Here is a 60,948-nt window from a genome sequence, read left to right on the forward strand (position 1 = left end):
CTGCTCCAGAGATTCCTCTAGGAATTCCCCTAGAGATTCCTCCAGGAATTCCCTAAGAGATTCCTCCAGGAATTCCTCCAGAGATTCCCCCAGCAATTCCTTCCGAGGTTCCTCCAGAAATTCCTCCAGAGATTGCTCCAGAGATTCCTCCAAGAATTATTCCAGGGATTCCTCTTGGGATTCCTCCAGGGATTTCTCCAGGAGTTCCTCCACGGCTTCCTGGAGCAATCCTGACTCCAGGCCATTCTCCGAGAATTCCTCCAGGAATTTCTCCGGGGATTTCTCCAGGGATTCCCCCAGGAATTCCTCCAGGGAATCCTCCAGGAATTCCCCCTAGAATTTCTCCTGGGATTCCTCGAGGAATTCCTTCAGGGGTTTCTCCAGGAACTTCTCCGGGAATTTTTCCAGGAACTTCTCCGAGAATTTCTTCGGGAATTTCTCCATGAATTTTTCCAGGAATTTCTCCTGGGACACCTCCAGGAATTCCTGGAGAAATTCCTGAAGGAATCCCCGGAGGATTCCTTGAGTTCACCTATGACATGAACACTTTTATTATGTTCTGCTTGGTTTTTCCCGCTCGGCTGAACGAACAAGAATGGTCTTCCAAAACATCAAGCAGTTTTGCACATCACCCATCGTTGAATCTATCATTTTCAATAAGCTTCCCGAGAAAGCCGTGCTCATCCATTTCCCATAGACAACTTATAAAGTTTCGGTATGACAATGAAAAATATACGTGATGAATTCCCAGGATTCCAACTTCTAGTTCAACTGGCAAGACAACGTCCACCGTTATCAACTCTTGAACTGATTCGCGTGCAGTGACCGTATTAACATCCAATTACTTGCTCGCCATAGTTGTTCGTCTAGAAATTCGCGTGCTCCAATTGAATCATCCATCGGAGACGGGTTGGCTGACTGGCTGGCTGGCTGGCTGCCCGGGCGAAAGAATGAAACATCATCATCAATTTTCCCGCTGTCTCCAAACAATCTCCAATCAACAACGATGCTGCTGAAGTGAATGTCGAAAATTTCCAACAAGCTCCCGGCGGATAATGATACGATGACGGCATAAATCTCAATATTCTTTCCCGGTAGGAATAGATAGACGACGACGATGATGATGCGATGGTGGCGATAGCGACGGAACATGCTATTATGCTATGCACTTTGTCGCATGCATGCTGCAATCCATCGAAGCTGGTTCGATGGAAAACTCCGCGCTGTTCGTTGAAGACTTTTTTGGTGGAGTTCTTGAGAAAATTGTTGTCGGGGTGACATAAGTTGGTTTTACGAATACTTTATCAGAATAATGACATATCGCTAACATTGAAACTAATAAGTTTCGTGAGATAGCTCCAACTCATGCTGGTGAAATTTGAAATCGATAAGTTGATGATAATGAGATGCAAGAAAAGCTATTCGTACAAGAGTACTGTATACTCAATGTGTAATGCCCAGATCGCGACTAGAATTTTTATCGCTTGATTTTATTCCACAACTCACTGTAGCAGAGCCTGGTAGCGTCTCACAATAAACATTGAACCTTACGACCCTCTTTTCTTGCGATAAAAAGGGCTTTTATAGCTTCAGACATTGTAATTGTAAGTGCTAGTGCTTCTTCTGGCATCTAATCTGCTGGACATTTCCACCGATTGGGACACATTGTAATAGGATAGAAGCTTAACCGTAGAATTTCACCTTTTTTGCTCCACTCCACGTAGCTTAGGATAGAAACGAAATCTCTAAAAGCTTTTTTCCCTACTACATACGTATAATTATCAACAGCACAATGCAGTATCATTATCGTTAGGAAGTAAGAGCTAGAGAGAGAGAACACTGCAGTTATCATTTTCCATTCCGGGCTGCATACATGGCATTGCACTCAGGACATGTTATTATCGCGGTTAAATAGCCGGACTGGTGACACACGCTTCGTACTATCCTGTTGCCGAAAAAAGTTGTACTTCTGAAAAAAAAAGTTGTGCCCTTCGGTAAATGAGAGAAAAGCGAGGACAGAACTTTGACCTGAAATATATTCTTTGTCTCCCTCTAGATATACCCCAGACAACCAGGAGTCGCTTAAGAATGCATGCTGTACATCGTATAAAGTACTACACGGTGTGTTGTGTAGAACAACTTTATAATAAAAAAATAAGTAAGTCTGAAATTTTGCCTAATGATACTTTGGGCCATTCCCTTCAATTTGCTGGGTCGGTGGAAAACATCCATCGGGGGGTCTAGAACAAAATTTTTTTTGAGGATTTTTCATGCAAAAACTGTTAAAAGCGAATATTGTAAATTATTGCATCTCCTACAAATAGTCACAACTTTTTTGTCTTTGAAGATAAAACCATTAAATTTTCAGGCGTTTCGAAGTAGTAGGCGTAGATGACTGTGTGAAAATTCCATTGAAATATGTTGAATGGTTTTCAAATAATAGCAAAACTATCAAACGCATTCTAAAATACTAAGCTTAGTCCAACAAAATATCTTTATTTTTTATATATTATTACATAAAACTATTTAATTCTAAGCACCTTGAGTCATTATGATGGCGGTACTGTGAAAACTTGTTTTTCAAATGATGAACAGAGACGTAGTCATATACATGAAAGGAAAACACACACACTGCCATTATATAGCTTTTCACTAAAGTATGAATTATTTATTCCAAGAACGTGGTTTTGCGTATACAAGTTCATTTTTTCCATTTTTTTCAATGATTAAGGTCTTGTCTAAGTATCAAATTGCAAGCGAAAGGCTTTAGGGGAGCGTGGCGCAATAATTTGGATAACAAAAAAAACTGTTTGTTATTTTTTCGAAAGATAAAGTTTTATGTTGCAAATATTCTACTATTAAACAACGCCCTAACAATGATCAATCACTCTTCCTCATGCTTGAAGGTTTCTAATTACGCAGAATCTATTTTTTGAGACATCATATGCAAACGGATAAGACTATTTAAATCATTGTTATCAAATTGTTTTTCCTAGGCTTTATGCTGAACAGCCTAATTTCCATGCTTAATGTAAAAACTTTTTCAATAAGTACTCCGTTCTTTCATCTATTCATTCAGTAGTTATTATCAGTTATTTTTTAATAAATGGTGGCATAAGCAATAAGCATCATATTGCTTAAATTCAAAGACAAACTTAAGATTAGGTCCAATATCTATGTCAAATATCGTGGAATAATCCGGAAACTTTGTATAGTACCGTAAAGTTGCCTTTGATCGAATATTGCCCAGCTGAATTCTGTTTTGAATTCAGTTCTCGTTATTGTGTCCTTCAAGATAGTGGTTTAATGTAGACTCATACCCACAACTTCAATGTTATTATGAGGTCTTTAACAGAGTTAACTTGTTTTTATTATTTGACCAAGGTGAAATACTATTCAATTTTGAGCTTGTAAACATTAATTCCAAAATAATTTAGTTCCTGTACTTTTTCCTCGAAAAAGAGATGTTTCCCAATCCTCGAGATCTTTTCTTGGCTTACCAAATAACATTCAAATATTTGTTTTTAGGCAAGGCCGACATGCTCAGCAATCATTATAATTGTGTTTATTATAGGATTCGTAATAGAGACATACTTGAACTTGTGAACATGTTTACACAAAACCACGTTCTTGGAATAAATAATTAATACTTTAGTGAAAAGCTATATAATGGCAGTGTGTGTGTTTTCGTTTTATGTATTTGACTATGTATCTGTTCATCATTTGAAAAACAAGTTTTCACAGTACCGCCATCATAATGACTTAAGGTGCTTAGAATTTAATATTTTTCATGTATTATTATTTAAAAAAATATAGATATTTTGTTGGAGTTTTGCTAGTATTAGCTTAGTATTTTGGAATGCATTTGATAGTTTTGTTATTATTTGAAAAACATTTAACATATTTCAATGGAATTTTCACACAGTCATCTACGCCTACACTCAGCGAAATAAACTAGCGAAATTCATCGGAATACCTTATGAAAATTTGCTATAATTAATTCTTATGGATGCCATAGGAATACTTTATGAAAATTGATCGTGCTTGCTATGACAAATCTCATAACATAGACTTATGAAAAAAACAAAAAAATCTTAAAACGATGCAGTCTGGATTCGATCCATGAACGTCGGGATCACCGAGCCCGTGTTTATCCACACGGCTACTGATGCTTGAGAATATCATGTTGCTTAACATGAATAAAAGCCAAGCTGTGAGACGATTTTATGTCATAGAGTGACCTTTGATATTCATCCGAATCATTATGAATTATTTAAAGGCTGTTTCATAAGTTGGGCCTTATGGAAATCTTAAGGTTATTTGGCTGAGTGTACTACTTCGAAACGCCTGAAAATTTTATGGTTCTATATTTAAAGACAAAAAAGTTGTGATTTTTTGTAGGAGATGCAATAATTTGCAATATGCGCTTTTAGCAGTTTTTGCACGAAAAACCTTCAAAAAAAATTTGTGTTCTAGACCCCCCGATGGATGTTTCCCACCGACCCAGCAAATTGAAGGGAATGGCCCAAAGTATCATTGGGCAAAATTTCAGACTTACTTATTTTTTTGTTTTAAAGTTGTTCTATAAACACACCGTGACTATTTTAAGTCAGTATCGCATATACACTACCCGCCATAAATATGGAATCGCATCTTCTAGTATTGCAACACCCCAATTGAATATTGCAGTACCCCAAAAAGTTTGGCATCACCTGAAAACCTTATGATTTACTAAGGGCCGATTTCTTCACCTCGGCTTAACCGGTAAGCCAGGCTTACCCATACAGTTAAACCTGGCTTAACACTTAAGCCAGGGTGAAGAAATCGCCCCTAAACTATATATCAAAAACCGTATCCTCTGCAAAGTTTAGACCTTCGGCAAAGTTGTTCAGCAGGTTTATGACCTTCAAATGGTGAAATGTTTGGTACGTAATTCCGCCACTATGTGGCGCTAGTGTACATTTACAATGAAGTAATTTGACATGGTTTATCTCATGATTCTGACCACCTAGAATGTTCGTGTCTTCAGCAATGTTGATCAGAAGGGTTATGGCTATCAAATGGTGGTATTTTTAGTGCGTAATTCCTCCGCAATGTGGCGTTAGTGTGCATTTACAATGAAGTACTTTAACATGGTTTATTTCAAGATTCTGACCACCTAGAATGTTCGTGTCTTCAGCAATGTTGATCAGAAGGTCTGTGGCTATCAAATAGTAGTAAGTTAAGTGCGTAATTCCGCCGCTATGTGTCGCCAGTGTGCATTTAAAATGAAATACTTTCACATGGTTTATCTCATGATTCTGACCACCTAGAAAGTTCGTGTCTTCAGCCAAGTTTGTCAGGCAGTCTATGGCTATCAAATGGTGATAAGTTTAGTGCGTAATGCCGCCACTATGTGGCGCCAGTGTGCATTTACAACAAAGTACTTCGAAATGGTTTATCTCATGATTCTGACCACCTAGACCTACCTGTGCGCCGACTGTATTTTGCTCGGCGGCTGCGTAATGGCCATTTATGGCCGGCGGCGGCGGTGTCACGCCGGTGGCAGCTTTCGGCGGCGTGAATCGGCGTGACCAAAATTTGACCATAATGTTACTTGAAAAAGCAAACAAGTTATCATTACGCTCTAAAATGTGTAGTCTGAGCAATTTCATGACCCATAAACTATTGATTGAATGAATACCTTTTGTAAGTCCTGTTCAGGCGTCGCTGCGACCAGTGATAAGACCTATTGTGACAATACCCGCATCCTTAGTGTAGTTCATGTTGCAATACTGCATTGAAAGGCAATACAATAGAGATTTTTCTACAATTTTTGTTTCATTTATTAGAGGGAAGGAATCTCGTTTCTTCAGGGAGAATCTCAGAAGGAATGCCAGGAGGAACCTTGAAAGAAACTGGAAAAATCCATGAAGAAAAACCTGGGCTTATCTCTTCAGGAACCGCTGTCTGAAATCCTGAAGGAACTACTGCAGAACTCACTGGTGGTTCAAGAGTCTGTCTTAGAGAGATCCCTGCTGAAACTTCTAAAGGAATCCATGATTAAAATTTTCGAGGAATTTCAGAAGGAAATCTAGGAGGATTCCATAAATGAATTCAAGAAGAAATCCTAAGGGATTTACAGCAGGAATCCTCGAAGGAATTCCAGCGGGAATTTCTAAGGGATTTTTTTTTGTTTAGAGAGACTTTACCTCTGGGGCATTCGTCTCTGACACATTCTAAGGGAATTCGAGAAGGAATCCTTTAAGCAAGGATTTCTAGGAGGAATCAACGAAAAATATCCAGGAGAAATTCCGAAAGATTTTCCAGCAGGAAACCTCAAAAGCATGCAAGTGGGAGTTTAGAAGAAAATTGGAAAAAGAGTCCCCAAAGGAATTCTAAGAGGAATCAACGAAAATGACCTTAGAGGTATTTCTGGAGGAATTCCACAAGAAATCCCTGAGAGAATTCTAGGAGGAATCCCCGAAGGAATTCTAAGAGAAATCCCCGCAGGAATTCCAGAAACAATCTTCGAAGGAATCTCCCAAGAAATCACAGGAGAAATTTATGCAGAAATCCCAGGAGGAGCCACCGAAAGAACTACGGAATGAATCTTCGAAGGAATTTCGAGCGGAATCCTCAAAGGTTTTTTAAGAGGAAACCCCTAAGAGGAATTTCCATAGGAAGTCAAGGAATTCAAGGAGGAATTCCATGGAGAATTTAAGGAATTCCAGGAGGAATTTCCGAAAAAAAAGAGGAATCACCACAGGAATTTCAAGAGGAAACTTCAAAGTTATTCCAAGAGGAGTTCCCGTGTTAATTTTAGGAGGAATCCCCGAGGGAATATCAGGAGGAATACCCAAAGAAATATCAGGAGGAAACTTTGAAGGAAGTCCAGCAATAATCCACGAAGGAATTCCAAGACAAATCCCCGGAGGAACTCTAAGAGGATACCCCGAAGGAATTCCCGGTGGAATCCACGACGGAATATCAAGAGGAATCCCCGAAAGAATTTCAGGAGGAGTCAATGAAGGAAGTCCAGGAGGAATCCCCAAAGAAATTCCAGAAAGAATTTGTCAAAGTAATTCGTGAAGGAATCCTCAAAAGACTTCTAGGAGGAACCATAAAAAAAATTAGAGGAATTCTCGAAGAAATTTCATGAGGAACCCGTGGATAAAATTGAAAAGGAATCTTCGAAGGAATTTTAGGGGGAATCCCCAAAGGCATTTCAGGAGGAATCCCTTCATTAATTTCAAGAGCAAATACCAAAAATAATCGTGCGTGAATCCAAAAGGAATTCCAGCAATTATCCACAAAAAAATCCAGCAGGACTCCAGTGGGAACTTCCAAGGGAATTCGGGGAATCTCCAAAGGATTTCAATAACGGATCAACGACAAATATCCTCTGAAAGAGTTCCAGGAGAAATTCGTGAGAGAATTCTAAGAGGAATCACCAAAGGAATTCCAAGAGGAATCCCCGAATGAATTTCAGAAGAAATTCCCCAAGGAATTCCAGTAGGAAACCCCGAAGGAATTCTAGGTGGAATCCCCGGAGGAATTCAATGAGAAATTTCTGGAGCAATCTCCGAAGAAACTCGAAGAGGAATCACAACAGAAATTCCATGAGGTAACTCCAAAGGAAATCCAGGAAGAACCTCCGAAGTAATTGCTGCAGGAGTTCCCGTAGAAATTCCAGGGGGAATCCCCGACGGAATGTCATTAGGAATCCCCGAAGAAATTTCAAGAGGAATCCTTGAAGGAAGTTTAGCAGGAATTTCCGAAAGAACTCGAGGATCAATCCCCGAAATAATTCCAGGCGAAATCCCCAAAAGAACTCTAGGAAGAGAGCCCGAAGGAATTCCAAAAGAAATCTCCGAAAGAATTCAAGGAGAAATCTCCGAAGGAATCCCTGAAGAAAGTCCAGAATGAATACTTCGACGGAATTCCAGGAGGATATCCTGAAGAAATTTCAAGAGAAATCTCCGAAGAAATTACAGGAGGACTCCTGGAGGAATTCTATGAGGAATTCCTGGAGGAAATCAAGGAGGAATCTCCGTAGGAATTCTAAAAGAAATCATCGAAGAAATTCCAGGAGGAAACCCCGAAGGGATTTTAAGAGAAATCCACGACAGCGTATCAGGAGAAATCCCAGAAAGAATTTCAAGAGGAATCCTTGAAGGAATGCAACATTAATTTTGTTTGTGCACTGATCACCGGCGCGAAAAATAAAAACCGGCGGCGTGACAAACTGCGGCGTATGGCCTAGGTGATCAGAATCATGAGATAAACCATGTCAAAGTACTTCGTTTTAAATGCACACTGGCGCCACATAGCGACGGAATTGCGCATTAACTTTACTACCATTTGATAGCCATAAACCGTCTGATCAACATTGCCGAAGACAAGAACATTCCAGGTGGTCAGAATCATGAGATAAACCTTGTCAAAGTACTTCGTTGTAAATGCACACTTGCGCCTCATAGCGGCGGGATTACGCACTAAACTTACTACCATTTGATAGCTATAGACCGGCTGATCAACTTTGCTGAAGGCAAGAATTTTCTAGGTGGTCAAAATCATGAGATAAATCATGCCAAAGTACTTCGTTTTAAATGTACACTGGTGCCACCTAGCGGCGGAATTACGAACTAAACTTACCACCATTTAGGGTAAACAGGTATAATATGCCCCCCCTAAGCAGAAATGGCAATATATCTAAAATTGGCGCCTTATTCCATCTATTGTCGACTGCAAATCGTTGTTTCTAAAGTCAGTGAAGTGTTGCATGTGAACTTTACCTCTGGACGGGCGGATATGGAAACTTTGAAACGTTTTCCGAAAACGTTCCAAAATTTACCTCATCAAAACAAACGGGGCAATACGCCCCATCGAAAGAAAAACGTCCAGCCCCGTGATGAAACTGTGCCAGAGGATAATTCTACCATATGCTTATCCTAGGAGGGCCTTTTAACAAGTTAAACACTGCATAAAAGTTGCAAAATGACATAAGCGATCAGAACTAGCTTCGTTTACAATGAAGCCAGCTTGCAAGAGGTAAAATATTACGCCAAAAGCCTCGATTTCAGACTTTTTGATATTTTTATTGCTTTTCTATACCAATCAACTAACAGATTAGCTTGAAAGCAATTAATCATCAATATTTAAGATTTCCAATCGATCTCGCATGCAAAAAGCGCTTGAATCGCTAGAAAACGAAGGGGGGCGTTTTGCCCCGGTGAGGCGTATTATACCCTTTTACCCTAATAGCCATAGACCGTCTGATCAACTTTGCCGAAGACACGAACATTCTAGGTGGTCAGAATCATGAGATAAACCATGTCAAAGTACTTCGTTTTAAATGCACACTAGCGCCACATAGCGGCGGAATTACGCACTAAATTTACCACCATTTGATAACCATAGGTCTTCTGATCAACTTTGCTGAAGGTCTAAACTATGCAGGGGATACGGTTTTTGAGATACAGTTCAGATAGTGATGAAGTCTTCAGGTGATGCCAAACTTTCTGGGGGTGCTGCAATATTCAACTGGGGTGTTGCAATACTAGGCGATGCGATTCCATATTTATGGCGGGTAGTGTATGTACAGCGGATGGACAATATTCATCGCATATGATGCATATTTTTTGAACTTATTACGACGTATCAGGTAAAGTCATATAAGAATACAAATCAACTTTTTTTTTGTATGAGCACATCGTAGTAGATGACTTTAATTATTCGCAAAAGCGTGCGAGTAAACCCGCAAAGCGTCAAATGATTTCGCATAATTGCGTACTGCGATGATTGAACTATTTCGCTTGGTACTTTTCTTATTGCTTCTGTTTAACTCGCATTGGTGTTTGAATTAAATCGCATGAAAGTACAAATAAACTCGTTAAAGTGTGCATACAAACTCGCATAAGCTAGAAGTGTTTATGTTGACATAATGCGATTTTATATGTGATAACAATGAAAGAGTTGCAGTTGGATTGTGGATGCAGTGCCAAAATGCTACAAGAAGGTGAACAGCCGTAATTGTGGTTACAAAGCTATCATTATTTGTTTTGTTGGCTTGATAATCAACAATGGGTGGTGCTTGCCAGAGAGGTGTAGTGAAAATTGTGCGGGAAATGGTGCCTCGTCGTTTTTAACTCCAGATAGTCTGCCAAACACGCACAGCGCAGGTGAACCAAGTGCATTCCAACAAACACTAAGGTGAGTTAGAATATTATGATAATTAATCAGCTTATTTCATAAGTAGCGTTTGGTGTTAAGTGTGAAGTGTGACTCAACAATCCAAAGGTCATTAGTTCAATATCGAGCTGACAAGAATTGTTTTTTTTTTCGAATATTATTAAGTCGCATAAGATGCTGAATTACGTCGCAATAGTGCTCATGGTGCATCGCATAAGATATCGCTTCAAGTCGTATAGCGTTGTTATTGTTCCGTCAATGTACGTATAGCGCTTCCACTTTTGTACGCATAATGCACTTTTACTGCATCTTATGCGATGTAACTTTAACGCATGAAAGTAAGTATAACATGAAGATAAACTTCATTATACGTATAAATTGGTTGTCTGGGATCGTACCAACTGGGAGAGATGTTGTTCGTCAATATATGCGGACGGTGAACTGTTACCATTAAAAGTAATTATTTTAGTCTTATTCTTTTGAGTTCTTTTTTTTAGTTTTCAAAACATTTCCCATTCAAAATCAACATGCAATTCTGCCCTTCATTAACAGTTTGGAACTTTTAGTAAAACCTTCTCACTTGAATCACTAGTTAAAATTCAAAAAACACTTCAGTATTTTTTCACTTTTGCAAAAGTGAAGTAACAGTGAAGCGTTTTTTTTAAATATTAACTAGTGATTCAAATGCAATTCGGGTATTTTTAACGTATCCAGTGTTGAATGCCAAGTTATGTAGATGCAATATGTTATTATAATGTGTTTGATAACATTTATTTGAGTGTAGAATTAGCTATAAGTTAAAATACACATTAATAAAAACAAAAAAAAAAACATTTATTTGGGTTTAGTATTACTTCAGCCTTGACTTCAGCTAATCATTCGATTCTTTGAAAATGTCAAAACGAAAATATTTAGCATAAAATCAACAAAGGCAAACAGAACTGAACGGTTGATTATCAGGATCTAAAAACGGAACAGCTACCGAAGGAGTAGAAAGAAGGAGTAATCTGCTCCAACAAGAAAGGCGACCATCAGGAATGTGAGGACTTCAAAGCTATCACTATCTTAGATGCCTCCTACAATGTGCTACCTCAGATCATCTTCCATCATCTGTCATCTAAATGGATAACGAATGACTTCGTAGGACGTTATCAAGTCGGCTTCATCGACGGTCGGTCGACAATGGTACAGATCTTCACCATACGGAAAATTCTCCAGAAATGCCGTGCATATCAGGTCTCAACGCATCACCTGTTCATCGACTTCAAGGCAGCATACGACAGTATCAGCTACACATGGACAAAAACGACTTTCCTGGGCAGCTGACTAGATTGATTAAACTATACAGTTCATTCAGATATCTCGCTGGGGACTACGACAAGGTGACGGACTCCCATGCCTGCTTTTCAACATCGCCTTTTTTTTCTAAATCATAGGAGAATAATCTGTTCAACAGACATCCGAACAGAAAGGTTAGGGTAGGTTGGGGCTAAGTCCGTCTTCTACAACAAAAGTAAAAGCCAGTAGGCGAATTCCGGCGCACATTTTCTTCGAAGAGAAGAAAATTTTCTTGCTGGTGAGCAGTGGAAGAAAATTTCTTCTCTGTGCGCCGGAATTCATCCACAGGACTACTCTCTCCTCGACCCACTAAACAACATTCATATGGTCATCAAACCCTTCGCACCGATAGGCATACGGTGCGTGCTCGCAACCCTCAAGCACATCAGCCTGTAAGTACTCTCCAACTTACCACAGTTTCGGTACTGGTATCAGGTATCAGAAGTCCGGCTCCAGAGGCACGTTATCCTTCATTTGGGACATTTGTGCCATCGCCAAAATAATAGCCTATTTCATCATCTACCTGAAGGAAAAGGAAGGAAATAAGGATAGGGATGGGGATAAGGACAGGTAGGGAAATAGGAAAAGTACCCTGGAAGAGGATACTAACGCATAAGCGTACCACAACGGGTTCAAACAGCAGCCTGAAAAGGGCACTGTAATAACGCATAAAGCGAAAGAGAGCCTATAGCTCTTTACCACAGCGGGTTAAGAACAACAGAATATCCTGAATATTCAGGTCTCTGAAGTCAGTTTCGCTTAATAAGTGTTTACCGAATACTCGGAAACGCAGTTGCGCAAAAACTGGACAGTTACATATCAAATGATATGAAGTTGCTTAATTGGATTCACGGCTATCACATGCAAATGAATCAGCTTGCTGAATATTTGCCATGTGACAGCTGAGTCGGCAGTGGCCAGTCAAAGCTTTGACCAGAATGCTGCAATTCTGCTCAGTACAATACAATTTGGTTTGACGACATGACTCGAAACTATTCCAGTATTGTCTGTGGTGAATAGCAGCCCAGGTGTGAATCTGAAGCTTCACACAACACTTCGATATCGGAATAGCTGGCTCAGGGCTAATGAAGTCATGTGATGCTCCAGTGCGAGCTAACTCATCAGCCAATTCATTTCCAGCGATGGAAGAATGGCCAGTTACCCATACAAGGTGAACAGCGTTTGCTGAATTCAGCTCCTCGATTTGAATTCGACAAGCGATAACTATCGTCGACCTGGAGTTGGCCGAAGCAAGTGCTTTAATAGCAGCCTGGCTATCTGAATAGAAGTATATTACCTTGCCCATTACGTGCTGCTGAAGTGCTGATTGCACTCCGCATATAAAATCAAAGATTTCGGCCTGAAAAACGGTGCAGTGTCTACCAAGTGAATAAGACTGATTCAGCCTTAGCTCACGAAAATAAACGCCAGCACCTGCTCGGCCTTCGAGAAGGGAGCCATCAGTGTAACATACGATGCCGTCTGAAATTCATCTTTCCAGATATCCAGATGTCCACTCTTCCCGGGAAGGGAATTTCGTGGAAAATGTCCTACATGGAAAATTACAAGCAATTGTAAGATCACTTGGAGCAAGGAAAATTTTGTCCCAATTCACCAAAAGTGGAAACAACGAGGTGTGTGTTGATGTGCGGTTCACAGGAGTTTCCTCTAGTAGACCGAGTACCCGTAGACGGTAAGTGCAAGAAAGTGCTTCTTATTGTTTGAGATGAATGTGTAGTGGAGCAACGTCAAAGAGAACTTCGAGCGCTGCCGTAGGAGTTGAAGAGAACGCTCCAGACATCGCCATTAAGCACATCCTTTGGAGATGACCTAATTTTGATTGGACCGTTCTCACTTCGCCCTTTTGCCACCACACAAGACATCCATAAGCCAATATTGGCCGAACAACAGTTGTGTAGATCCATTTGATATACTTGGGTTTTAGACCACAAGTTGTATCAAAGGTTCGCCGGCATTGCCCGAAGGCCATACATACAAGTTTTCTTGATTCTGAACTCAATATGAGGTGTCCAGGAAAGCTTGGAATCAAGAATGACTCCAACGTACTCTACCTGTTCAGTCACATCGATTTCAGAATCAAAGAGACGCGAAGGTCGAACGCCATTACGGTTTCGCCTTTCCGTAAAAAGAACAATACAGTAACAAATTTTGAAAACGACGTATAATCAATGGTGTAGCATTGATTATACGTCGTTCTCAAAATTTGTTACTGAATAGATGTTTTACTCGGATTAACCGAAAGGCCATATTGGCGACACCAACCCTCAACTACCTGAAGGGCGCTTTGCATCAGGTCGAAAAGGGTGGTGATACACATACCAACTAACAATGCTAGGTAGTCGTCGGAAAACCATAAGTAGGAAAACCGCTATTATTGAGTTGCCTCAATAGCGTATCTGCTACGAGATTCCACAAAAGCGGTGACAAGACTCCCCCTTGGGGGCATCCACAAACACTCAATTTCCTAATCCCTGCTAGACGCAATGTCGAGAAGAGATATCGGATTCGAGCATTTGATGAATCCAATTGGAAATCATTGGAGATATATCATGACTCCGTGCGGCTTCCAATATGGCATCGAAAGGCACATTGTCATAGGCTCCCTCGATATCTAAGAAAACACCCAAACAAGATTGCTTCTGAGCGAATGCTTTCTCGATATCGTAAACAACTTTGTGTAAAAGGGTCACAGTGGACTTACCAGATTGGTAGGCAAGCTGGTTCACATGAAGAGGCACGTTGGCCGGATGAACATCAGTGCTCTCCAACTTACCACGGTTTCGGTACTGAGCGTAGTGCCCTACACCGGGCCGCCATACCTTAGTATGGACTAAGCGACACTAGCCAGATGCTTGCGCTTACTGGCGTACACCGCAGAGCGTTATGTCGTCAGCAAAGCCGACAATCTCTTCTCCCACCGGGAACTCTAACCTGAACACCTCGTCGTACATGACATTCCATAACACCGGACGCAGGATGGAACCGTGCGGGACTCCTGAGGTTATGTGAAAGCAATGCCGACCCACCTCTGTGTCATAAACCAGTTCTCGATTTCAGAAGTAACTTCCGAGAATCTTGTACAGGTACCCCCAGACGCAAGAGCTCTTCGGCAATAGCTGGTCAACTGGCGCTATTGAATGCATTACTGGCATCCAGAGTCACTACTGCACAGTAACGAATCCCCCTTCTCTTACGCTCGAGTGCTTTCTCGGTGGTTTTTGTAACTGACAGGATAGCGTCTATGGTCGACCTCCTCCTCCGGAATACTGGTTATTCGAGAAACCATTTACACCCTCAGTGTACCTCAACATTCTATTGAGGATGATGTTTTCGAGCACCTTCCCCGCCGTGTCGATCAAGCTTATTGGTCTATATGCCGACGGGTCTCCGGGTGGTTTCCCCGCCTATGGCAATAGAGCCAGGCTCTGCCTCATCCATACTTCTGGGAAAACTCCATCATCCAGGCAATTCTGCTTAGCAGATCTGAACATCTCGGAAGCTTCTGTAATAGCTACTTTCAAGGCCAGGTTCGGCACTCCATCTGGACCTGGGGCCTTACCTACGCTAAGGGACTTTGCTATCCTCGCAAGTTCCACATCGGTGACCCTATCCGCATCGTCAGTCCCAGTCCCCGCATGTCCTACGAAAAGAGATCATCGCTCTGGAAGGTGTAGTACAGCAAGCCGTGCTCAACTGTCGGGGTACGTTTATCACAAAATCCTGTCAATTTGTATTCTTTGTGGACGACATGGACATTACCAGAAACGCGAAGCAGCAAAGATCGGACAGGTGGAATGCGTCAAAGACAAAAGCAGAACCAAACACGACTGGATCCGTCTAGAGAGTAGTGTTACAATAAACGGGGATAACTTCAAGGTGTTGGAAGAATTCTTCAGCCTCGGATACTTACTGACGCTTGACAACAATGTGAAACGTGGAATTTGGAAGTTGTGTCTACAACACGTTGCAGAAAAAGCTTGCTTGAGAAGGAACTGCTAAAACCCGGAGTTTTCAAGCGACCGCGACGCGTGTCAAGGACGACCTTCGACGGTGTGCAGGAGAACGGTGTGTGGCGGAGAAGGGTTAACTTCGAGCTCGCTGTACTCTACGGTGAACCCGGCATCCAGAAGGTAGCCAATGCCAGAAAGATACGATGGACAGGACTTGTTAAAAAAATTCCAGATAGCAACCCTGTAGAGATAGCATTTGCAAGAAATCGGGATGGTATAAAACGGCATTTAGTACAGTCAGGTCTTTTTTTACGCGGTTTTCATTTATGCGGCCGCGTAAATGAAAACTCCATATAAAAAAAAATTTCATCGTCTTATTTTTGCATGATTCGTCGAGAAATGGTGAGTCTTTTTTTTTGCAATTTCTCATCGTAATAGGCTATTTTACCTCACGCAAATCTGACAGGAAAAGGCCTACTTTCCCACACCAAATTAACAGTGCTGTAATGGTTCATTACAGCACTGATTTCCGTTGCGTAATGAACCATTACAGCACTTTTTTCAGTTTTGATCAACTTCTTGATGCTTTCTGGACGCAGGTTTGAAAAATTGTGACAACTGCACAGTATAACCTGCTATGTATGATCAGACTTTCTTAAACATGGCTATGAACATCAGTGTGCAGTTTGATGTAAAAGTTTTGTTAAAAACTACCCTCAAGTGGTAATTTATGAAATTGCAAAAAACGTTGTACGCATCTCGGTGCAGAACTCGATTTTTACAGCACTCGTCGTACTTATCCAACTCGGCAAGCCTCGTTGGATAAGTGTACAACTCGTGCTGTAAAAATCTTCATTCTGCACCTTGTTGCGTAAACTACTATTACGCGGTTTTTCGAATTTTGAACTGAGTTTTTTTTTACGCGGTACGTATCCCCCGCGTAAAAAAAAAACCTGACTGTATAAGCACAGATATGAAATAAATAGTGCAAACCTGTTTTTCCTAACATCAGAGCAACTTGGATTCAAGGTAAGTTTCAAACCGAAACATTGTGTATTATATACCAGGATATCCCCGAACCATTTTTCACGGCGTTGTGGTACCTTCATTTAAAATTCAATTAGCTTACACGGTGTATCTAAATAAACACCGCTGGGCATCTGTTGCCATCTAATTAAAACGCCAGCCAGCCATCCGGCCGTCAGCTATAATTGATATCTACAACCTGCCTGTCAGGACTCAGGGCAGGAGCATACGCAACGCACGCACCGAACATCCTGAACGAACCAAATCCCAACGTGACCCGACATGGAACATGGTGGTGGCCGCGTCGTCGGTCATACCGGGACATGCACACACCCACGGGAGGACATTCGTTGTTAGTTAACTACGTACTCGGTGCTCCGACTCAGCAGCAACTAAACCTATTATGATCACGTAAATTAGATAATAAATTATGGGACTCACTTTACAATGAATTAATGACACGTTCCCCGTGTGGGGTTTGGTGCTGGGTGGTTTGGAGTAGGCGAAATGGTTTTTGCGGCTGTTGAAGGAATATTATATGTTCCTCAATTTTATGTGAAATTTTGATAAAATTCATATGATACTATGATACATGTTAAACAGGTGAATTTAGAAATAATTTCTACACCAACATATGAAAAAGGCGGAGCAACATTTGCAAGCTGACGCCTATCACGGCTCTTTCGTGCAACGGAAAAGCTTAGAAAATGCTGCTACGCTTTTCTCATATGTAGATTTAGATTTTAGGAAAATTATCATGAAAAGTGTATAATCATTTATTGTGTAAGATCTGTTTGCGTTTGTTACTTAAACTAATTAAAATCTATCGTATTAAAACTAGGCTTAAGGCGAAAATACAAATGTTGAATGCTTCAATTGGTATAATTCCAACTTGAGGTATTGCTTCGATTGCTGTATAAGCCATATAATGATTATCAAAACTTACAAACATCCACATCTTAGCAACAAAAAAATATCGTTCCGTACCTTTAAAAATAATGTTATTTGAAATTGCCACATTGGAACCATTTTTAATGATCATAGGTTGAATAATATTGTCATAGTACACTGAACGGCGGCTTGCGGTGAAAATTACTATTCTGAGGATCAATTCAAATACACAACGCCACTAAATTTGTGCAGACTGAGTTTCGTTTTAATTCAACAGAATTATGTTTCCGATTTTACCATGGACTCGATTTTCAATTAAAACAAATTTCTGTTGGTAACCGGATACGAACCAAGAACCTTGACATGCGACTCGGCTATCGAACCGGTGGATGTGTGAAGAAACAAAACGCACACAAGAAATTGCAGAGAAGCCTTTACACATAAAGTATAACAAAAATATTTTTCCGTGACGTTATGACATTCACATACTGTTTGAAATTCTTATGCATTGCTTCGTTTCTGAAACACATCAAAGTTTCTATAGGTCCATATGTTCTTACCAAATTAGGGTGTTGCACAACGAAATGATGCTTCGGCTTCAAGTCTTGTTTGAACAGTCGTTTATATAGTTCATGACGCATTGAAATAGTTTCTTTGAGCTTGTCTATTTCGACTTCCGTTAACGATCTCTTAAAACACATATCAACAAGCATAATTAAGGTTCTACAATACTCCCAAACTTGATCGTGTCTTGGAACTAGGGAGCCTACAATTGAAGAGAAATAATGGATCAATGACCGCATTTCGCTGGATGTAACCTTAAATGTTACAGATTTTGTTTTATCTTTGCTAATATACGAACTGGAAATATCAGGCTTTCTTTGTAACTCATCATCGTAGCAATGCTTACTGAATGTTCTCCTTAGATCACTGAATTGCTGAATACTGAAGTATTGTTTATTGTAAATGCAATAGTTCATCACTTCTACTATTCCGTACTTGCAGATACCGCCGCTGGAAAGGTCATGCATTGCATCAACGCTTTTATTTTCTGTTACGTGGAAAGACGGCAACTCTTTTAAAACTGATTTTCCTGGAATACCTGTTTCGCTTTGTTTATTTATTTCAATATCCTCATCGTAATTATGTTTTCTACGCATACAGTCGGCATGTTCATTAACGTCCTTTTGAAGTAGTGCTTTCGGCCGGCGGCAAAAGCGACAGTCGAACGTTGCGTTGAAACCACTAGCAAATTGTAACATTGTGTGCAAACCCAAATTATCACCCTGCAGGGCCCTGTAGCAACCTCAGAACTATTCTTACGTTGACTAATTTCCATTTGATATTCAGTTCGATACCGTTTTCTTCCATAGCCTTGAAATTTTCTATCATCACAGTCAATAACCGGTTGATTCCATGTTTTATGTCTACTTTGTTTACCATTGCAGCTACGAAAATATGAGAAAGCTTTGTCCTAAACTGATCGGATACAGTTGAAAAGTTGTAATAAATACCGAACACGGAGTGTCTGTTAGAATGAGAGCTTTGCACGTCGTTAATTTCTAATTCATCGGAATACAGCCAAAGCGGAATGACTACATCCCTGCATACTTTTGACAAATTTGTTTCCACTTAGATCCATTGACGAAACTCGTTTGACTTTTGTAGGTTGGCAGTGTTATCCATGATTTTTTCTAACGTATTGCGAATCCTTTCTGAAATCCGCATACTGGCCAACAACTTGCGCGCCGACAGCCCATGCGCCGGGTTGTGCGCCATACAAAATCTAAATAAACAAGTGTCAAAATAGTTCGTGCCAAGTGCTCTATCCCTGTTAGGGTTCGGATCCATTTTTTGTCTAAGGCATTGAACTTACTTATGTCTGGAAATAATGTACAACATAGATGTAATTGACGGTAACAACGCTTTTACTTCATTAAATCACTGATTAAATCACTGATTGGCTTGTGAAAAACTTGGCGTATGGGCAATCGGCGCGCAAATTGTGCGCTGGTGTGTGGATTTGAGTTAATGGTCGCAAAGTGCCCAACACACATTATACCCTGGCGCGCAACCTAGAGGTCGAAGAGAAACTTGTCGAAATGCTAAAAATTTTCGAGAAGCTCAATATTATTTCATTCCAGGAAAGTTTTTATTTGAAATTCGATGGGCATCATTATCATATAACCCAAGTAACAATCAGCATGCCTTGAAGGTTTATTCATGTTTTATCCTGGTTTTATACGAGCATGTGAAAAAGCTAGTTGTTCTATATTAGTTTTATGTGGTAGTTTTTTACTTTGCACCTTTGGCATTGGCATCCATACTTTGCACCTTTGGCATTCCATAAAACTATCATATAACTTCTGCTATAAACATCTTCAGTTAAAGACTAGCAAGTAGTCATTGTTTTTTTTTTATCACTTATTATATACCATTTCAATAAAACTTTCGTTTGCGGTTGTTGTCGGAGAGATTTATTTTGTAAACAAATACACAAAACTGTGAGGCAATGCATAAAACCAACAAAAGATTTCGTTGCCGTAACATAGACCGAAAAATGCTGTGATAAAACCGCCAGTTCTGTCATGAGCTCAGATATGACCACCTCAGGAGGGTTAGTCCTATTGGAGGAATCATCAGGAACACAGAGTTTTATCAGAAAAATATGTCGCCAAGTCGAGATAATTTATGTAAATACAGAAAAACCATTACTAAATATTATGGTTTTACGTACAGCTTGAGATTACATAATGTCTTTGAAACTCCGCTATGTTGCAAGACCCTTTTAACCCTTATGTGGCCGGCAGGGTACCCGGGTATTGCTCCATAGAAAAAAAAAATTGCACCATAAAAAAATGAAATTGCACCATAGAAAATAGATGAATCCACCATAAGCATTATCAAACTGCACCATAAAAAATATAAATTGCTCCATGAAAAATTGAAAATCCTCCATAGATAGCACATTCTCATAGTTTAATTCGGCAGGGCTGAATTGCTTTATATTGCACTGCTTTAGTGGTGCAAATGTTTAAAGTTTTAAACAAGAATTTTCAATTTTTTATGGAGCAAATTGTATTTTATGTGGTGCAGTTTGATAATACTTATGGAGCATTTGTCTTTTTTCTATGATGGCAGGGTACCCGGGTACCCAGCACCCATTTAAAATACACGATGTAGAAAAAAGCAAAAAGTATGCCGGCCACATAACGGTTAAGCACCTAATTCCATCGAGTAAATTAAATGCATTTAACTTCCAGTTAATGCACAGTTTGTGAGGCGCACATATTGTTTGTCATTATCACAGTCACATTCACCACAAATTTCCCGTGGCATATCTCCTAACACGTATTAAATAGGAAAACAAATCTGAATTCCAGATCGACATCTTCCCAATTGATCTCTGTATAAAAAAAAACCAAGCATAATTTATTCTGAAGATCGAGCATTAGTGAGAAATAAACAAAACAAATGTTTGACAAGTCAGAAGATGGTTTTATTTAGAAGGTTGTATCGGGGATACGATAAAACTATGATACAACCCGAAATCCTAAGCCGGTTTCCTTACGAAAGTCCTATAGATCGTAATCAGACTGGGCCAACTAGCCAGAATGTGAGCTTATGGAGGCATATTAGAACTCGAGATGATTTTGAAGTCGGCATCAATGGTTTTATGTTTAGATTTTTTGAATCGCTAAAAAACTTCGATAAAATTAAAATTGTTACTTGGGAACTTTCGTTACACTCAAGTTCTCTATTTTCTTCAATGCAAATTTCCCTGCACGTAAGGTCTTCGTTGTTATTTATACTAATAATAGACGGTAAGGGGCCGTTCATAAACCACGTAGACTTTTTGGGGGGGAGAGGGGGATCTGGCCAAAGTCTACGCTCCATACAAATTTTAAAATTTTTGTATGGATAAAAGTCTACGAGGGGGAGGGCGGTCTGAGATGGCCAAATTTTGGTATACGTGGTTTATGAACAGCCCCTAATTGCATTCCTTCTCTTTTCTTCAAATAATTCAAAAGTTTATAGTCGGAACTGACGGATTTAACCCATATCCGCCCAGCGTCCTATTTATAGGACAGATGCCCCGAACGCCCAGCGTCCTATAAATAGGACAGTCATTTTAATGTGAATATCTCCAGAACTACGCAAAATTTTAGAATGCTTTCTTCAGAGAAGATGTTCTCCACACCCATACCTTGCTTATAGTGGGCAATATAGTTTGTGACTGGTTCACTAGGTGGCGTAAACGATGCTGCAAAGATTACATATTGTCACGATCTTTGAGCTTCATTTCCAATGCGAAAAAAAATATTTCCCTGGAATCTTGACAATGGTTAATAATTTATAGTTCATTTCTTCGGCAGAGTTGTTAATCAATACCTACAAAAGTCGATGTATATATGATTGTATGTTTATATGCTTGTGTGTGTATATGTTTGTATGTTTGTATGTTTATATGTATGTATGTACTTATGTATATATGGATGCCGGAACATAGGCATAACTCTGGAATGCGTCAAGAAATTTCAATCAAATTTGGCATACACATTCCTTAAGATGTGGAGGTGGTAGTAGGAGTATTGGAATTCAAGATGGCGGCTCAGGTTCCAAGATGGCGGTCAAAACTCCAGAATATATGCTTTTTAACGGCAATGCTGCTTCGGATACTATGCAATATTGGTATATATCGATCGGGCTTCATAAGTACATCTCAAAAACGAATATCCGACGCCATTTTAAAATCCAAAATGGCGGACCATATCCAAGATGGCGGCCATGGAATGGTAGTTTGATCTATAACACCATGCAATATGGGTATCTATCGATCGGGCTTGATGAGTAGAAGTCAAAAATCGATATTTCGACAATAATTTTTCATAAGGGCCTAACTGACTTGATCGATTTCTCTTCGTCGACTCTCTCTTTCGCTAATAACTTGATCAAAACAAACAAAATCATTAATTCTTTTTGTTTCTATAGCAACATGAAGTCGTCTTCTTCGCATTTCAACCAAAAAATTTTCGGAAAATTCAATACACATTCTGTGATAACACAAAGAGAGGATCCATGAAGAGAACTCAAAAATGACAGTTAGGCCCAAATGAAAAATCAGTGTCGATTTGACACCATTATGTAATCCAAGATGGCGGGCCATATCCAAGATAGTGGCCATGGAATGGTAGTTTGAGCTATGATACCATACAATATGAGTATCTGTCGATCGGGCTTCATGAGTAGAACTCAAAAATGAATATCCGACGCCACTTTGAAATCCAAGATGGCGGATCATATTCAAGATGGCGGCCACGGAATCGTAGTTTGAGCTATGATACCATGCAATATGGGTATCTATCGATCGGGCTTGATGTGTAGAAGTCAAAAATCGATATTTGACGCCATTTTGAAATCCAAGATGGCGGACCATATCCAAGATTGCGGTCTTAGCTATGTTCAAGCTATGAGACCATGCAATATGGGTATCTACCGACCGGGCTTTATGAGAAAAAGGGTAGAGGGTCATGGTAGATGGTAGGGTAAACGGTGGAGCAGACGGTCGGGTAGAGGGCTTGGGTGAAGAATAGAGTAGAGGGAGTGGAGCAGAAGGTTATGGTAGAGGATAGGGTAGACGGCAGGGAAGAGGGTAGGATAGAGAGTAGGGTTGAGGGTAGGAAAAAAGTTAGGGTAGAGAGTAGGGTAGACGGTACGATTACGTACCGTAGGGTACGGCAGTGGTTATGGTAGAGGATAGGGTAGAGGGTAGGGCAGATGGTAGGGTTGAAGGTTATGATAGAGCGTAGGATAGAGGGTTGGAATAGAGGGCAAAGAAGACAGTAAGGTAGAGGCTAGAGAGTAGAGTGAAGAATTGAGAAGAGATTAGATGAGCTGAAGTTTTATCGAGATACCTACAGGAATTCTTTCCTGGATTTCTTCAGGCATTCCTTTCGAGAATCTTTCCAGGTTTATTCCCGGGATTCTTTCAGGTATTGCTTCCGAGATTGCTGTACGGATTGGTCCGGAGTTCTCTTCAGGGATTTTTGCAGGGGTTGCTTCGGAAAATCCTGAAAGGATTCTTTTAGTTATTCTTTTCTGCATTCATTCAGGGATTTGTGCTGGAATTCCTTCAAAGATTCTTTTCAGGATTCCTGCTGGGATTCCTCCCAAAAAATATGAAAAAATATAGATTTCTTCCGCATTTTTTAGGCTATTCTAGATCATAGAGACATCTTCTATGGTTCTTGCAGGAATACCTGCTCAGCTTCTAGCCGGCATTCCTGTCGTGATCTCTCTAAGGATTCCATCAGGTTTCTTTACAAGAATTCCTTCAGGAATAACTTCAGGGATTTGTGGCAGAATTGCTTAAGAAAATCCTGAAAGGATTCTTTCAGAAATTTTAACCACCATTCTTTTATGGATTTCTGATGGAATTACTTAACAAATTGATTTTAGTGTACTTTCAAAGTGATCTGTTGAAACATGTTCAGAGAACCATAATGGAATTCATTCTACGAGCCGGAATCCTCGCTCGGGATTTATACAGCAATTTCTCCCGGGATTTCTTCTGTGATTATTTCAGGGATTCCTACCAAGCTTTCAGCAGTGATTCCCTCAGAATTCTACCAGATTTGCCTCTCTGAATTTCTTCAGTAAATTCTCCCGGGATTCCATCAGGGATCTCTACCTGGAATGTCCCCCCCCCCTCTCCCCAATCGTTATGTTTTTCAGACTTTTGTAATTGGATGTGTTAATCACCGTTAACTGATATTTAACTGTTTTAATAATGTTTCTCGGTGAGCCAATGAAAACTACTGATTTAACGTTGTGACGTTTCGGTTTACTGTTTCTCTTCAGCCATCCTCAGATAATTTCAATCACCGCAGCAACTTTCATCTCCTTTACTGCTGGCGATCACGTACCTTCGAGAAGGCGGTACTAGACACTAAAGACGACCTTATAGATGATATAAAAATACGTCAAAGGAGACAAATTAAAAGAAACAGTACTAAACACGATTCTGAAAAGTTTACGTATGGTGAGTACGTAAAGAGAGTTTGTGGTGTACTGAAGGAAAAACTCATTTACTTTTTTAGAAATCATAATCTGTGTTAAATATAACTTCTACAGTATTTTAACGTTTGGTTATGCTACACATAGGAGTACTCTTTATTTGATTTGTTTAAAAAAATAAATTTGAGAAATGTTGAACACTGCAGTCGAAACTACAAGGAACCATGCATTGCATACTTTTAGGCGTTTATCGGGTTATATTTCTGCCCAAATTTAAAAGTCCTTTTTCTATTCTTTTTGAGTGCTTATCATCTCTCTCTCTCTTGTTTAGATCTGTATTGTTTCTATACGGATCAGAATATAACGATAGTGTAGAAGTTGTGCTGAAATAGAACTCGAGAAAATTATCAGATATTGAGGACCTATAATGAAGATTTTGTTTTGGAGCTACACCATAGACTTCTATTTTTTTCGTCAAATCATGCTTATTTTATTGGAACTTGGCCTTTAATAACAAATTTATTTAAAGATTTAAATTGTGAGACACCTTGGGCGTTAACGGGTTAAACAGGTTTTTCATTCAAATCTTTATTATGAAATGTAACTTTCATAATAAAAATTTGCTTCTGCATTAGGTGCTAACAGTTGGACATCTTGCAACTGGGTAGCAATCTCTTTGAACATAAATTCTATTCCTCTTTGTATATCGTTTACATCTTTACTGCTAACATTCGTTTTAACATGTAAACTAAGGGTAAACACTGTAGCTGATTTGCCAATTAGGTTTAATTGTTCGGAGAATCTTTCAAGATCACTGTTTGTTTTTTGTCGTTTTATTTGACGTTCCGTAGTGTCGACCTCGCTGTCATTATCACATCGGATGACCTCGCCTTTCAGACGATCCAAAACTTGGAAATTACATTCCGCGCTATTGGATGTATCAGCATTCTGAGCGTCAGTGTGTCCAATAATGTGATTCTTGAACGGATAAAGTTTAGAAAAAAAAAACTTGATTGCATACTGGTGTGGTCGATACGGTGTACGTATAGCGGTAGATTACTGGAACCCTATTGTGGGAATTTAGCTGATGGTTCTCGATGAGAATCGCCCAGCACAGCGACCCGATACACTGCACGTCCGACATGGTCGAACGCTGACCAAAGAAAGAGGAAGAGTCGTGGCCTGCTGTGATGTCGTCAGCAGCTGCCACTCGATAGCGTGGGCGTTACCCTGGGTGGGGAATATGCGTGCGTTATTAGTTGTCTGTTGGGGGATTAGACTCTAAACACACTGAGAGATGCTTACTATCAGACATACACCACACACCTATGATGATTTTTTAGATGATCCAGATATACGACAGCGTGTTCGAAGGTAGTATTGCAGTGGTCAAACATGCAGTTAATCATGGTTCACTGTTGTAGTACTTTCGGTTAGACGCAGGAAACTTCGTAAGCGATTTACGCTTGCGTACGACTCGCGTTGCTGGATTCCGTAGATAGAAGAGCTGATGAAATGCCAAACAAGTCTGGATATCTTCGAGTAGCGCAAACCAAAAAGGTGTGTTACTTTGATCAGCACGTCGGCTGCCCGTGCAAATGACGAAAACTCAAAGCAGAAGTCCAGGTAGTACACGTAAAACGGTCCGATTAAGTCTCCGACACCTGCTCCTACGGCTACTAGTTTGGGAGTAATAGGCAGCTTCTTGTCAACGTACGTCGAGAAAACCGATTGAACTTTCTGAGCGACTTCATCACCGGATTTCACAAATATAACCGTGTCCTCTTGAGCCACACAAATGGTAGGCTTGAACTTTGAGCTGGCATCGTTTGGTGGAAGCACAGTGTTCAACCCTAGCAACAATGCACACAGTTTGGTATCTAGAAACAGTAAAAAAATGCCATGATTAAAAATGTGTTACTTATAGGGGAATTCGTGTATTTCGGCAGATTTGTTCTCTTCGTCATGTGTTTTTTTTTTTTTTTTTTTGAGGGCTGTTAAACTCAGAGTTTTCCCAACCAAGCTAAATTATATGACCAATTTTCAGGAATATTCATGACGAATAGAAAAAACCTGGCGATAAAACCCAACGTCACCCTATTCAATTTTTAGTTCAATGCATATGTACTTTGGTTGACTGAACTGCTAGTTAGGTATTTCAACAGTTTCACCATTGGCGTAGCTAGGGGGGGTTTCAGGGGTGCCTGACACCCCCTAGAACAAATTTGGCACCCCCTAGAATTTTTCCTTGATAGTTACCTAGAATTTAAAACTTCACACAATAATTCCAATATTTATTAATGGCACATTCGAATAAAATATAAGCACATCCGTAATTACTTATATACCTGTTGCGCGTTTTGGCGTTTTGAATATCAGTAAGAACAATCAACAGACTTCTGCATGGATTCCTCCAGAAATACCTCTATCTAATCATACAGTGATTTCTCTAGGCTTCGTTTATGGATTCTTCCCGATAATTCTTCAATAAACTTCCCTTAGGATTTTCCAGGCAGTTCATCCTGATGGGGTTGTACATACTAGAAATTTCTGCAAGGATTGATCCAGCAATTTCTCCTCGGATTTCTTTGGAAATTCTTACTATGATACTTCTCGGAATTATTCTAGGAATTCCTCTAAAACTTTCTCTTGGGATTCCTTGAAAAAATCCTAGTGGGATTATTCTAGACAATTTTTCTGGGATTCTTTCAGAAGTTCCTCAGGCGATTCCTTTAATTTTATTCAGATTTAATTAGGAAATTCTTCCAGAAATTTCTCATGAAATTTCTCCAGCTTTTATTGGCCTTCTTCCGGGAATTCTGGCTAGGATTCCTCAAGCAACTCCTGCTGCGAATCTCTTAAAACTATCACTGTGGTAACATCAGGAATTTTACTAGTTAAGATCTTCCGACAAATCTTGCGGAAAATTTACCTGGAATTTTTATAAAAATCCCTTCGGTGATTATTCCAGAGATTTATTTAAGGATTTAACCAGGACTTCCTCCAAGGCACTTTCAGAAATGCCACAGGGGATTTCTCCAAGAACTTCTATTGGCCTTCCTTCATGAATTCCAGCTGGAAATCTTCAAACAATTCCCATTAGGACTCCTTCAGAATTATATTCAAAATAATTAGGACTCCTGGCAACACATTCGGGATATCTTACTGAGATTCCTCTAGAAATTCCCCCTGCGATTCCATCAGGGATTCCTCCAGTATACTTCTACCGATTCTTTGAAGAAGTACTGTATTCCTCTAGGCATATATTAGAGGAACTTCTTTAAGGATACCCCAGGCATTCCCGATTCTAGGGTTCCTCCAGAAATTACTTCTATGAAACCTACCGCTGGGATTCCTCAAGCAATTCCTGCGGTTCATCCAGCTATTTTTCCTCCAGAAATTCTTACTGTGGTACTTCAGAAATTATGCTAGGGTTTCTTTTAGAGCTTACTCCTGTCTATTTGCAGGGATCTTTCCAGGCAATCTACCTGGGATTCTTTCAGAAATCTCTTTTGTTGTTCTACCAGGGATTTCTCCAAGGACTCATCCAGGAATTCCTCCAGAGTTTTTGTCCAAAGATTCATCCAGGAATTCCTCATGGAATTCCTGGGGAAAATCCATTTGGCCCTCCACCAAGAATACCTCAAACAACTCCTCCTGCGATTCGTCCAGCAATTCCTTCAGAAATCCTTACTATGATACGTCTAGAAATTCTTCTACACGAATTTATCCCAGCATTATGGCTGCAATTTTTCCGGGAAATCGTCCTGGGATTTCTTCAGAAAATCCTCCTGTGATTCCTTCAAGGCCTTCCCCATAGATTCTTCCAGAATACCTGTACCGGTCCTTGCAGGGACTTCTCTAGGTATTCCATGAATTTTTCCTTTGGATTTCCCCAGGCATTTCTGATGGGGTTCCCCTATAAATTCTTGTATAGTTTCCTCCAGCAAATCCTCCTAAGATTCCTACAATGATACACCGCAGAATCCTTCTAAGAATACCTCCTGAGATTTTTCCTATGATTTCTTCAGAAGCTCTCCGATGATTGGAATTTTTACCCGATATAGTTTATCCAAGGACTCTCTCATAAATTTCTCATGGGATTCCTCGAGGAACTCTTCTTGGCCTTCCTCCAGAAATTTCAGCAACATAGGCGCCAACTTAGGAGGAACAAGCATGGTTTTGCCCCCCAATATTTGACAATTTTTCGATTTTCCCATATAAAAATCAGAAAAACCAGGCTTTGCCCCTCCAATAATTTGACCAAGTTGGCGCGTCTTTTCAGCACGATTTCTCAAGCTATATATCCTGCTGTGGTTCTTCCAGCAATTCCTCCTCGCACTCCTCCAGAAATTCTTACTGTTATACCTCCCGAAATTCTTCTAGGGATTCCTCTAAGAATTTCTCCAGGGATTCTTCAAAAAAACTTGCTAGGATTATTCCAGGCAATCTTTCTAGGAGCCTTGCAGAAGTACCTTCAATGTTTTCTCCTGGAAATACTAAAAACAATTCCTGGGATTTCTCCAAATACTTTTTATTGGATTTTTCCAAGGATCCCGCTTGACTTTCATCCAGGAACTCCTCTTGGGATTACATAAGCGATTCTTGCTGCTTCTAATGTTTCAGGAATGCTTCTTAGGTCTCCTCCAGAAATTCTTACTGTGATACCTTAAGGAATCTCTCTAGGGATTTCTGCTGGTATTCTTGCTAGGATTTTTCTAGGCAGTTTTCCTAGGATACTTCCAGAAATGCCTTTGATTCTTCCAGGCATTTTTTCAAAGACTCATCCAGGAATACCTCTAGAGTTTTTTTCATGGATTACTCTAGATATCCTGGAATTCCTCTTGGCCTTCCTCAAGGAATTTCAGCTGAAGTAATTCTGATACAAATCTCTAGTTGAAATTCCCAGAGAAATATTAGAAGGTATTACTAAGGAAATCTCTAGTGAAATCCTATAGGATTGTACGAAAAAAAAAACTTGTAATTAATTACAAGGCACAGAATCTTGCTGATTGACAAATTGAGACAAATTTGAAAAAAAAAACAAGTTCTGGTGGGATATGAACCCACGACTCCGTATTCGCTAGACCGTAGTGTGGCCAATTCTTTGAGGATTGCTTCGCCATAGTTGTTTTTTTAGTTTCTAAGATAGTTTCAATGGAATTTAATCAGCAAATTCTTTGGATATTTTCTGATAATTGCAATGGCTTTTCCTCTGAAATTATTTCAGCAATTTCTTTTTCAGTTATTTTGCAAATTTCTCAGGCATTTTTCCATGATTATTTTCGTAATTCTTTATGATTAAATTGTATTTATATTTATTGCTTCCGAGAATTGCTGAATTGGAAATTCACAGATTCTCAACTGGGCTTGCTCAAAGAAAACCCTATGAAACTCACGAAAAACTTCCTGACAAATTCCCAAAGAAATTGTCGGAAAAAACATCACAATTACCTTAAAACTATCGAAGTATTTGTTAAAAGAATTCATATAAGAATTACCAGAGGAATTCCCGAAGAAAATATTAAGCCTTTTTAAAGCACTTGACCAAATCCAGTCTCAAAATAAATTACCGAGATATATTCTACAAAAATTTCCAAAAACATTCACAAAAAAAAATTTCGAAGAAATTCTCAAAGAATTTTCCGAAGACATCGAAGGATTTCTGAAGAAAATTTAGAAAGAACTCCAAAAGTAATTTTCGTAGAATCACCGTGACAGAATAAAAAAAACAGTTTTTTTTTTTCAAATAAATTCTCCAAGGAAATTCTAATAAATTTCCCAAATCAATTTCCAAAGGAATTTCCGAAGAAGTTCCCAAAGTAATAATCGAAGCTTCCAAAATTTCCAAAGGAATTGCTGATGAAATTCCCAAATAAATTTTCATTCCAAGTAATATCGAAATTGCCGAAGGTATTCCGAAACCATTTACTGTAGGAATTCCTTACATAATTACTGAAGAAATTTAGAAGAAATTGTATGAAGAATTTTTAATAAATTTATAGAAGCGATTTATGGAAAAATTTCCGATGAATCGGCTGAAGAATACAGAATAGCATAGATAAAGAAAGTCTAAAAAAACGACGAAAATCCCAAAAAATAGTTGAATGACTTGCCGAAGAATTTCCAGAAAAATTGTGAGGATGTTCCCAAAGTCATTGTCGAATGGATCACCAAAGGCTTCACTAAAAGAATTCTCAAAGGAATTGCCTGAAAAGTAATTTAGAGGATTTTAAAAAGCAAATATCAATAGAATTGTTGACATTAACAAAACAATGACTGAAAGACTACTAAAAAATTGGCGAAGGAACTCCCGAGAGAACATTTCAAAGGATTTGCCAATAAAATAAAAAGCCAAATAAACTCCCAATGGAATTGCCGATGAAATTTTCAAAAGATGCGTGAAAGGTATTTAGTATCCAATTCCCAACATACTACCAAATAAATTCTTTAAGAAAGATCAAAGATATTACTAAAGAAATTTGTCAAATCTAAAGGAATTACTGGGAGATTAAAAAAAAAGTATTAATTAAAATAAATTGCAAATAATTCCCAAATAAATTACCGGGAATATTCCCTGAGGAATTACCGATAGAATGTTTTGCCGAAAACATAAATTTCTTGTATTATACGTACAAACCAGACTCGATTATCCAAAATTTAATTTCCCTGTAAAAGTATTCTCATGTACACGTGGTAGTGTTCAACTAACAAAACAAAAACACTGGCGCCATTAATGGTGTGGTCAAACCAAAAATTCAAATATGTATCCTGATTTTTGAATTTTAAGTATTTATAACTTTTGCAATTGTTCTTGAAAACTATTTTTATAAGGGTTGTTATCATGTAATAAAACAAAGAGGATGTCATGATGAATACAAGTTACACGCAAATTTGTGTATATTTTATAGTTTCCGAGATTTACACTTCTAATAATTGGGCTTGAAAATATATTGTGTTTAATCCACACAACAAAGGGGTTGTCGCGATGATTGATAAGTTCAAAGTGAAAATACAAATTCCGTATTATACGCAATCAATTTATCAAGTTTTCATACCTCCATGGCAAGTAAAGTGATAAATCAGTACAACGGATCGAATTTTCCAAAAAAGCTATTCTCTAAAATATAGTGCGTTTGAATTTGTAGGCTCATTTTTCCCGCGACTGAGAAATTGAGGGTGGATCGGTATTTCCTTTAACAAAAAAACACAACCTGGAAGCCACTGAAACTGGCTTCCCCTAGGCACCCCCTAGGAAAAAATCCTAGATACGCCAATGAGTCTTGCGCTTAGTGTCATACAGGCGTCTCTGCAATGACCGATTTCTTTTCATAAATTTTCTCTTTGCTCAATAACTGCCGGTGAATCATTTCCAGCTATTTTCGTTTTTCTACCCCTTGTCGTCGAAACAAACCAAGAGATCATTCTAGCAGAACATATTGCATTATTGTAAAAGATTAAAACTGATGACATTTTTTATGTTAATGGACTTAAATATATCCACCAAATTCTCACAATCCCATCTTTAGTTTCAACTAATCCTTAGAAAATAGAGAAAATTTCTATTTACCCGAAAATACCATTCGCGAGAATGTACCAATCCCCAGAATTTAATATTTAATATTTAATCTGGGGATATTCAATATTAAATTCTGGGGACTGGTACTTCCTGGCTATTGGAACTTTCGGGCAAAAAGTATTCTGACAAATGGTTTTCTGGCGAATGGTTTTGTGGCAAATATCGCACAATCAATCACAAGGAAGCACGGCACTAGACAACGGACTAGTATGCAACGCCCAGTGGCACAGCCGAAAACATTTCCTGACAGCTGCGGCGGGAATCGAACCCATGCTCCTCAGCACGTTGCGACTAAATACTAGGTGACACTAGCAGCACGGCCACGAAGCCACACAATGGTAGGTAGAGTAAGGTGGGGCAAAAGTTCGACCCTAGTTGAAAATTCATTTATTTTTTATTTTTTCAAAAAACCAAAGCAGGTATAAAAAATGAATACCGTCTGGCTATTCTACCATCCATGAGCTGAAACTTTGCTGAACAAAGTTACACCAAATATCTTTTCAATTTTAAGTTACACGACTTTTTGTATGTGTGTGTCTTATTCGAGCTCTTGCCCCACCACTGGGGCAAAAGTTCGAATCTAGTGTTTGTAGATTTTCGCTAACCATTGCACACTATTTTGACACTTTGGTAATAGGAATAACTGAAACCAATTAATATTTATTTATTTATTTATTTATTTATTTATTACATATAACAGTAGCGTAAGGACAATCCTTATAAATTACTACATTAGTAAAGATTAAGTAACTTATGAGTTGGAGGTTCGGTAGTTAGTTTTTAAAAAACAAGACACTTGTTCACTCGACTGCGCCTAAAACTGAAGTGCGCGTTTATTCAAATTAAAATTACTTCAAACCTATCATCAAAGCCCTAACTGCTGACCTAGCTCCTTACCAGGAATTCTGCCAACATGCCATGGGTGCTATCGTCGTCGTCGTCGTCGTCATCATCGTCGTTGCTGCATGCGCGGGACAGTATCTAAGTGCAACGTGTTGTGCGGTGTCGGATTATGCTAGGGAAGCAGATGGATTGGACTGGTGGCGACTAATTGAATCCAACGTGACGGCTACTTGTTGTTGTTGTTGTTGGACTTGGCTTAAGCGATGTGCCAAGTCCCTTGATGATGCATCCGGCCTCGAGGAGTGGTCTTTAACTACTCCCCCCTTTGAAAAAGAATCGTCCCGATTCGTTTCGTTTCTGAAATTGGAACGTTTTTGGTGATTCGTCGTATCGACGTCCTTTCTCTTGTGCAAAACATTCCTAAAGATGGCTCGAAACTTGGGAATTGTTTTCCATCCTAGGATAACAATCAGGATAATAACAATCAGGAAACTTAAGGTGGAAATAGTCATCGATGAGTACGTTCCGATTCTATGACTCTTAACGAAATCCTCCAGAAATTTACGATTAGCGATGTGAATCTCTTCGAGCCGCCGTGTCGGTTCGAAGTGACTTAACGATATTGAGAGCCCATCTAATGGCAATACCACGAGCAGTTGTGGAACTCTAAAAGGTATGATCCGGTTAAGTTCCTCTTTGTAATACCGCAAGATGAATCGATTTGCAGGTTCCTTACGGATTTCAGTACTAGAAAATTTTCCATAATAAGTTTCATTTCGGTCGGATTGATGCAGTTCGTGAAAGAACAATTAGCTGATAGTCCTTGCAATAGTTCTGGAATGCAACCGTCATTGGTGATGTTTATCAAATTGCCTGGGTCGCACAACCTCCGCTTTTGGATACGTTTGCACTCTCTGGTGACAATAAATGTTGAATCGTTGCCCCGCATGGCATGGGTTGGTGGCATTTTTAGAATCTTGTTCCCTACTGGCATGGGTTCCAGAAAAAAGTTTTCGTAAACTAAATTTTCTAATAACGGGACAGATATCGCGAAAATGATTTTGGAGTGGTTATGAAATGCCGAAAGTTCTAAGAAATCGTATGTTTCTTCCAATGTATCAAGGACTACCCCCTTTTCTTCTAATTTTGTTGTAGCAAAACCTAATTCTTGAGAGGACAGAATATTTTTTGACAGAATCTGAATCTTTGCGAGTCTAATGGCTTCAAAAATGTCCTCAAGGTGGGATTTTAAAAAATCTAGATTAAAATGGATTTTGAAAATTTCTTTAAATATTATGAAATCCTTTCGGGCTGAACAATTTCTTGCTAAGATGAGATTTTTGCTGATTTGAGCCTGTTGGCTTTCCAAATGGTTTATGACTCTATTTAATCTGTTTTGAAATTGCTGGTTTATCAATCTTTGCTCGTTGTTTTCATTAATCAAAATTTTAGAATTTAGATTCAGGTCTTCTAAATTTTTGGAAATTTCTATGAGGTCATTATTGTCTAAATTGCCTGTAATGGTTTTGATTCCTGTTCCAATAAAATTGAACAACCCTCTCCTGGGCCTAATTTTGGGTTTAAGTTCGAAGAAAAGTTGCTGAGTATTGCTCAATTTTGTGGAAAGTAAATCTGTCATTTCTGAATAGTTGCCAAAGGAGTTTATGCCAATTATATTGATTTTCAGCCTTCTAAAGATAGGCTCGTATTTGTCTAAATCAATAATATGAAAAAGCTTGTGCTCACCTAGCTTCCGAAAGCTATAACCTTCCTGTAGGGCTAGTATTCCGGGATTTGAGGCCAAATTGGTTAATCGGATGGATTGTGTAGTACTCGGTCCGATTGAAGTAAGTAGTAAGATGATGGTGAAGAAAATGTTGGTATCCATGTCCTTAGTGTGTACTCTAAAAAAAAACTTGATTTAATATTTGTTTGCAAGTTTAGATGATCTTTATTTTGAAAGTTTCGTAACGCAAGGAGTCCTTTTACTTTCAGTGGTTTTCTGACCTAAAAAATAAAAAGAATATTAGTATCGTCGATGTTTGGTTAAGAAATAAGATGGCCCGTCATCTTGGGTACCTAGAAGTTATCGGTTAAACAGATAAAAAGTTAATTAATTATATTTCCTTTTTTAATTGTGTTTGAGATTCCATTCGAATAAGTCGCGGATCTCCTCCACGAGATCAACCAATGGTTTGGTTATCTCCCTCCTCATTGATTGATTGACAGCTGCTCCTGCCGCCAATTCAAAGAGACGTTCCACGATTGCCATTTGTGCGTGAGCCTCTTCTCGAGTTGGCTCTAAAGGTCGCCGGCTTCTTATCCGGTTCCTTATTTCTACCAGCTGGATATGAACCAGCGAGACGAGTATTCTTTCGCTTGCAGCGGTATTCATGGTCGAATCTGTAAAAGGAGATAATGTCCCATCACTTCCTGAGCCTTCGAAGTTTGGCTTTATGAAGTTTTCTGTTATTGGTATCAATGTATGTTTGGGTTCGATCAGTTGCAACTTCAGTTAGTTGGAACTGATCTTTCGTCTTTGATTTTACGCCTTGCGTCCTTTGGAGGACGCTCGTACCCGGCACTAAAGTTGGAGGTTCCTCTCTTAGTGCATTGTGGTAGCTAAGTTGTGCTTTCTGAGTCTTTATCAACTCTAACACAGTTTCATCATAGATTTTGTCGCGATATTCTATGATGGCCTCCATGTCTAGAGGTCTTTCTGAACCGTCCTTTATTCCATAAAACACTTCGCGAGGCTTAAGTTTTGTGGATGAATGAATACTGTTATTATACAGTGTACAAGCTATGAAAAACTTTTCTTTATTGGATAGGTCTTCAAACTTGTGCTTGTTTGTTCTAAATATTTCGCCAATTGTGGAGTGGAAACGTTCCACGATCCCATTGACCTGACTATAATTTGAAGGTGTAAAATACTGTTGAATGTTGAGATCATACAACAATCCTCTCACCTCGATTGATTTAAGTGCGGGTTCGTTGTCCGACACTATTAACTTTGGTTTCCCGTACATTGAGAAATATTTTAGTAACGCTTTACGTATATCCGCGATACAGCGTGACTTAATAGGAAGTAGTATTCCAAATCTCGATAATTTGTCAACTACCGATAGAAACAGATTTGGCTGGACAATATAGATGTCTACGTGTATAATGTCTAGCGGCTGTTTCGGAATTGGAGTTTCCGCATGTTGTATTTTGTATGGATGCCGTTCGTATTTTTGTTTATTGCAAGTTTGGCACAATATGACGTACTTCCTCACCTTTTGTTTGAGATTGGGGAAGAAGAACCGTCTAGAAATTTCGTTCTTATTTTCCAAAATACCTCTATGCGCTGTTTCATGTGTATCCGCTATGATGGTATTTTGTTCCTCTGCTGTTGTTAGATCAATCAACAGCTTTTGAGAAATTTTTACTTTGAAGGTTCTACACCTACTAAAATAAGTCCTGTAAACATGCTGAATTAATCCGAATAGTGTTTCCGGGCAAAAAATACAGTTAGTCTTTCGCAAATCCATGTAGTCGCGAAAGATTCTTATTAAAATTGGAACGCCATACACAAATTTGGTAATAGTTCTCCGATATACCTTAGGGAATATTTCCTCGTAGGTCTCGGATTCATCGTTGCCTATTTTTAATATTATCTGATTGTGAAAAACATTGACTGGTAACTCAGTGAATCCAATTAAATTGGATTCGTCTGAATCAGCTGAATGGACAGAGCTATCGTCGGTCGACTGCTCCTCCTCATTAACGTTAATCTCTTCTACAATTGCTGGTTGCAGCGGACTACAATCGTTAGAAGGATTACTACTGGTGGTAGCTTCCTTTGGTATCCTTGATAAGGCATCAGCTACTACGTTCTGCTTACCTGGTCGATGGGTGATTTCGAAATCATATTCGAGGAGTCGTAATCTCCACTTGACCAATCTAGTATTTGGTGTCTTCAAATTCAAGGCATATGTAAGAGGTTGATGGTCAGTGTATAGGGTAAATTTTCTCCCGAATAGATAAGGTCGGAAGTACTGTGTCGCCCATACGATGGCCAAAAGCTCTTTTTCTATGGCTGAATAATTTTCTTCCGTTTTTGTCAGAGTCCGAGAAGCGAACGCGACTGGTTTGTCCTTTCCTATTTTACCTTGTGATAGTACTGCTCCAAGAGCAAAATTACTAGCGTCAGTGGTAAGAATGAAAGGTTGATCAAAATTCGGATATTGCAAAACATCACTTTGAGTAAGTAATTTTTTGCATTTTTCAAAAGTTTTCATAAATAATGGTGTCTGTTCTACTTCTTCGCCTTTACGTAGTTGGGCTGTTAGAGGTTTTGTTATTTTCGCAAAGTCGCGAATGAATCTTCTATAATACCCTAGGATTCCTAAGAATCCTTTGAGCTCTTTTTGATTCGTCGGAAGTGGCCAATTTTGAATAGCGATTATTTTATCAGGGTTTGGTTTGACTCCCTGATCGGTAACAATATGACCAAGAAAGGCGACTTCTTTCTTAAGAAATTCGCATTTATCTAATTGCAACTTAAGATTCACTTTTTCAAGTGCTCTCAATATTTTTTCAAGATTTTCCAAATGTTCTTGAAGAGAAGTTGAAAAGACAATAATGTCGTCCATATAAATAAGACAACATTTGCCTATGAATTCGCGCAGCACATGATCCATTACACGCTGGAATGTAGCTGGCGCGTTCTTGAGGCCAAATGGCATGCGCAAATATTCGTACAAACCATGATCTACCTGAAATGCTGTCTTTGGTACGTCTTTTGGATCCACCTCGATTTGGTGAAAACCGGAGGCTAAGTCCAACGTGCTAAAGTATTGGCATTTACCTAACTTGTCCAATATCTCTGTAATATTGGGTAAGGGGTACTTGTCATCTATGGTTTTCATGTTTAGCTTCCTGTAATCAACTACAAGACGCCATTTTTGCTTCCCAGAAGCATCGGATTTCTTGGGCACTATCCATATAGGCGATGCCCAAGGGGACGTACTAGGTCTGATAATGCCTTGTTGCAGCATTTTTGATACTTGATCTTGAACTTCGTCCTTGTGAATAAAAGGGTATCTATAACTTTTAGTGTATATTGGTAGTTCATCGCTGGTGTTTATGCGGTGTTTTACTACATTGGTAAAAGATAAATCGTCTCCATCCCTATAGAAAACCGTGGGATATTTTTTGAGTAGGTGAAAAAGTTTAGAATATTCCTCGGTAGTGAGGTGATCTGAACGTACTTCTTGCTCAATGTTGCGTACGACTGCGTTGATAGCTGCGGGTGTAGATGAAGGAAATTTTACTTCTTCAAAATTATTTATGTCTAATATTAATTGTTCGCAATCAATTTTTTCGATACTAGGGGTCTGCTGGTCACTGATAAAAAGAATGTTGGCTTTGTTTTGATCAACGTTATAAATTCCTGAGGGAATGCGAATATTAGGAGCAATTTCCAAATCACGCTCTATATAAAAATCTCCTGAATGGGTGGGCAATTGAATTTCTCGGACATTATACGTAGATTGATGGAAGTTTAGTTCTAGTGTATCTGGAAATTTCTTCTTCAATGGGATAGTAACGTTTTGTAGAACTAGGTGATTTGTTGTTGCATTTATTATACATCCCAATTTATGAAGCGTTTGATATCCAATGATCCCGTCGAAAAAAATATGAAATTTGAATAGATGAAATTTTTGAAAAGGAATGTTAAGATTGTAGCAAGAAAATGGGTTGAAAAGAGTATAATGATCTATACTATGTGATCCATTTATGTTTTTGACTTTATGTCGTGAACCTGTATAAACTTGGCCTTTAGGAACTAAGCTCGGGGAAATGTAATTGCGGTTAGCTCCCGTGTCGATCAACATTTTTAAAGTTCTATTTTGTCCTAAATGGACTTCTAAGTATGGAAAAAAACTCAATCCTCTTCCTGTTGCTGTACTTCCGGGGGAAAATTTACTTCCTCTTCGTCGTTTTCTTCTTCGTCAACTTCCTCGTGCATATTAATTTGCCTTCTAAATTTAGAATTTGAGAAACTTTCTTGCTTGATAGCAAGAGGGTGTCTCGCGCTATTAACCTGTTCTTGATTGTTCGATGGAGGAGTTGGTTTTGGTACAGAATGAGAAGGGTACCCTCTGGAGTTTGAATTCCAGCTTGTATTACGGAATGAACTAGTTTGGGGTCTCTGGAATCTCTGTGCATCAGCGACTGGCTTTTGATATGCTTTAGCTCGCTCCTTTTGCCGTTTGGCAGCATTGTCCTGATCCAGAGCGTGCTGGTATGCGGAAAGGAGTGAACTCGGTTTGCTCGTTCTTGTGAGAGCTGAGATTGGGTCATACAACCCATCGATGAATGCGTTTACAAGCATTGCCTCATAGGTGTCCATAATACTACTAGCGCAAAGCTTCAGATTGTCGTCTAATGATACTTTTGCCCTGATGTCTGATAAAATCGCATCGCAGTTTTGGTAAAATTCTTCTACACTGAGATGTCCTTGCCTAAGATACGGAATTTTACTAAGAATTGTAGAAAGATCGCGTTTATCCGCAAATCTGTCTTTTAAAGTTTGCTTTATAACCGCCCAATCACAAGGGGAGTTATTATTAATTAAGGTTTCGTTAGCTTTGCCCGTGATTTTGTCCCTTATAACGGAGGTCCAAATCAGTAGGGCACTATCTTTGTCACTTTGTGGGACAGCATTTAATGCACATTGTAGTTTCTGATCGACTGATGCGATCCAAGCGGGTAAGTTTTTTACGTCACCATCATAACCGGGTACTAATTTGATAATGTCCGGTATTCTGGACACGTCAAAAGTAGCTGGCTGTGGGTTGTTAGGCCCAGCGGGCAAATTTAACAACCGGTCTATTTGAATTCTTTGCTGCTCCAGACGTTGCTGGAGCTCTTCGATTTGATTTTCTAGTTCCTGGGCTCTTGCCATGTTGGAACGTAAAATCATGCACTGGTTTTTAAATTTATTCACTATTCACTTATTAAAGGTAGAAATTAAAACTACTTACAGTTTCGTCTGCCGATATTCCCTCGGTTGATGAAGCTAGCTGGTCCTTCGTGATCGGTTGACTCCTTCCGGATGTATTCGCAATCCCTCGATGAACCGTCGATGGAGGCTTCGGTGTTTCGATCTTCCCTCGATGCACTTTCGCCGGAACACACAACACTCGCGGAGACAACTTCGAATCACTAGATCCTACCGACTGCGCCACTTATGAGTTGGAGGTTCGGTAGTTAGTTTTTAAAAAACAAGACACTTGTTCACTCGACTGCGCCTAAAACTGAAGTGCGCGTTTATTCAAATTAAAATTACTTCAAACCTATCATCAAAGCCCTAACTGCTGACCTAGCTCCTTACCAGGAATTCTGCCAACATGCCATGGGTGCTATCGTCGTCGTCGTCGTCGTCATCATCGTCGTTGCTGCATGCGCGGGACAGTATCTAAGTGCAACGTGTTGTGCGGTGTCGGATTATGCTAGGGAAGCAGATGGATTGGACTGGTGGCGACTAATTGAATCCAACGTGACGGCTACTTGTTGTTGTTGTTGTTGGACTTGGCTTAAGCGATGTGCCAAGTCCCTTGATGATGCATCCGGCCTCGAGGAGTGGTCTTTAACTAGTATACAAAAATTCATTTACAGTAACTCTGTTAACCTTAAATCTAATATCTTAATACGTATTATATGCTAGTCTATATTATTTAGCAAATTGGTGCATTCGTGTCGAAATCCACTCAGATTTCGGAGATTTTTAAGCTCAGAAGGTAGTTCATTCCAATAATTAATGCCCTGCACAAATAGGGTGCTTCTGTAATGGGAAGTGTTGAAACGTGGAAGAAGGAAATTACGGTTTCGGTTGCTTTGAAGCGGTTGAAGTTTATCGCTTAAGTATGTTGGCGTTAGGGAATTTATAATTTTAAACATTGTTAAGCATGTCCTGAGTTTAAGAAAGACATCAAATCGGCATCCAATCAGATTAGGTTGTAAGTGCGTAACATGTGAATAACGGTTTAGATTGTAAACAAAACGCACACAAGAGTTCAGAGCAATTTTCAATCTATCTAGTGAAACCGCTGAAGCATTCAGAAGAAAAACAGTACCGTACATAAAATGGGGTAGAAGCAACGATTTAAATAGTTTGAGTTTAATCTGTTCAGGTAGTTTATAAGAAGTAAGTCTAAGCAGTCGTAATCCGTTATATATTTTGGTACACTGTGCATTTACATGACTATTCCATTCCAAATCATTTTGCATCACGAACCCAAGATTATTGATTTTGTCAACGTATTCTAAGGTATCATTACCAAAGTGAATTTGTGGTAGCCTGGAAGTAACACGATTTCTCGATATAAACATGACTTTAGTTTTGGACGCGTTAATCGGAAGTAAGTTACGTTCAGACCATCTCATTACTCTTGCCAAATCTGCGTTCACTAAGTCGGCCATAACATGTAAAGGTAAATCCAAGGAGTGAAAATAAATTTGGACGTCGTCAGCAAACAAATGAATGAAGCAGGATTTTAGTACATCAGGTAAATCATTGATGAATAATGAAAAAAGTAAGGGTCCTAAAATGGAGCCTTGTGGGACACCAGAGGTAATGCTAGCACTATTAGAGTAAACTCCATTGGCAAACACTGATTGAGTACGATTGCACAGATATGTACGAACCAATCCAACTGCAGAACTAGAAAACTGGAAGATTGATGAAAGTTTACGTAACAATTTAGCATGCGAAACTTTATCGAAGGCCTTAGAAAAATCTATAAGCAGTAAAAAAGCAACCCCTCTTTTATCGATTGAAGCATGTATATCGTCATGAACTTTAAGGACGGCAGTTGTTGTACTGTGCCCACAGCGGAATCCAGATTGATAACGTGACAGCATGTCATGAGCTTGGATGTGTTGTTGGATTTGGGATTTGAGAATTTTTTCGAATACCTTTGACAAGGCCGGAAGTATGCTGATTGGGCGAAGGTTATCAAGAGTGTTACTTCTAGACTTTTTCCGAATGGGGATGATCTTGGCGCATTTCCAAGCACGAGGATATTTTGAAGTTTTAATAATCAAATTGAATAAAAACGTTATCTTTGTAACTAGACAAGGTAGAACAAGTTTGATAAATTTTAGAGGTATGTTGTCTAAGCCATCTGCATCAGATGTAATGGATTTTATTGCCAAAATTGTATCTGCATCATCAACGGGAGAGAAACAAAATCCATTATCATTACCTACAAATATGGAGTCGTTACTACTATCACTAAAGTTGGTTGCAAAAAATTCATTAATTTCGTCGCTAGAATGTTCCCATTTTTCTTGGTTGGTAGAAGGTTTTATAGAGTTAATTTGCTTTAGCTTTTTCCACAGATTTTGACTAGAGTTAGAGGAATTGATGCGATAATCAACGTAATTGGACTTCGCGGCATTTATTAAGCTAGTAACTTTATTCCGTAATCTTCTGTACTGAGCATGATGATGAAAAGTCCTATCAGTCTTCCAAAGTCTATAGGCTATATCGCGTTCAATCATAGCCTTCTGAATTTCAGGAGTGAACCATGGGTTGCGTTTTGGATTACAACGGCGAAGAGGTACGAAAACATCATGCAAATCTGATAGAATTGTATTGAACAAATCGATAGCAACATCAGTGTCAGTTATGCTACGAAAAACGTCCCAATTTACAGAATCGATCGCATCTACGAGTGATGGAATATCTACGCTATTGTAATCACGAAACATATACACACTATTGCATTCGATGCGGGGAATATTAAGTGATGCAAATATTATATCATGCTTTGAAAACGCTGGGGCGGATACTTGATGAAGGTTGCTAACAAACTGAATATCAGAAGTAAATACAAGATCTATTTGAGAACAACCACTTGTGAAAAAGTGTGTAGGCTCTGTATTGACACACTTTAGACCAAAGCAATCAGTAACACTACGCAATCTGTCTGTTTTATAAGAAGGTTTACTCCAGTCCGTGTTAAAGTCACCCAAGATAACGACATCTGTGTAATTTAAAGAAAGCTCGGAAAATTTGTCATACAAAACTTGAGAACAATCTGATTGAGGGGGGTTGTAAATTGTAGCCAAAACAAATTTATGTTGTTGGTACCTAATTTCAAGAAAAATATATTCGGTGAGATTGGAATAAGCTGCATCCAGTAGATGCTCTGACATCGAAAGGATTTTATGGTTCAGATCATTTTTTATGTACACACAAATACCTCCTCCACGACCGTAGATTCTATCATTTCGAACTAGTTTATAACCTTGTAAAGAAATCAAATCATCTGGAATTTCTTCAGTAAGCCAACTTTCCGTAAGACAAATTATATCTAATTTGCTATCGAGAAAACACGTTTGAAACTCATGAAATTTAGTGAATTGTCTGGCACACAGACTTTGAATATTGATACTGCAAATGTTTAGCTTATTCGAATTCAGAGATCAGTTCATTACAGCTCATTTGGTGCTGGAACCGGAATACACTTCAAAGTTCGATCTGGATTTTACCCACCATTTACTACACCAAAAATTAGTAGTTTTTCGCCAAATTCAGATAAAACAACTTTTCTTTTTTCAACTATACGATCGAATTTTCTCACTAACTCCATCATTTTTTGAGATAATATGTACATTTTGCAGAATTTTAGGTTTTCACCTAAAGTTGCCACATGACTCGAACTCTTTCCCCACAATTCGAACTTTTGCCCCACTATGTATAAAATAAGATTTCCAAATCTTCATATCAATTTTCATAATTTTTGGAGTGAAGGACTCTTTTTCAAATAGTCTTCGAACAACCTCGACACCCCAAAGAAGTAATTTGAATTGAGCTCAAAAACTTCAAAAGAAGCTCTTGCCCCACTTGAACTTTTGCCCCACTTTACTCTATAAGTGTTGAAATTTGTGGCGCTTACGCATGAATCACTAGTTGTATCATAAAAACTATCATACGTTCAAATCTAGAACAGTATCAGAAATCGAATACATCCTACACGAGTACCGACTAATTTGCATCTCAGTATTCTATGAGTGCCATAAATTGGCTCAAATTTTAGATACGTAACCTAGGTCCATAACACACGTACACGGTTCAGTTCCGGGTGAGATTCCAGTACCACCAGCCGCCGGGATTCAAATCTCGAACTACGTAATCGGCACCGAACCAGCCCGTAAATACTAAGCGGAATTTACGAAATGATGGATGAGGGCCACTCACCGCAAAAGCGCACCGTTAACAACAGCATTCTGACGAGTGCTTCCGCTGGAATGTGTTACATATACGCTTTACGCCAGTGTTGAAATTTGTGGCGCTTACGCATGAATCACTAGTTGTATCATAAAAACTATCATACGTTCAAATCTAGAACAGTATCAGAAATCGAATACATCCTACACGAGTACCGACTAATTTGCATCTCAGTATTCTATGAGTGCCATAAATTGGCTCAAATTTTAGATACGTAACCTAGGTCCATAACACACGTACACGGTTCAGTTCCGGGTGAGATTCCAGTACCACCAGCCGCCGGGATTCAAATCTCGAACTACGTAATCGGCACCGAACCAGCCCGTAAATACTAAGCGGAATTTACGAAATGATGGATGAGGGCCACTCACCGCAAAAGCGCACCGTTAACAACAGCATTCTGACGAGTGCTTCCGCTGGAATGTGTTACATATACGCTTTACGCCAGACAGAGCTTCGGGAAGCAGCCATCCCCATCCAATTATTGTTTTGAAGTCAATCGAAGTTAGTTTGGAAACCGTGATATAATGGTTCAAATTAAAAACGTCATTCAGGCAGCAGCTCGGCTAGTAATTGATTTGAAATAACATGCCACCGGTCAGTGGTTAGCATGTTTGTTTAGAAAACAGTTCCATTTAAATTAGAGGAAGGTACATGTACAGGTGTAAGTGTTTGTAGGGTAACATGAGAATTTAAGGACAATCGTCTTGAAATCCCGCTTCAACAGTGCATCAGAACTTCAAACGCACAAATCTCAAAAAGCAAGCTTCAAGCAACAGTGCATCTCATTATTCTGTTCTTGCTCACTTAAAAAAATTTAAAATAAGAAGCTCATGTGCGCTGGTTTCGTTTACAAAGAGATTTGTGATTTCTAAATCGTGAGTTGGTGCCAAAGTCGGCCATTGTGGCGGCCATTTTGGGATTTTAACAAGTCTGTCCTTAAAATAAAGCTTATTTTCAGACTGTTTGGAACGTGTCCTGTGACCTGTGCAGTATTCCACGAACATTGCCACTGTTGTTAATTGAGAGTTTTCTTTTGTCAATGAGCCCATAAGTCAACAAAACAAATGCTCAGAGTAAATTACATTGACAACACTCTGCCTTAATCCACTTTAGGGCAGGATCGTACCACTTCCAAGCTTTTCATTCCCGCAAAGCGAAAATCGCACTCCGACGAATGAGAATGTCGTTAGCAATCATCCCAATCACCTGAAAGTTAAAATGCATGAAATTATCCCTCTTTCGTTGATGGTAGGGCGACTCATTCGTTCGCTCTCCAATCCAATCTCGACCACTTTGAACCGGCCATTAATTCTTTCATTTGCCAGTTGAGCAATGGGTTCTGGTGAGTGATTCTGCATTCGAGTGGTGGTGCCACTAATAAAAACTAGTGATCTCATAAATAGTGCCAACCAATTCACCAGAGCTGCGGAGCTCATCCTCCGGCTCGAAATCTTCTGTGGGCTCTGTGAACGGAGGTGGTGGTGCAAAAGGATTCATCCACACCAGTCAGTGCCAGTGGCTGGTTTCGAAGCAGCCAGCCAGCAGTGGTGGAAAAGCATCGCGCACCACACAGTAGTGACGCGCTGCTAAATATACGTGTAGCCATTAAAAAGTGATAGAGCAATTAACTAAAATGGCTGTGTTTCATTCCGTCCTTTTTTCATTCTTTTTGCATTTCTGCTGAGGCACAGTGGCAGCAAAATGATGGAATTTAAAAATATTCTTACTTTTGTGAGAGATCATCACAGTAGATCACAGTAGATGGAATCAACAACGTTCCCCAAGCAGATGAGAATATCTAATTCATAACAACAGAATCACATAGCATGTTTTTGTATCATAATTTGTTATTATCAACTTATCAAAGTATTACTTTTTTATAACATGTTTTGTTGGGCAATCTAATATTGTTTTGATCAAGTTATTAAGTTTCATCCACTAATTAACACTTCAATAATTTACTTTGTTGTAGACTAAGTTTTGTTATTATTATACTATTGAAAATGTACAAAAATGTGATGAACTATAACATAACAATAACAAGTTTTCATATTCACTGCAAGATTCATTGTTATTAAGTTGTTATTGAATCTAACAAAACATGTTATAAAACTGGTTTTCCAGGAACATTTTTTTTTGTTATGATTTTTGTTATTTTGCCGCTTATGACAGACAAGTTTATAACATAATAAGATATGTTAATAACATGAAAATTACTGATTCCATTATACAGTTATTATGCCAAAATAACATATTTTATTATGCTTTTGATATTTTCTTCTGCTCGGGTCTGGTTGATGAATGGCACTTCTAATACATTACACAGCGCAACATTTTTTGTCTCGAGAGCAAACTTATGTGTCTCCGAAGTATTTTTTGCCGCTGAATCTGAATCCGGGTTCAGATTTGTTCCAACACGTCACAATTTTGAGCTATACCTCAATTTTATGTTAGTATGAAAACTTGCATGCAACTTTTGGAGGGTGACTTGTATGGGAAATATCGTACCTAACATAAATCGCTTAAAACTATCAAATTCGATTTGGTAAAACGAAATATTTTGCATGAGTCGTTAATTTAAATGTTAATTGACCAACTAACCTTTTGATTGATTAAAGAAAATATTTCCATGCTTAATAACTTACAGTGCAAAATGCCCAAAATCGCATATTTTGCCCTATAAATTGAGGTATAGCTCAAAATTGTGACGTGTTGGAGCAAATCTGAGCCCGGATTCGTATTCAGCGGCCCAAAATCTATCAGAGACACATAAGTTTGCTCTTGAGACAGACCAAAAGTTGATTTTTGTTACGTTGTGTTATCGACATCAGGACCTATCGTGGTGATAACACCGGCTTAGCATACACACGCGGAATCTCGAGGCAGCGTTGCCATACGAGGTGAGCTCGATGTGGCCCCTCAAGAAGCTGCTTTAAAACAGTCATCAACGAAGCAGTCGACAGCACTGTCGGGTACAAAAATGGGTCGTCGGAACAGATGGTTCGACGAGAAATTCAGAGCGGTTTTTTACGAGTAGAATGGGGCGCAGGCTGTAATGCTGCAGTATGAAACCCGGCAAAATATTGAACAATTCAAATACCAGCGAAAACAGCAGACACGTCATTTCAGGAAAAAACGGCGGCTGAAAGAAGCGTAGTGTGAACAAATGGAACTGCTGTGCCGTTCTAAGAAAACACAGATGTTTTATCAGAAACTCAACACATCCCGCAGCGGCTTCGTGCCGCGAGCCTAAATGTGAAGGATAAGAATGGGAGTCTCTTCTCTCCGGCACGTTAGCCCGACCAGGAGAAAATAGCCAAAGAATACCAAACTCAGGTATGGAAAACCGATTACCTACAACCAGAATGAGGTATTATGAAGCCATGCATAAGAGGTGAAATACCTAAAATAATAACTAGTGTTTTTTATGCATAACACGTGAATAATGACATCAGGCATGGTAAAAATCATACTTTCCTTTTGCGTTAAGAAATTACTCCATAAGATAATTTAAAACATATTTATAAAATCTTCCTGGAATGCTTTTGAAATTGCACCATGGATTCCTTCAGAAAATCCTCCAGGCGTTTTATTATCGGGAATATTCCAAGGTTCCCTTGTAAAAAAGCATATTCCATGGATTGTTCAAAAAAAATAAGGTACCCCGGGGCAAGTGAGAATCCGGGGCAAGTGAGACCTACAGCTATTATTTTTTTTATTTGTAAGTTTTAAGGCAAACATTCTTCATAGAAAACATAGGTATCATTTCAACGGATACTTTGAATTCAAAAATTGTTATTGCTCTCACCATAAAAAGACCATATATGTTATTGTTGTTCATATGTAATTTTCAATTCAGTAAGTGAGATTAACGTACTCTACCACATTCGTCGTTTAAAAATAGAATAACAAATAAAGTAAAACTTTTTCGGTTTCAGGATAATATTTGGAGTGCTTGCAAATTATTTTAAGCGAAAAACCTGGAATTTATTTTCATTTATTACCTTTTGTTAACTGTTCTCACTTACCCCAGTGCATTTCAACAACTGGGGCAAGTGAGACCTATGAGAGTAAACAAACACTATTTCATAGTTTGATCTCGCTTTCTTCAGCCTAAGTCGAAATTTACACAAAAGTAAAGTAAAAATCGGCGCCTTACTTAAATCGTTGAATTATACTTAATTACTTCTATTCTGATGATGAAGCTATTGTTTAAAATGGTAATGTCTTTGATATAACATATTTTTTTTTCGAAATCATCTATTTTCCATATTTTCGTTCAAGCAAATTCTATTATGCCTTCGTTTTTCGCTGCATAATGAGTTTTTCTGAATGCTAAGGAACCGGCCATAAAGTATGAAAATTTTTGAAAACGTCTTATTTGAAGTTCACGATTTGAAAATCTTTATTTAACGATCGTAAAATTATGTAAGGGAAAACATAACATCTGTAAATCTTGAAAAATCTTTTGGCGAGACTCATCAACTACGTAATATGAAAAGTAAGTTTGGAAATCTTTCGGCATTTAGCCTATGGGCGCTTTTTGTATAATTAAAACCAATTTGTTTTGCACGAGCTGCAAGAGTTAAATCAATTTTTTTCTCAGTGATTCGTTATTATATATGTTACGTAATTTATGCCCGATACCACAAAACTTTTCCAACATAAATCGCTAAACATAGTTATTCGTATAAGATATTTATAATTCATGCTACCTTACATATATGCAGCAAGTATATTAAGCTATTTGTACAAACATTCCGAATAGGTCCCACTTGCCCCGTGATACGGAGTAAATGAAGATCTGCTCAACTTTTCATTATATGCATAATATACAAAATGTAAAATTTTTAAAACAGTTCTAATGCCCGTTAATAAGAAGAAATATACCAACAATGTCTTTTAGAACCATTGGAATTATAAAATCATTTATGTTAAGAATTTTTTGGCTTGACAAAAGCAAACTAGCATTTTTTTAGGTCCCACTTGCCCCGGGGTACCTTATCTAGATTTTCCTTCAAGGAATCCAACCCCCCCGTAACTTGACAGATGAGCTCAGTTTCGCGTACCTACTTGCAAATCGCAGATGTCGCTAGTGTTCGTAAACAACGGGTCCATCCTTCACTGACGCAACAATTTTTGTCCATGCGAAAACATCTTTTTGTTTCGTGGGGAGTGGAAGCCAAGAAGAGGCTAGCGTTTCGTAAAGGACGTATTCAACAGAAGCGCAAAAACTAATTTTCATTAAATTGAAATTATTTTGATTTTTCTTTTTTAATTGTTGTAAGAAATGTAATAAAAGCACATGTTTGAACGGTCTTCCATATTAATTGGTGACTGCGCATGCTAGACCAAACCGAAGATCAAACTCGAAAAAAACATCAACAAATGATTATTTTCAACATCCATTTTGGCTTTGCCACCAGATATGTAGCTGTAAAATGTTAGCACATGTTAACATAAGGGTCATTCCACACCAAGTGTACACACCGCGTGTTATCGACCATCACGGATTTTGACCAAATTTTGTTGGAATGTTTGTTTAAATGGAGGAAGAAAAAATCCAAATTTTGGTGCCGATCGGATCACCCCTCGGCCCGTGCCAGCACCTCTCGTCTTTGCCAATACAAGAAAAATCCAAGTTTTCCCTTCCTTTTCTTAATTTATAGCTTTGATACTATAACATATACACATTTGTGACCTTCGGCTTTTTTGAAGAAAATTGTTGGAGGAATCCAGGAAAAATATTATTTTTTTGATACAGTGTTGCCAAATATGTTATTTTTCAATTTTAAAATTTAAAGTCGATTTTTCGTCGAATGAGTATATTTTGATTTCAAAAATTTTGATTCCATCGTGTTTATCAGACATTTTCCAGTCGAAAAAGCTTAACTCCCCGAGGTCTTTTTGGCCGTTCCAGAGATACAGCGTTTTTAAGCTTGAAAATCGTTTTTCTCTAATATAAAAAATAAGTCCAATTTCCAAGTTTCGCTAAGAAAACGTTATTCGATGCAATTTAAAGGTGATTTGGGCTGAATTGGACCAAGGAGAATAGGAAACGATGTAAAAATAATAATATACCAGTGTTGCCAGTTTTCAATTATTGATTTATTAAAATGGATAACTATAAATTGATAAAGTCAAAAATTTATGTATTGTAATCCTTATTTCAATTGAAATTCTACCTATGTAAACATTAAGTTTGACGAAAGTGTTGCCAGACATTTTAATTTTATTGTAAATATCTGCAAAAGAACTTTTGTATCAAATCAAATTATCAAGCAAGAATCATAAATTCTTTTTTTACCATTTTATTGCTATTGGCCACACTGAACCTTGATAGTTTTCGTTTAATGTGCAACTTTTTATTCTTCGAACAAACCTTCAATAAGAGCAGTGATAAATTCAAATGTTCACTGAAATTTATTCGTGGTTCAGAATTACGCAAATTGATTCCGACTGTTCTTGGTGTATTTTTAGGATTTTCAGCTTTTCAGTCCGATTGTGAGATCAAAAACAACCTTATGTTCTCATACTCCGACGCTTCGTATCGCATCTTGAGAAAGATCTGATACGGGTCGAAACGTTGGAGTAAGAGAACATAAGGTTGTTTTTGATCTCACAATCGGACTGAAAAGCCAAAAAATCCTAAAAATAAGTTCAGAATTACGAAAAACCATTCTGGATGACATGTTATGCCTTAACGCACAAGTTTCTTTTTTTTCTGTTTATCCCTTGTTTTGAACTTGTACGGGGAAAGGAACTTGTGAGGAACCCAAAAGTGAGTTAAGTTAACTTCATTAACTCGCATACAGACAGAGTACTTAGAGTAGAAGTTCTTTTTACCTAACAGCCATTTCATTTTTAACCAATCTTAATGTTGTTTAGGTGCCTGGATAATTACACCTTGTACGCACTCCCGGGTTGCTATTTTTTTTTTTTAATGTGCCATCTAATCCTTCACTTGGTCCTTTTTCATGTGCGAAACAATGCAACTCTACGGGAACTCAAAAATCCTTCTCGTGAAACTTTTACATTTAAACTAACTTTTGTGCCCTTTTGGCATCCTTGAGTAAATTGAACTGGCGGTTGGGTAAAAAGAACTTCTACTCAAAGTACTCTGTCTGTATGTGAGTTAATGAAGTTGACTGAACTCACTTTTAAGAACTTTCCTTTCCCCGTACAAGTTCAAAACAATGGATAAACAGAAATAAAATGAATAGAAACTTTTACGTTAAGGCATAACATGTCATCCAGAATGGGTTTTCGTAATTCTGAACTTATTTTTAGGATTTTTTGGCTTTTCTGCATAATTCTGAACCACGAATAAATTTCAGTGAACATTTGAATTTACCACTGCTCTTATTAAAGGTTTGTTCGAAGAATAAAAAGTTGCACATCAAACGAAAACTATCAAGGTTCAGTGTTTCCAATAGCAATAAAATTGTAAAAAAGGAATTTATGATTCTTGCTTGATAATTTGATTTGATACAAAAGTTCTCATGTAGATTTTTACAATAAAATTAAAATGGCTGGCAAGACTTTCGTCAACCTTAATGTTTACATAGGTAGAATTTCAATTGAAATAAGGATTACAATACATAAATTTCAAACTTTATCAATTTATAGTTATCCATTCTAATAAAACCATAATTGATAAACTGGCAACACTGTCATATTATTATTTTTACATCGTTTAATATTCTCCTTGGTCCAATTCAGCCCAAATCACCTTTAAATTGCATCGAATTATGTTTTCTTAGCGAAACTTGTAAATTGGACTTATTTTTTATATTAGAGAAAAACGGTTTTCAAGCTTAAAAACGCTGTATCTCTGGAACGGCCAAAAAGACCTCGGGGAGTTAAGCTTTTTCGACTGGAAAATGTCTGATAAACACGATGGAATCAAAATTTTTGAAATCAAAATATACTCATTCGACGAAAAATCGTTTTTAATTTTAAAATTGAAAAATAACATGTTTGGCAACACTGTATCAAAAAAATAATATTTTTCCTGGATTCCTCCAACAATTTTCTTCAAAAAAGCCGAAGGTCGCAAATGTGTATATGTTATAGTATCAAAGCTATAAATTAAGAAAAGGAAGGGAAAACTTGGATTTTTCTTGTATTGGCAAAGACGAGGGGTGCTGCCACGGGCCGAGGGGTGATCCGATCGGCACCAAAATTTGGATTTTTTCTTCCTCCATTTAAACAAACATTCCAACAAAATTTGGTCAAAATCCGTGATGGTCGATAACACGTTTCCACTTTTTCTCGGTCACTTCATATGGAATGACCCATAAGTAACCTAATTTATTACGTGCTGGTGCTTAATAACCGCACTAGAAGAAAATATGAGTTTCCTTTAAATTTTATGAAAGCCGACTGTTTTGCCTTTACTCGTTTTATAGATATAATTTTCGCTTCTAATAAACAAAATTCATCATGCCGCACTCAATTTGCATTTATCTACCACAAAAAAGCGGAAACAATAAATTAAGGTTTCTGTTTAATGTTTTAATATGTTTGTGCGGTTTGTTATTGTCGGCTTTCGTCCTTTTCAAAAGTAGCGCTTGCCGCTTTGAATCTGACAGTACCACCCGGACCAAAATTTTTAGGTACGCTGACGTTGTTCGGCAGCTGTCAAGTAGCTCCCGGGTTGAGAGAATCCTCCAGATATTTTACAAAGAATTCCGTCAAAAAAACTTCCATGAAATTCCTCCGTGGTATTTTTTTTAAATCCGTTCGTGGGCTTCGTGACCGTGTGGTTAGCGGCGACAGTCGTCTAGGCGTATCGTAAGCCTCGGAGTGTGTAACATGATGATTGGTTTGCAGATGATGTTCTTCGTAGGCGGCAACAAAAAATCAGATTTTATTTCAATCATTGTAGTATATATTTCAATCCAAAGACGAACAAAAGGCGACAGTATACTGAGCGGTTCAAACCTACACTGAGCGTACCAAATGATCGTTTGGTTAGTCACAAACCATGTCGACGTCCCGAGCGCTCGTTACAACACCCCCCTCCAGAACGATCATTTGGCTCAGTTATTCCTCAAAATTTACATAGATTAAGCATTCCTATCAATAATAACATTTAAGAATTACTATTTATTACTAAATCTTCACCAACTCGGAAGTTATAAACCTGCTCCAGCTCTGTAAGCGATGACAATATGTTATGAATGTTTCTCGGAAAATGAAATCTTAATAGGAAAAGCAATTTTTATTCAGTTGGCGGCATTGTAAGATATCTAGATTGGTTCACTATTCTAGCAAAATAAGTACTCATTTTTGATAGTCTTCCTTGGCGGTGGTATGTACCGTGCTGTAAGCGTTCCATAAACGACCGTTGTGCTTGGCCTCCCCAAAACCGCCTTAAAAATAGCACCTTAAACGAACTCCAATCGGCGAATTTGTATGAAAATGCGCGGTACCATATTTTAGGTTCTCCTGACAAACAGTCAAACACTGTATTTAACAGCCATTCATCAGGTGGTGATTCATTTTGTGTGTGAACGAATGTTTTGAATCTTTGCAGAAATTCAGCAGCGGTATATTGACTGGATTTGTCGTTGTACCAAGGCTTTTTGATTGTTTTTTTCTTAATCACTTAACCTAATTTACAGCTCTTTTGTCGACTAGGGTACTACGTGAGCGATTAAAATTGGACGCTGCACTTCCACTTTGTACAGCGCCTAAATGTATTCTATTATATTCTACTTTATTGAACTGGTTGTCTTTGTGCTTCTTTCACTCTACCCTGTCCATGGTAGAATGATAAGCACGATGATGCTGATGTGCGGCTGCTGTTCCTTTTCCAGTTCGATTGGGGGTCCATTATGAGAGTTGCGGTTCGCCGATATCCAAAATTCCGGGTCCGTTAGAGCTATATGCTCCGAAGAGGGTCAGGTGCCAGCTGCTCTCGGGGGGAAGAGCAACTGACTAAAAATTGCAAGTGCCGGGGCTGGGTTCGAACCCATGACCATCCGCTTATGAAGCGAACGTGTGGACCATGGCGCCGCGGGCCCCGACTACTTTTTGATTGTATTGCCCTGGTGTTTAGCTGCCATACTGAACGACGTCCCTGTTCTCTATTCACTGCGAGTTAAGCTGGTGGTTGTTCATCTGTATTAACGGCACCAACATCTGGTGCACTGTTCGGTTCTACGCTTTGTTCGCTTCTATCGCCGAGTAGGTTGATGTTGAAGACAGAATGAAGAAAATTCTGCACCGAGAAAAATTTCTACTCAATGAATGAGTTAGCCTTACTCAGAAATCGAAAAATCCTTTGTTTTCTTACTCAGTTTCGGCTAAAAGTGGGACAACCCATTGGCAATGGGTTGTCCCACTTTTAACGGAAACTGAGTAAGAAAACAATAGTTATTTATGCAACAAGTTGCAAAATGATGATTTTTTCGGCACGAGTCGTACGTTTATCCAACGAGGCTTGCCGAGTTGGATAAATACGACGAGTGCAGAAAAAATCGAGTTTTGCAACGAGTTGCATACAACATTTTTTGTAATTACGAAGAATACCTATCTAGTATAATATATTGTCACAACACAATCATGTATCAGGAGGAACCACGTGCGAGCATCCATGCTCATCAGTGTAGTTTTTTTATTCGATCAGGTAGGCTATGGTGTAGCATTTGATCGAGCTCCCGTTGTCAAACAGTTGTTTGTTGGCAAAGGCAGAAGTCGCTAAAGTACCTCCACCAGCTTCTTTCTCACCCGTACTGCCATGGGAATCAGAATAAAAGTCGTCTAGATTCATATTCCTGCTAGAGAGTGGATGTAGAATCATCAGCTGAATCTACGGATAACACGAAATTCAGTTCAAAGTGTGTGCTGGCAAAAGTGCCGAAAAGTGCTACTTTTCGGCACCTTTAAGAGTGCCGAAAAGTAGTACTTTTCGGCACACTTGCATCAGAAGAGAAAAGTAGGCCTTTTCATGACACTTCAGCCAACTGAAAAGTGAAGTTTTTCAGAACGTAATTACAAAAAGGATTTTTCGATTTCTGAGTAGAAATTTTTCCCTGTGTGCAATTTTTGTATTGTGCCTTCCAGCTGCCGTACACGCTGTTTCAAAATATGCAATTCTGATGCATTAGGCAGATCCATGGCCTCAGGTTGGATCCCGGTTGAGCCCCCACGTTGTAACATGATGATTGGTTTGTGGATGATGTTCTTTGTAGGCGGCAGCAAAAAATCAGATTTTATTTCAATCACTGTAGTATATATTTCAATCCAAAGACGAACAAAAGGCGACAGTATACTGAGCGGTTCAAACCTACACTGAGAGTACCAAATGATCGTTCGGTTAGTCACACACCATGTCGACGTCCCGAGCGCTCGTTACAAGTGTGGGTTCGATTCCCGCTCCAGTCGGTGGAAACTTTTCGTAAAACGAAAAATTCATCACTGGGTCACTGGGCGTTTTGTGTTTTCCGTTGTCTAGTGTAAGTAATGTGTTCAGTCTATGCAGCCTCTGGCTGAAGACGGTGTGAATTGTCTTTCTTAGTTACTACAAAAATCATCCATGGATTCACCCAGAAATATTTTCAGAAAATCTGCAAGATAATCTTGAGAAAATCTTTCAAAATTTCAGCTAAGTTCTTTCCAGAAATTCCTCCAGGGATTCCAATAGAATTTTCTCTGCAGATTCCCTTAGATTTTTTTATGAAGGTTTCTCCAAAACTTTGTCCAACGGTTCCTTTAAGAAAACTTGAAAGGGTTTCTTCCAAATTTGCTCCATGCATTCCTTCAGAAATAACTTCTGGAATTGTCTAAAAGTTTACCAAGGAACTCCTCCACCGGTTTCTTCAGAAAAACTTCCAGGGATTCTGCAGGAGTCCACACAGAGATTTCCTCCAGATATTTCGCACATGTTTTTCACGCGAATTTCTACTGCATTACCTCCAAGGATGACTCTTAGAAATTTCTCCACAGATTTTCTGAGGAATTGATTAAGAAATATATCATAGGCAACTGTACATGAATTATTTTAGAAATATGTAAGTGTTTTCAAACACAAGCTTATCTAGGAATGTCTCCAGGAATTCCTTCAGAAACATGTCCATTGAATGCTCCAGGAGTACTTTCAGAAAATCCTCCAGGAATTCTACGCAATGATTCTCCAGGAATTACCCTCGAAATTCCTCAATAATCTTTTCTTAAAATTCCATCAAACGTTTCTCGAGGAGTTTTTCCTAATATTTCTCCAAGAAGTTATTCATAAATTTCACCTTATTTTTCTAAAATCCATTCAGGAGTACTTTTGCGATTTTTACTTGGATTCTACTGCAAATTTCTTCAGAATTTGTTTCAGGGATTCTTTGAGACATTCCTGTTCGATTTCTTTCTGGAATTCCTTCAAAAGCTTCTTAAAAAACCTCCAGAGACTTTCTTAGACTTGTGAGATTTTCTTAAGGAATTTCAGCAAAGGATTTTGAAACGGCTTAAGAATCTTTTGTCTTCTGACAGAGCTTCCCTCGGATTTTTTTTTTTAATTTCTTGAGGTATTCTCGGATTCTTTCCAGAAATTGCTCCTGTGGTTCCGTTAGTAATATCTCCCGGATTTTTTTTTTCAGAAATTCCCTCAGAAAATGTTTCAGATATTCGGCAATTTTTTTTTCAAATTTTTTCTCAAAAATTGTTGAGAGAAAACTGGAGGATTGTCTGATGGAATCTCTCAAGAAACTCCTGGATATGCTTCGAATGATTCCAAGAAAAAAATCTTGTATATTTTCTGAAATTATATAATCTCAAAAGAAATAAGAAATTATTTAAAAGAAATGTAGTTTTGAAGGAATATTCTCAGCAAAACTTGGCTGGAGAACTCACTGCAGAAATTCATAGAATAATTTCATGAAAAATATCTAGGAATAGATTCTGGAAGAGTTTCTGCAGGAATTGCTTAGATATAATTTTTGAAAACAATTCATAAATCCAAATAAATGTAGAACCCGTAGCTTCCGGGAATGAAAGCACACCCATAATGGAGACACGAACAAGACAAAATTGAAGAATGTGATCGCCCGAGGAGGGAGCCCCCAATGGAGCTGGTCCTGGAACGGGGGACAGAGCGAGCGGCCAGCGGCTTGAAGAGGAAGTGGTGCAAGAGCGGCCTTCCAGTCAACGGACACAGCCCGTACCACGAACGCAGAGCAGAAACGGCAGCAATAGCAATCACCAAGGCCATGCTGCACCTGTCAATGTTGCTGTGGCTGATCGACGTCAGTCACTCACGTTAGCAGGCGGCCGACGGCAGCGGATCATGTGGATGCTGGAAATGTTCAACGAGAGATTCCCTCGCTTTGCGAACCAGCTTGACTTGAACAAGCTGTACACATTACAGCGAGCAATTATGTCTCATAATATGCTCACAGCTGCAGAAGTGGAGTGCATCAAGCTGGAAGCGCAGAGGTACTTGGGAGAGGAGAGGACAAGACCGAGCGATACGTCGAGAAGGAGTTCTGATGGGCTGGATGCATCGAACGCGAGTGAGAGTCGTGATTCGACTGCACCCACTGCTTCAGGATCTACAGCGGATATATAACGACAGCAACTACGAGACGAACTAGCGCTCCACATGGCCACAGCAGTCACGCAGTTCCGTGGGACAGACCTCATGTCCCGGCACCGAATTCCAAAGCTGCGGAATTCCTATCGGTTAACAAGTGCAGTAAGCATCCCAAACCAGAATATTTTGCCACAGTACTTGGAGGCCGTACAGAATCTCGAGGATCTGCAGTTTACGATGTATTCAGCTGCGGTGGCTGTTCTCAAGACGCTGGGATTACGAACGCGCCCGCAGGGAGATGGTGAAGGTCACACACGCCCCAGCACACAAAAACCCGCGTGGATGCGACGTTTGGAGAACCGGATCGCTACATTGCGGACCAAGATTGTTCGATTAACACAGTACAAGCAGGGGAATCGATCAACGAGACTAGTTCGTTGTGTTGATGAAATTGTGAAGCCCGCAGAACTCCGAGATTTCACAAAAGTCAACATTACGGAGATCCTCGACACCCATATACAGCGGTTGAGTGCTCTTGTGAAACGATTGCGGCGTTATGGAGAATGTTCGAAGCGGAAAGAACAAAACCGGATGTTCAACATTAACGAAAGGGAGTTCTACAACTGCATCCGAAACGATAAGCCTGATTATGAACAGGGCCTTCCGGAGATTGGCGACGTCACACAGTTCTGGGCTAATCTATTGGAGAACCTTGTCCAGCACAGCGACGATGGGAAGAAGAACAGCGACAGTGTAATGAACTTGGAGACATGACCGCGGTCGTAGTAACCGCTCAGGATATACGTGAGGCTACCCGGTTTACCAGAAATTGGGCTGCACCAGGACCCGATTTCGTGCACAATTTTTGGTATAAAAAACTCACGACGATCCACGGGCGGATGGCGGAATGCTTCAACATGGTGCTAGAAGACCCCACGCAGCTACCAGAGTTCATTACCAGGGGTATCACTTATCATCTGCCGAAGGACCAAAACACAGCTGACCCAGCAAAGTACAGACCAATAACGTGCCTTTCAAGTCTGTACAAAGTGCTATCGTCGGTAATAGCGAGGAGTGGGCTTGTGCCCACTGCGATGCCAACAACGTGATGACCGAGGAACAAAAAGGGTGTCGCAAAAACACGCAAGGCTGCAAAGACCAGGTCATCATAGACGCAGTCATTGTGGGTCAAGCCACCGAAAAGCAGAGGAACCTGAGTATGGCGTACATCGACTACAAGAAGGCGTACGACTCAGTACCGCACTCGTACCTTCTTAAGGTACTGCAGTTGTACAAAGTAGACGGGAACGTCATCAGGCTGATGCAACACGCTATGGGGATGTGGAGCACGTCGCTACAAATTACCGACGAAACAGCTGTGTTCCGGTCCAGAACTCTCAGCATCAGGAGGGAGATATTTCAAAGCGATACCTTTAGTCCGCTATGGTTCTGCTTTGTGATGAACCCCCTCAGCAGAGCTCTCAACCAATGCAACTATGGCTACCAACTGGAAAGTGGGGGAAGGAGTACAAGAATAACCCACACCTTCTTTATGGACGACCTAAAGCTGTTTGCGGAATCAGTACAGAGGCTGCATCAACTGTTGCAGCTAGTGACGGTGTTCAGCAACGACATCCGGATGGAGTTTGGAATTGACAAATGTCGGTCAGTCCATCTTCGCCGGGGTCAAGTAGTGGACGCCAGCTGTTTCCGCGCCAACGAACAGGAGGAGATTAGGAATATGGTTGAAGGCGAAGCGTACAAATACCTCGGCTTCCTGAAACTGAGAGGTATTCGTTAGCGATCAAGAAGGATCTGCAGGACAAGTTCTTGCATCGTGTCAACTGTGTTCTGAGGAGCTTTCTATCAGCCGCCAACAAGGTGAAGACGATCAACACGTTTGCTGTGCCCCTGTTGATCTACAGATTTGGGGTGGTAAAGTGGACCAAGACTGACCTCGAGGCGTTAGAACGAGCAGTACGAGTGGCGTTCACCAAGCACCGCATGCGCCATCCAAAGTCGTCCATCGAGAGAGTCACCTTGCCACGCGCAGTAGGAGGAAGAGGCGTCATCAATATTCAGGCACTATGTGTCTCCCAGATCCAGCAGTTGCGGGCATATTTCAAAGAAAGCCAGAACCGTCATGAAATGTATCGCACTGTATGTGAAGCTGACCACGGTTACAGCGCCCTGCATCTGGCGCAGGAGGATTACCAGCTGAACGGCGACATCAAGACCGTTGACGAGATGATCGTAGCGTGGAAGCAGAAGGAGTTGCATGGGACGCACCCCCATCAACTGGAGCTCGAGCACATCGATAAGGCGGCGTCGAACGCGTGGCTGGTGCGGGGTGACCTCTTCTCGGAAACAGAAGGTTTCATGGTAGCCATCCAGGACCGGGTAATTGCGACGAAGAACTATCGGCGGTACATATTGCACGAAGACGTGGAGGACCGCTGCAGGAAGTGCAATTCAGTAGGAGAAACGATCGAGCATGTCGTTGCAGACTGTTCAGTGTTAGCTGGATCTGCCTCCCTCGATCGTCACAACGAAGTTGCCAAGATTGTGCACCAACAGCTTGGTTTAAAGCACAACTTGGTCGACAGATTTGTACCCTACAACATGTACCAGCCGGACCCGGTTCTGGAAAATAGTTGCATAAAGCTGTACTGGGATCGCGAGACGTCCTCATTCGTGCCAACAGGCCCGACATTGTGGTTTCAAGTACCACGACCTAGCGGAGGAGTTGAATCAGATGTGCAACTTGGAGGACGTCCGTATAGTTCCGGTTTTCCCTTGGGCAACCGGAGTTGTTCCTAAATCTCTCCTAAGGTCCCTAGACGAGCTGGAACTGAAGAAGGACATGAACAGTATCCTGAAAGCGGTGATTCTTGGAACCTGTAGTACAGTTAGACGGTTTCTGAATCATCACAACTGAAATCCGAAGCAGAATCATTAGGATAAGCATAACACCGGCTAATGAGATCCACAGAGCCTAATCTCCTTTGGCAATCTGATTGCCCGGGGTAGGTGAAAGTTTCCAGCAATTTTTGCTGAGAAGTGCCAAAACTCTAATGTTGCCATGACAGATGGAGAGAAGCAGTCACATATCGTGCCGAACTATTGTGTATTTTGAACCTCTGGCAACAACCGAACCACTGCGCACCAACCAGCACAGTATGTGCACCAAGAGATGGCGCGACGCAATCAACTTGTGCAATGTACTGTTGCTAGTTGGCGTCAGTTTAGAGAGGATAGGACACACCGTAACTTGGGCGGGCAATGGAAGGGA

At 39.4% G+C, this 60,948-nt stretch overlaps 1 pseudogene; it reads left to right on the forward strand.

Annotated features, from left to right (window-relative positions):
- Window positions 1-42,419: 42,419 nt before the first annotated feature.
- LOC134290371 (uncharacterized) lies at window positions 42,420-60,594 on the forward strand (annotated as a pseudogene).
- Window positions 60,595-60,948: the final 354 nt, after the last annotated feature.

The sequence above is a fragment of the Aedes albopictus genome, chromosome 3, assembly GCF_035046485.1.
Source record: "Aedes albopictus strain Foshan chromosome 3, AalbF5, whole genome shotgun sequence".
Lineage (NCBI taxonomy): Eukaryota > Metazoa > Arthropoda > Insecta > Diptera > Culicidae > Aedes > Aedes albopictus.